This window comes from Hylobates moloch, unplaced genomic scaffold (genome assembly GCF_009828535.3).
Source record: "Hylobates moloch isolate HMO894 unplaced genomic scaffold, HMol_V3 SCAFFOLD_9, whole genome shotgun sequence".
Classification (NCBI taxonomy): Eukaryota; Metazoa; Chordata; class Mammalia; order Primates; family Hylobatidae; genus Hylobates; species Hylobates moloch.
Window position 1 is genome coordinate 101,843,159 of NW_026652284.1, and position 72,089 is coordinate 101,915,247.

Genomic DNA, 72,089 nt, shown 5'->3' on the forward strand with positions numbered 1-72,089 from the left:
GTAACCTTTGCCTCCTGAGCTCAAGTGATCTTCCCACCTCAGCCTCCTGAGTAGCTGGGACTACAGGTGCGTGTCACGACACCTGGCTAATTTTTGTATTTTTTGTAGAGATGAAGTTTCACCATGTTGCCCAGCTGGTTTCAAACTCCTAGGCTCAAGCAATTCACCCGCCTCAGCCTCCCAAAGTGCTGGGATTATAGGCATGGGCCATCATGCCTGGTCTAATTCATTTTTCTTCATCTACCTTCATTGCTTTGATAGTCTCAGATAATCCTGTAACTTTACACAGTCCCTATAGAAATAACCCCCAAATTTACGTCCCCAGCTTCAACCTATTTCCTAAACTCCAACTGCCTACTAATGTTGAAGTTAACATTTTTAAAGCTGAACTCTTCGTTTTAAAATTATTATATATTAACATGTCATTGGAGGACATAATACAAAGAGATCTTGTATCCCTTACCCAATTTTCCACATTCCTCCAATGGCAAAAACTAGCAAATCAGTAGTACAGTATCACAAACAGAAAATTGGCATTGATACAATCTACCAACCTTATTTAGATCTCCCCAGTTTTCATGTTAGATGTTTCTCTACCTGGATGTCAAATGGAAATCTCAAAATCAACATGTCTGTTCATCTCTCCAAAATAGAATCCCCACCATCTGCCCTGTCTCCACTAATAGCAACTCCATCCTTCCAGTTGCGCATAACAAAATCTTAGCATCGTCTTCTTTTTTTTTTTTTTTTTTTTTGTGGTGGAGTCTTGCTCTGTCACCCAGGCTGGAGTGCAGTGGTGCGATCTCGGCTCACTGCAAGCTCCACCTCCCGGGTTCACGCCATTCTCCTGCCTCAGCTTCCGGAGTAGCTGGGACTACAGGCGCCCACCACCACGCCCGGCTAATTTTTGTTAGCCAGGATGGTCTCGATCTCCTGACCTTGTGATCCGCCCGCCTCAGCCTCCCAAAGTGCTGGGATTACAGGCGTGAGCCACTGCACTGGGCCTAGGATCATCTTTGACTCCCTTCTTTCTCTCGCAATCCTCACTCAATAAGTCAGGAAATACTGTTGATTCTACCTTCAAAGTTTATTCAAAATCTAGCTTCCCCCACTTTGATACAAACATCTTACTCTGACCATCATCATTTGTCAAGTAGATTGCAGCAACAGCCTCCTAAGTTGTCCCCCTGCTCCCATACTTGCCGTTGGGCAGTCTCTTGTCTGCACAGTAGCAAGCGTTATTGCCAAGGTTAGGGAGTCAGTGTATTAGGGAGGTGAATATGGTAATAAAGAGGCAACACAATGGATTCTCGAGCTGAGACTGTTCTGCACCTTGACTGGGATGGTAGACACACAAACTTATATGTGTGAGAAAATTTCATAGAACTAAATATACAGAGACATGAGACACACACACACACACACACACACACACACACACACACACACACGAAAAAGTAAAACTGGGGAGGTCTGAATAAGATTGGTAGATTACAGCTGGGCAGGGTGGCTCACGCCTGTAATCCCAGCACTTTGGAAAGCTGAGGCGGGTGGATTACCTGAGGTCAGGAGTTCAAGACCAGCCTGGCCAACATGGCGAAACCCAGTCTCTACTAAAAATACAAAAATTAACCAGGCACGGGGCATGCACCTGTAGTCCCAGCTACTCCGGAGGCTGAGGCAGGAGAATCGCTTGAACCCGGGAAGCAGAGGTTTCAGTGAGCCAAGATCGTGCCACTGCACTCCAGCCTGGGTGACAGAACGAGACTCTGTCTTAAAAAAAAAAAAAAAAATTGACAGATTAGATCACATCAATGTCCATTTCCTGTTATATGATAACTCCAATTTTGCAAGTTTTTACCATTGGGGGAAGGGCAAAAACTAAGTAAAGGGAATGGGATTTCTCTGTATTATTTCTTCCAGCAGCATGTAAATCTACAATTATCTTAAAATTAAAAGTTCAATTTAAAAAATGTTGAGTCCCCCCAAAAATATTTTGTGGATGACAGGTGATAATCATTCCATTCATCCTGTTATTGACTCTCAAATTACCTTTTTTTTTTTTTTTTTTCTTGAGACTGAGTCTCGCTCTGTCGCCCAGGCTGGAGTGCAGTGGCGCAATCTCGGCTCACTGCAAGCTCCGCCTCCCGGGTTCACGCCATTCTCCTGCCTTAGCCTCTCTGAGTAGCTGGGACTACAGGCGCCCGCCACCACGCCCGGCTAATTTTTTTGTATTTTTTAGTAGAGACGAGATTTCACTGCGGTCTCGATCTCCTGACCTCGTGATCCGCCCGCCTCGGCCTCCCAAAGTGCTGGGATTACAAGCGTGAGCCACCGCGCCCGGCCTCAAATTACCTTTTTTTTAGAAAAAGTATTTGTCTTGTCTGAGGAAAGAAATCTCTTGACTTTTCTGAAGTAAGAGAGATGAGAATTGATGGATCTATCTTGTTCCACAAAGGATTTTTCTGCTTTGTGATAATGAGGGAACATGCCCATGTTTAGTTGGTTGTACTTCTGAGTTATCCTTGTTTAAGCTTGCCTAGTTTGATAGAAAGGATTCTTAGATTTGTATTCAGAAAGCCTGAATTCAAGTCTAGGCCATGGCACCAATTTGCTTTGCATCGTTGTTCAAGTCAAGGGTTCTCATGATCCTTAGTTTATTCCTCTGAAATTCAAGAGGATGTGGAGATAAAGAATGACAATGGCAGCCGAGTGCAGTGACTCAGCCTGTAATCCCAGCACTTTGGGAGGCCAAGGTGGGTGGATCACGAGGTCAGGAGATCGAGACGATCCTGGCTAACATGGTGAAACCCCGCCTCTGCTAAAAATACAAAAATTAGCTGGGCGTTGTGGCAGACACCTGTAATTCCAGCTACTCAGGAGGCTGAGGCAGGAGAATCGCTTGAACCTGGGAGGTGGAGGTTGCAGTGAGCTGAGATCGCACCACTGCACTCCAGCCTGGGTGACAGAGCGAGACACGAATCAAAAAAAGAAAAAATACAATGGCATCACAATCTCTCTGGTCCCTCCTACATCTGAAAGGTTATGACTCTGGACTTCTCAGCCTGGCACAAGCATTCTAGATGGACACAAATAACCCTCCACACCTTGGCTTTGAAGAAAACAGCAGGAGGTACCGTGCTTTACTTTTGAGATATAGCACAAATTTTTACAGAGCAGGGTTGAGAATATCACGTCACCGAAAATTTTTATGAAAGTGTACCTAAGAGTTTCAGCGAAGTAACTGCAGGAGACCCTGAGATTTATTTCCAAGGCTTGTCTACAAAATGTCATATTTTGTTGCAGGTTAAGGAGTTTTAGGTTTGTTGCTTTTTGGAGTAATTAAAAATTAGTATCATAATATAACTTCTTGAGAAAAGAAAAGTAGGAAAAATTATGGCTGAGAAACAATTTAAAAAAGAATGAAAAGGACCTTGTGTTTATAAACTTTTGAATGTTGGGTAAAGTCCTAAGTATACAGAGATAGCCTAGAAAATCTTTTTTTTTTTTTTTCCTTGAGACGGAGTCTCGCTCTGTCACCCAGGCTGGAGTGCAGTGGCGCAATCTCGGCTCACTGCAAGCTCCACCTCCCGGGTTCACGCCATTCTCCTGCCTCAGCCTCTCCGAGTAGCTGGGACTACAGGCGCCCACCACCACGCCCGGCTAATTTTTTGTATTTTTAGTAGAGACAGGGTTTCACCGTGGTCTCGATCCCCTGACCTCGTGATCCGCCCGCCTCGGCCTCCCAAAGTGCTGGGATTACAAGCGTGAGCCACCGCGCCCGGCCGAAAATCTTATAAGGAGAAGACCTGCTGATGAACAGAGGAAAATTCTGTCTGAGAATAGGAAGAGAGAAAAAATATTAAGAGAAGTTCTCTTTCAGGTGAGAGCAATTTTTACCAAAATATAGATATGATACAAACTATATATGAGAATATATGAGATGAAATATGTGAGAATCACGTGGGCCACCATTAAGATGCACAGATGCCTGAGGCCCATCTGGGATCTATTGACTAAAAAACTCTAAATACTGGAGAATTTGTACTTTATTTTTCTTTTGTTGAGACGAGTCTCGCAGCGTTGCCAGGGCTGGAGTGCAGTGGTGCAATCTCGGCTCACTGCAACCTCCACCTCTAGAGTTCAAGCGAATCTGCACTTTTGATGAGCACAGTATATTAGATGCAATGTCTATTACCCTGCTTTAGGACAGAGATACTCACTCCCCTAGCTGCTAAGAGTTTGAGTGTTTTTGAAAGACAGTTGAAAGACTCCCCAGGAATTCCCCTGGGCTGAAGAGAACCATGTTGTTCAAGGCTGAGTTTTTTCCCCTGCTCTCCACCCCAGAATAAATAGCCTTTGTCTAATTACTAGCTGTTACAACAGGTGGGGTACAAAGACATAGCACCCTTGTCTGAATTTAAGACAACTCTAGAGGGCCATTTCATCTCTAGGACCCCCGAGGGATAGGCTGAGGCCTCAGTTGCAACTGTATCATATGTCAACTTTTTCCTCTGCCTGTTACTGCTTCCCTCACTATCTTAAAGGTGTTTTTCCTAAAAGCAATTCACAGTAAACCATCTGCAAAGGAGTGTCCATCTCAAGGTCTTTCCTGGGATACTGAATGCAAGGTACACTGTAAATATTTAGTACTATTGCAGGTGCTCATGTCTAGACTTCAGGAAAAAAAAAAAAAAGCAATGACAACAAAAGGCCTTAGTCCTGGACTGTGTTATAAAAGGCATTTTTAATCCAATGGGCTGCCACCTACACTCTTGGGTTATAAAAAGGGAGCAGCAGCAGAGCGAGTAGAAAAGACCACAAAGAGCATGGTGACTGCGCCTGTGACAGCAGAATAATTGGCTACAGGAAGCATCAGCAAGAGCAAAGCGACTGAGAAGGATGCTGAGATGGCAGCATTAATTGAGCAAGAGCACAGCATCAGAGGTAGTCCAAGGGGCTGCCCCGCATAGCATCCACCTGACATAGGAGGAAGGGATTTGGGCAAAACCTGCAGGGCTAGAGTGCTTTAAGGAGTAGAGTTAGTGGAAGACAGAGGGAATTGCCTTTCTAGATGTCACACTCACTGCTTTACCAAGAGACTATTGTTCTTTTTTTTACTGACTGTGGGTTTACCCATAGAGTCTGTGATAATATGTGAAATTGACATATATGCAATTGTCTGCTCATCCTACCTCATCTTCTGTAATAGATTCTGCTCCCCCCTGGGGAAGAGGGTAAGAAATCCTACATCATAGGCTACATCTACTCAGATGGGGAGGGTTATTGAGCTGAGGTGGGCCAATCACACTTTCTTCTTCAATGTCTTTAAATTTCTCTCTGTTGTGCTGAAATCCTATTAACCTCAATAGGAAAGGCATCAGGTTGAACAGGCCAAAGAAGAGGTGCACAGCCAGCAAACAAGATGTAGGGTTTAATTAGGGGCTTACATACAGAAAAGAGAGTCCAGTGGCAGCAGCTGCACATAAGGAGAACAAACTTATGCACAGAAATTGTCTACTGGCCACAGGCTGGACCATATATCTGCCTCCCTACAGTTCAGTGGTGACAGGCTGGATGATATGATCGCATGGCCCAGTGGTGGCAGGCTGGGCAGGGAAACTGCAATCACTTGCAAACAGCATGCAGTTTATATAGTATTTTCACTTGACACCCTCCCTTTAACATCCTCCACCTGGCAACCTTCACTCATCCCAAAACTCAGGGCCCCAATCCACTGTATGGCCCATGTTCCACAAGAAGAAACACGAGCTCAGATGTTCCTCATGGACAAGGAATGAATCGAATCTTCAGGTTGGCCACGCCTGGATTCCCTAGCTCGGAACACACATTCAAATGCCTCTGCCATACAGGGTCATTTTCAGGGTATGCTCAAGCTACTGCTGTCAGGTGCATTTGCCCAACACTCTCTTTATATAAATTATTTGTGCTTTGTTTCCTCTAACTTGAAACCAAAGGAATTCTGATAATATGTTGGGGTCGAGATACAGAAGGAACATAATATTCATGGAGCACTACTGTGTGCCAGACATTCAAAAGGGATTAAATTTGTTAGCTAATTATAGTCTAAAGTAATACTAAGACATCTGACACTGAAAATAATCATATTTGGAAAACACGGCGAATGAGCAATACTAAATAATCCCAGCTCAGATCAACTCAACAGGGGAGTAGGTTTCCGGATTTGTCATTCTCACTCACTAGGATGCATTTCAAAGCTTCAGCAAAGCTCCTCACTGGGGTTCTTTCATGATCCAAATGAATGATTGTAAACACCTGCTCTTAAGATTATTCAGACCCCAAACATCCTTTTAGTTCTTTGTAAAGTGAAACTTCGAATCTCAGTCTAATTGTCATTCACATCTTTGAACAGATCCACAGCACACTAAATGAGAAATCTTTTGGCCCTACAGTGTGGCTCCTGCAGCTTGTTTTCTTATGGAAATGAAATTGTTGAAGTAACAAGTCTTATAAAATGTTAGCCTTGCCATTTAAATGTCTGCTGTCTACAATGCACGGATCCCTTAACCAACAAGGCAGAATATTGTGAATTTGGGCACTCAATAGAAAAACACAGCCGAGAGGCTGGGCGCGGTGGCTCACGCCTGTAATCCCAACACTTTGGGAGGCCAAGGCGGGTGGATCACGAGGTCAGGAGTTCAAAATCAGCCTGGCCAAGATGGTGAAACCCCATCTCTACTAAAAATACAAAAAATTAGCCAGGCGTGGTGGTGGGCACCTGTAATCCCAGCTACTCAGGAGTCTGAGGCAGAGAATTGCTTGAACCCAGGAGGCAGAGGTTGCAGTGAGCCGAGATGGCATCACTGCACTCCAGCCTAGGTTACGGAGCAAAACTCCGTCTCAAAAAAAAAAGAAAAGAAAAAGAAAAACACAGCCGAGAAATCCCTATGATCAAGACTTGACTAAATTTTATTTAAAATGTTTAACAACAGTAACAAATCTTTATTTTTTGCTCTTTTGTAAAATAAAGGGTTCGGGCCACTAGCTAACATTTACTGAGCACTGTTTACAAATCTCATGTAATTATTGTGGTAGACTGTTGAACATGTCAATGAACTATTGTACCCTAAACTATGCATATCCTGTGTGTAGTCCTTGTGCATCAATTCTGAACTTGGTCATATTAATTTATTTGGTTAGCTGTACATGAACAAGCCTGAGACACGCGGAGGCTCGATAATTGCTTGTGCACTAGGTCCTTTTCTCTTAAAATTTTCTGTCCCCCTCTGAGAGTCCCTCAAAGCTACCCTGTAAAGAAGTTTGGCTACTGTGGTGTTATTATATATTTGTAGGTTTTTGTCCACAGTTCCTGGCTCATAATTCCCGTAGCCCTTGTTACATTCTTTTGTTATAATGTTGGGTGTCTTAGGCCTCAAAAAACAGGATTACTCTGACCTTCCTCTATTTTCCTTTTACCTGCACCAAGACAGGACTCTAATCTTCTCCCACTTTTCTGAGTATGGATCTTAGGACCCTCTCTAGAGAGAGTCCCGCCCTATACACTGGAGGAAGGAACGCTGACATCATGAAATTTCCTTAAAAATCCAAGAAGACGGCTGGGCGTGGTGGCTCATGCCTGTAATCCCAGCACTTTGGGAGGCCAAGGCGGGTGGATCACGAGGTCAGGAGTTCAAGACCAGCCTGGCCAAGATGGTGAAACCCCGTCTCTACTAAAACTACAAAAATTAGCCAGGTGCGGTGGCAGGCACCTATAATCCCAGCTACTCGGGAGGCTGAGCCAGGAGAATTGCTTGAACCCTGGAGGCAGAGGTTGCAGTGAGCAGAGATTGCGCCACTGCACTCCAGCCAGGGCGACAGAGTGAGACTCCATCTCAAAAAACAAAACAAAACAAAAAAATCCAAAAAGCCTGGATTCAGATAGCATCTGGATAGCTGAGCACATGGAGGTTTCTGGAGGCTGGTATCCAGGGAGGGAGTGGCAGCTCTGTGCTCCTTCCCTCATACCTCATCCTACATATCTCTTTATCTGTAGCCTTTACAATATCCTTTGTAATACACCGATCAACGTAATTGTTTCCCTGAGTTATGTGGGCTGCTCCAGCAAATTAATAGAACCCAAAGAGGGGAGGGGGGCATGAGAACCCCAACTCAAAGCTGGTAGGTCAGAAGTTCTGGAGGCCTGGATTTTGACAGGTGTCTGGGGGAGGGGGGGCAGTCTTGGGTACTGAGTCTTCCACCTGTTGGATCTGACACTATCTCCAGGTAGGTAAGTGTTGGAATGAATTAGAGAACACCCAGCTGGTGTCCACTGTTTGGTGTGTGTGGGAAAACCTCCACACATTTGGTCACAGAAGTCTACTGTGTTGATTGTCATGGTGTGAGAGCAGAGGAAAATCACAGTTTGGATAGTTTTTTTCCAACCCAGCTACTCTGCTGGAAAGAGCACACAGAAGGGAGAGAGAGAGAAATGATGTTGATGACGCCTGGCTAAGAAATCACTGTGATCAAGACTTGGCTTGATTTGTTGTGAGAAATAATATATTGTTTTTGTTTTAAGCCTCTACGTTTTGGCACAATTTAGTCTACACAATAGACACTTAAAATAACCTTCATCATCCTTGAAACTAATACTTTTATGGTACTTTTGACAAATGCAGAAAGTGCAGCAGAGAGCTTACTTAGCTTGCCAGTGATAACACAGGCCATAGGTGAAACAACCCAATTTCACACATAGGCATTCTGCTCCAATCAGTGTGCTATATATTATTTATCTAAAATAAAGATATTTCTATTCATAATATTTAAAAAATGAGACATTTGTGAATACTTACTATTAGCCAACACTGTCATACATTTTCTAAAACACACTTAATCTTCACGCTAATCCTGTGAGGGAGTTTTTTATAGATGTTCGTTGTTTTGAGACTCCCATTTTTTGAAAGCTCTTCTTTTCTGTTTTTGGTAAGAGGACTCCTATTATCTTTTGGAGAATTGCCTCCTTTTTACTGTATACAGAATTGACAGCAATGGCTATTAGAGTCCTGCCCTCCCTTAGTCAAAGGTTGGGCACATGACCTAAGCTGAACCAATCAGAATCTCCCTTGTGAGAATTTGAATCATGAGTGCAGAACAGCACAAAGACAGAAGCATAGCTGAAGCTCATTCACTGTAGGAGGCAGACATGGGAAAGCCCCCAAATCAGAACACGAATCCTCTTTTAATTACCCAGAGCTACAATGTTTCCAACCCTCTTACATTTCTGCCTGGTTCTCTGATCTTTGCTCTTCAATACAACCCTTCTCTGCCTTAGATGGTCAGTTTTGCTCTGTTGCATTCGAGAAATAAATTACTTAAAGATGAGGAAAATTAGTCTCATTGAGCCTACATAACTTGCTCAGGGTCACATGTCTTACAAATGGCAGAGTTGGGATCATAATTCATCTCTTAGCTCAAAGCCAATGTGTTTAACCACGCTAATCTTAGATGCATCATCAGTCTTTTAGATTTTCCAAGCCACGTATTCTTAGATATATAGATCTGTATGTTGTTTGATAATTGAAAAGTAACATAAATGAATTTCATTATTTTAATACCCTGTAAAAATATGTTTTTTGAGATATGATTTAATTTAACGCTAGTAGCATTGATTGAAGAAAGCGTTTGTTTTTTGGTGTGTGTGTGTGGGTTTTTTGTTTGTTTATTTGTTTGTTTGAGACGGAGTCTCGCTCTGTTGCCCAGGCTGTGCAGTGGTGCATCTCAGCTCACTGCAACCTCCGCCTCCCGGGTTCAAGAGAGTCTGCTGCGTCAGCCTCCTAAGTAGCTGGGATAATAGGCACCCACCACAGCACCCAGCTAATATTTGTATTTTTAGTAGAGACAGGGTTTCTCCATGTTGGCCAGGCTGGTTTCAAACTCCTGACCTCAGGTGATCCGCCTGCCTTGGCCTCCCAAAGTGCTGGGATTACAGGTGTGAGCCACCGCTCCTGGCCTGAAGAAAGCATTTGTAAAGATGGTTATGGGAGATTGGAAAAAGCGTCAGTATGAAAGAATAAATCTTTTTTGAATTCTGCCTTTATGTGTTAATGGACTTTGGGAAAATCTAATACTTCCAAATGTCAATTCCTTCATCTTAAAATGAGGTTATTCATACTTATAAGCTTGATGGGATTAAATGAAATCATATATTTAAAATTGCTTGTCATTTGGCAGTCACCCAATCTACCTGATATTTACTTGTTATTGACTTAGCATTTGTCTATTTTTTTGCTAATCATCATAAATGATAAGATCACTTATTCATTCACTTGATCAATAAATATAGCCTTCACTCCATGAAAAAGCATTTCATGTTGATAAAATATGTTTACAAAGATGAATAAGACATAGACTTCCACGTTGAGCACATCACAGTCTATCAGAGAGGGAACATGAGAAAGTTTTGAATAATTAAATATAATGTATTAAATGCATTACTGGAAAATACAAGTGATGTTTGGAAATAAAAAATGGAGTTACTTACTCTTAGTGACCACCAGAAAAGCTTCTCAGGAGAGGCTGATGTTTCACCTGGGCTTTGTAGGATAATGAGCTAAGGTGAGTGAAGCTTAAATAAATGAATTAACCAAAATCACATGAGTAGGAAGTGCTTGGATTAGAGTGATCAGCTGCTAGCTAATGTTTACTCCAAATCTAAGCCTCCCTTCACTCTACCATTCACATCTGTTGACTTAGTTTAAACTGAAAAAAAAAAAACAAAAAAAAACCTGATTTTTTTTTATCAGTGGGTTTAGAGTGAAAAAAAATAAAAAGTTATGTTCTTATTCACAATGGTAGAAGGGAAGAGGGAATAAAGCTATAGTTGTGAGGACCCGTATTTATCTGACTTCAGAAGCTCAGCTGGGTTAGATCAATTCTGGAGAAATACTTTAACCTTTACACATAGATTCTCACCCAGTCACAGTCTGTAGACTATCCATTATCTGCTCTAGAAAGGAAATGACTCAAGCATGAGAAGGAAAGATGGAAAATACCTATGGCATCATTGGATTTGTCCTTTGCCAGATACTATAATTTCTGTGGAGCCACTTTCTTAATAAGACCTTGTTTAGGCTGGGCTTCTATCCATATAGTGAGATATGAGCTCTATATGCCCAGAAGTCATGTTCTGAACAGTTTGGAAGTTGGCCATCTAATGGGGTCATAGCAACATAAGCAACCTCCGTCATGGTCCTGGAAGGTCAATGGAAGTTCTCAGCTCTCTTTGTACTTGCTAATCTCTATGTTCCTTCTGCCAAAATTCTGCTTAGAAAAGGTTATTGCTGGCTACAAATCACCATCCGGTGCCTAGATTACTGACAAAGTGATGTGGGACTTCTCCCGGGTAGTGCTTAAAAATGAGCAAGCAGTAACTGTGGCCATCAGTACACAGAGAATTAGTGTATTTCTTTTTTTCTTTTCTTTTTTTTTTTTGAGACAGAGTTTCTCTCTTGTTGCCCAGGCTGGAGTGCAATGGCATGATCTTGGCTCATGGCAACCTCCGCCTCCCAGGTTCAAGCGATTCTCCTGCCTCAGCCTCCTGAGTAGCCAGGACTACAAGCATGTGCCACCACGCCTGGCTAATTTTTTTGTATTTTCAGTAGAGACGGAGTTTCTCCATGTTGGTCAGGCTGGTCTCGAACTCCCGACCTCAGGCGTTCCTCCCGCTTCGGCTTCCCAAAGTGCTGGGATTACAAGCATAAGCCACCACACCTGGCTCGAAATTAGTGTATTTCTTTTCCGTACAGTATCTTCTCCCCACCGGATACTCAAACTTGAAAAATATTATCAGATATCAAAGAGAGTAACAACATTTAAAACCCTGGGTGTGAGCTTAAATAAACGTTCATGCAGTATTGATTAAAACATTTTTTAAAAAGAACAGGTAAAGCTCCAGTTCCACAGTCTGTACATAACTAAGCCATACATTTTTAAGTATTTATTATACTTGGGTCTAACTTGTAGGGTAAATTGTTAATTTGTGGAAATGAATATCGGGGAAAGGGAAAAAAAGGCTTCCTTTTTCCACTTTAAAATAACAAGCCATTCTTTAAACCCTTGATATCCTCTGTGGCCTGTCTTATGCTTCAATTTGGGGTAAGCAGAAATAAGGCTTATCAAAGTGAGGTATTTGGCACCAATATTTTATACCTGCATATATTCAGCCATATTCATTTAGTATTTTCTTTATGTCAAACAATGTTCTGGAGATCTGAGATGTCCCTGTTCTCTGAATTTTGTACTCTGGGTGCTCAAAGAGACAATAATCAAGTAAACAAATAAATCAATATGCTAATTTCCAACAGCAATGCTTTGAGAAAAATAATATGATGATATGGTAGAAAGTGAGTGGAGGACAGGATGTCACTTTAGACGGCATGGCCAGGAAATAACTCTCTGAAGAGGTGAGCTCAATAACAAGAAGAAATCAACCATGCTATGTTCTTGGAGAAGAGCACTTTAGGCAAATACATAGCAATGATTAATGGCCCCTGAAGCGGGAACAAGCTTGTCTTGGCTGAGGAACAGAAAGGATGCCAGTGTGTAATGTAATAAGGAAGAAGGAGAGAGGTGCAACAGGAAGTCACGGAAACATACAGAAGGCAGATCATGTTGGACCTTGTGGAATACGATATTCTAAGATGTTTGAGGGCTTCTAAGCAGGTGAGTCAGATGCTCTCACCCTGGCTGTTAGAAAGGTGCAAGAGTGGGAGAAAGGATAGATGTCTGACAATACAAACAAGATGCTGGTGGCTTGGCTGAGCGTGGTGAAAGTGATGAAGAGAAGAGTCCACCAGGACTCAGGTCCTTATCTGACCTTTGTAAGGTAAAAATCTTGATGTGTCCTAATGCTCAGAACAAATCATCATAACTCAAATGTGCAGTTTTTCTGAATTCCCAATGGCCTTTTCCAATAGACTCCCTATGAGGTTTGTAGCAGGGGACCTCTTATACTTTTCAAATTGAGAAATTGAGATATTCACCAAGAGTCAACCAGAACCCAGTGAAGCCAGGACTGAAATTCAACTAATTCCAAAATCATGCTTTTCCTACTGACTCACCTACCATGTTTTAGACATTCCAAAGCGCTTATTTTATCAGATGTAAAATTTTCTGTATTAAGTGTTATTCTGGATGTCAGAGGATACTAGACAATTACATGAGTTTACCAGTTCTGTGTCTGAAGAGGGTGGCCACCTATTCTGAGAAAAAAAAAATAGTAAGTCTGTATAGAAGCCTAGAAATGGGTGACTTAACATGCAGTTTTGAGGCATGGGTGCGGTGGCTCATGCCTGTAATCCCAGCACTTTGGGAGGCCGAGGTGGGCAAATCACGAGGTCAGGAGTTCGAGACCAGCCTGGCCAACATGGTGAAACCGCCGTCTCTACTAAAAATACAAAAAATTGGCCAGGCGCGGTGGCTCACGCTTGTAATCCCAGCACTTTGGAAGGCTAAGGCGGGCGGATCACGAGGTCGGGAGATCGAGACCACGGTGAAACCCCGTCTCTACTAAAAATACAAAAAATTAGCCGGGCGTGGTGGCGGGCGCCTGTAGTCCCAGCTACTCGGAGAGGCTGAGGCAGGAGAATGGCGTGAACCCGGGAGGCGGAGCTTGCAGTGAGCCGAGATTGCGCCACTGCACTCCAGCCTGGGCGATAGAGCGAGACTCCGTCTCAAAAAAAAAAAAAACAAACAAAAAATTGGCTGGGCATAGTGGCAGGCACCTGTAATCTCAGCTCCTCGGGAGGCTGAGGCAGGAGAATCTCTTGAACCTGGGAGGCAGAGGTTGCGGTAAGCCGAGATCACACCACTGCACTCCAGCCCTGGCGACAGAGTAAGACTCCGTCTCAAAAAAAAAAAAGCAGTTTTGAGAGGTAAAATTCCTTAGTATTTGAGTTCTATATCCAAGTCCTCAGTGTAGTGTTTTGATGAGTAAAGAAAGCATAGGAAGAAAGGAATATTAATGAAGTTAGTTGTTTATGAGAGAAGGAAAAAGTTAAAATTTTATTAAACTCCTATGATATGGTAAGTATTTTTCCTATGCATTTTTCATAGGATATTTTGATTACACAATAATTCTGAAAGGTGAGTGTCATTTCCTTTATTATTCAGATAAAGAAACTAAGGCTCAAAGTGGTGGTGTAGTCTTCTCAAGTTTATACAGCTGAAAAACAGCAGAGTAGCAGTTTGAATACAAGTCAATCTGCAACCAAAGCCCAAGTATACAGTGAGTCAGAGCTCCAAACTTGTCTGGCCTTATACACTTCCAAAATAGGTAATATGGCAGCAATTTGTTTTGGAGCAAGAACTTTAGAATCTCCACTTTTTTTATATGTTATGATATTTCCTAATGGAGCTGAATATTTCAGGTACTGGGCTGTACTACTCAGAGTGGCCTTATATTTACAATCTAAATATCAAAGACTTGTAATCCTGAAAGCTTATAATTTACAACTCCTTTTGAAGGGAATGGACTTAAGCATAGCCTCTATATGTCAGGTTTAAGATTAGAGAAGCTGCCCAGAAACTGCAAATTAGAGGTTTTCTGCGTTATAAAGCAGGCCTCAAACACTTATCTGGATGAAAGAGAGCCAGATGCTGGCTCCAGGGTATGTAACCCGTGGTGAAGTTAGAACCCAGGAGCTAAAAATCAAATGGATTGCAGTGTACTTACCTGAGATACTTGCAGTGTACTTACTTTTTCCACTCTCTCTTTATACCTTCCTTCATTCCTGAAACATTTGAAGCAGCTGAATTGGACCAAATGACTTTTAAGGTATCTATCTACGGTGATTCCACTAATAGCTTCATAAAACATCCATTCATTTTTGATTCCCAAAGATCCTTCTTTCAGGATTTTTATTTTTGTAATACTTGCATCTATTTTTTTTAAATTAGAGACACATTACATGTTGTCTGGAGAGACTAATTGTTTACTTATATGACATACCAGTGCCTCTCTTCATTCTGAGAGTAAGGCATATATACTGTGATTCTATCCTCATCTGGTTAAAAAAAAAAATTGTATTTGATTTTGTTACTCAACAATCAACACAATCTAAGAGAATAAAAAGCAAAATTTCCCTTGGTTTATAAAGCAATAGTGCTTCTTTTCCATCAGTGCTCTCCCTGCCAGAGTTGTTTCAAAGACTAGCTAACCCACTAATTGTACATTTTCCCAACATATAAGGATGAAACTCCTTGTTGCCCTGAAAAGCAGAATTGAAACAAATCACTTAGGTTTGCCTAAGCTATAGTGTGGAGAGCTTTCTGACAACAGGTGGGTACGCTGAATTCTTTTTTTTTTTTTTTTCCGCCCAGGCTGGAGTGCAGTGGCGCAATCTCGGCTCACTGCAAGCTCCGCCTCCCGGGTTCACGCCATTCTCCTGCCTCAGCCTCTCGGAGTAGCTGGGACTACAGGCGCCCGCCATGACGCCCGGCTAATTTTTTGTATTTTTAGTAGAGACGGGGTTTCACCGTGGTCTGCGATCTCCTGCCCTCGTGATCCACCCGCCTCGGCCTCCCAAAGTGCTGGGATTACAAGCGTGAGCCACCGCGCCCGGCCCGTTGAATTCTTTAGAGAAGAGCCTGTTTCTGTAGCTGGTAGGCTAAGCCGAATGAACCTGAAGGTTTCTGTCTCTTAACCCTGTGGTCCCCACACCTGGAACTGATTACCCAAATAAGAAGGCGGTTAAGCTCTGAGTGATGTTTCTAAAGGGTGAGTGAAAACAAATTAAACTTTTCTTAATCCAGTCTATCATGAGAACACTTGGACACAGGAAGGGGAACATCACATACCGGGGCCTGTCGTGGGGTGGGGGGAGGGGGGAGGGATAGCATTAGGAGATATACCTAATGTAAATGACGAGTTAATGTGTGCAGCACACCAACATGGCACATGTATACATATGTAACAAACCTGCACGTTGTGCACATGTACCCTAGAACTTAAAGTATAAGAAAGAAAGAAAGAAAGGAAGAAAGAAAGAAAGAAAGAAAGAAAGAAAAAAAAAAAAACAAATTCAACTTGTGATGTCAGAAACTATATGCCAGTGTCACCTGAACTATATTCTGCAGAATAATAATGTTAGTCCAGATGTCAACCGACATCCCGGTGGAAAGAGTATCATAGTCATGTAAGTGTGGGGATTTCTGTATGTGATGGGCCTTTCTTGTAGATTCATAAAGCTCATCAGCACATTAAAAGTTTCTGAGAATGTATACAGCAAAGAAATATGGTGTTTCTTGGGAGGGATAGCATTAGGAGATATACCTAATGTAAATGACGAGTTAATGGGTGTAGCACACCAATATGGCACATGTATACATAAGTAACAAACCTGCACCTTGTGCACATGTACCCTAGAACTTAAAGTATAATAATAAAGTTTAAAAAAATGGTGTTTCTTAAACATGCCTGAGATTAGAACTCTTTTAACTAATGAATGATCTTTCAATACCTTGGAGCACTGATGTTGCAGGCACTCACTGAAGCAACAGTTTTTCCTTTTCCAAGGAAAAGTATTTCCTTTTCCAAGGAAAAAGTATACAGTAGACACCTAACAAATATTTGTTGAAGATCAAATAAGTACATGAATGAATGAAATCATATAAAGTAAGGATATATATTTATATGGATACACTTGTAGTGTAAATAATTTTTTTTCCTATAGGAACAAATTTAACATGATCCAACCCATGATTACTGAACTCCTGCTTTTGGGGAGATCCTATGCTAGGTGTTGGGGAGCCCAGGATCTAGGACAAGATGATGATCACACCATGTCACATGTGGAAGAAAGATCACCAGGGGTAAAGAAAACCTGCTATGCAATACAGGTGGGACAGGGTGAAAGGGGCCAGGTGGAGACCAACTATACCGGTCACGGTCAAGAGATCTTTATTGGAGGTATCGAGCGGAGAAGGAAGAGAAGAGAGAGAGGGCTGCTGGTGTGTTGGGTTTTATATCCCTTGGCCTACGTGGATTGGGCTGGGGCGGGCCCAAGGGAAGGCGGGAGATGCTTCTTTCTGATTGGCCCTCCTTTGGCGGGTTCAGACAGTGCCCGGTCAAGGAGGGGAGAAGAACCCGGAACCGGCCCCATCTTAAGGTACGGCGCCATTTTAAGGTACCCCATGTTACCTAACATTCCTCCCTTTTTGTTTTCTTAAATGGGGGAAAATGGGCATCGTAGTTCATCTGGCTGCTTCCTGCTGAGTGGGGGCGCTGTGGGGAGGGGGCACAGGGAGAACTGTCAGGGTTGTGCATAGGGTACAGTATAAGGCCAAGCAATAGGGCGCTATACATGAAGACTTCATTAGACATGAAGTCCATGAATGTTCCTTGTCCTCCAGTGCCGTGAGCCAGTTGAGGGGCAGGGATGGGTTGGCGATGAGCCAGCTGTCTGAGCGAAGGGTGTTTAAGAATCGGTAGAATCGGCTTGCTGTAGCCATCTGGGGTACTAGGGGTAGAGTTTGGTCTGCCCGAAGAGAAAAGAAGATGGTAGTTAATTTAGGGTGCGAGGGCAGGCCTACCCCCTCCCCCCCAGTCCTGGGTATCTGTTGCCAGTCGTTGGCCGTTTAAGAGGTCAGCAGGGTGTGAGACTGTCTCTGGAGTCTGCCGTGTCTTCACAAGTTGCTAAGAGCTGGTACTTTCTGAGGAGAAGCTGGTTAAAGGTTTGGTTAGAGATGGATTCTTTGAGGGAACGGGAAATAGTTATGGTTTGAGTTGGATATGCCCAGGCATTGCTGGGTTATATGCCTCCTGTAACTGACTGGCCCCAGACCGGGTCGGCGGGGTTGTCGATATGTATGACTCGGGAGGAGGCGTTGTTTTTAGTGGTATAATATAGGAAGGGGGTGTGTTTGTTGATGTGGGAGCCAGACGGCGAAGTGGAACATGTGGAAGAGAGGGTCCCAGCCGTTTTCTATCATAGTGAGAATAGGGCTGGGAAGAGGGCCGGCCGGCGGAGGAAAGTGTAAAGATGTGAGAGGCGGAAAGCCAGAGAAGAGGACTTAGGAGATGCATGAGAGCCGGGCGTAAGCAGTTTGGTTCTTCGTGTGGTCCGGGTTGGTAGCCGGTTTCAACCGGTTGAGCGGTGACCGGAAGATGAGGAGGAGGGTAGTGGTATGTGGGGGGTTCGTCGGCCAGATCAAAGTCAGGAGCGGAAGGAGAGGTTGGTAGCTTGAGAGCAGCGATAAGGTGTTGCAGCTTGCAAGGGAGGCAGAAGTTGGGTTTGTCCCATAGAAGAAAGAAGCCATGAACGTAGGGGATCTCTGCCCATTTTCCTGTTCGCTCACAATAGTTGTAGAGATCCCGGAGAAGGTTGGGATCAAAGGACCCATAAGTAGGCCATCTGTTTTGGTTGTCTAGGGGGTAGGTGGGCCAGTTTTGAGTGCACAATTTAATGAGGCGTGTAGGTTTGAGATCAGCAGCCAAACCAAGGGCTGATAAGTTATTTAAAAGGCATTGTAAGGGAGAGTCGGCCGGCAGGGATGCAGAGGCTCCCATTATGAGAAGAGGGGGTTTACGGAAATATATGGCAAAGGGCTGGGCAGGGCGTCCCCTACCAGCCGATGACCATGCTGTGAGTCAGACCCTTCGAGTTGATCGTCACCGAAACGAAAGGACTGAGGGCCTCTAGGAGGCCGAGGGCCGTGAGCCACCTGGTATCAGGATTTTCGGAGAGAGAAAGGGGAAGGGGCCCAGGCCTGGCGAGTGAGGAGGAGAAGGAGGGAACCCTGCTCCCTGGAGGCCGAGTCTAAAATAGGATTTACGGCAGCCGTGTGGGCGGCCGAGGCGGGAGCCGGTCGACTGGTGTCGGACACCAGGAGGGGAGACTTACCGAGATGAGGCCGGTGTTGGGCGTAGAGGTCGGCGAACAGGAAAATGAGCGAAGACCGGCCGGGGTCTGGACTGAGCCCAAAAGGGATCAGGGTCCCAGCAAGAGGGGTGGGGAGTCCCGATCCCAGTCACGGCACCAATGAAAGGGGCCGGGCAGAGACCACACTACACCGGTCATGGTCAAGAGATCTTTATTGGAGGTATCGAGCGGAGAAGGAAGAGAAGAGAGAGAGGGCTGCTGGTGTGCTGGGTTTTATATCCCTTGGGCCTACGTGGATTGGGCTAGGGGCAGGCTCAAGGGAAGGCGGGAGATGCTTCTTTCTGATTGGCCCTCCTTTGGCGGGTTCAGACAGTGCCCGGTCAAGGAGGGGAGAAGAACCCGGAACCGGCCCCATCTTAAGGTACAGCACTATTTTAAGGTACCCCATGTTACCTAACACAGGGGGGTCAGGGAAGATTTCTGGTGAAAATGATATTGAATTGAGTCATAAATGACAAGGTAGAGTTAGCTATGTAAAGAGGTGATTTCATGAATGTATATGATATGCATATATAAGAAAAGCTTCAGATGTACTGCATTGTAATACAGCTTAATAGCATATAAAACACACATTAGTACTTTATGATTTGAAGGTAAAACATTATATCAGAAATGCCTTTGTTCAATGAGAAGGCTAGGTATTCCAGGAAACCAGATAATATGAGAACATGTGTCAACAATACTTGTCCAAATTACGTCAAAGAAAAACATGAACCATTAAACAATATAGGAAAGATAGCACTTAGCATTTAAATTAGTAAGTTAAAAAAACAATTTTGGGGGGGGGAATCTGTGCATCCTCATTATAGAAATTCTAGTGAACTCTACTACTTCACCTTTCTCACAACTGAAGAACAGCCTCCTGCCCATACTTTTTTTCTTTCCCAACACTGATGTATTTCTGTCTCTAGCTTCTCTTCATATCGTCAGTTATAAGTCGACCCAGGGATGAAGGAGTTCCTTATAGCTAAAAAGCTAAGATTTTGACTTAAAAGAAAAAATAACTCTGACTCTGTGGGTGTTTGCCAACCTATATTGGGAGCTTTATTCCCTCATGCTTTTATTCTGTTCACAAATTTATATTGAGTTCCTAACCTGTGACACACTATGTGCTCAGATCAGAGCATGCAATGCGGATATGATTTTACACAGTTCTTTTCTTTCTTTTTTTTTTTTTTTGGAGATGGAGTCTCGCTCTGTTGCCCAGACTGGAGTGCCATAGCGTGATCTCAGCTCACTGCAAGCTCCACCTCCCAGGTTCATGCCATTCTCCTGCCTCAGCCTATCAAATAGTTGGGACTACAGGCACCTGCCACCATGCCCGGCTAATTTTTTTGTATTTTTAGTAGAGATGGGGTTTCACCGTGTTAGCCAGGATGGTCTCGATCTCCTGAGCTCGTGATCCACCCACCTCGGCCTCCCAGAGTGCTGGGATTACAGGCGTGAGCCACTGTGCCCGGCCTCACACAGTTCCTTTCATCATCCATCTTATCCTTTACCTTAAGAGACAGATGTTGAACAAGGAATCAGTCATAGAAACAAAACTAAAAAAATAAGCACTAAGAAATTTCATAAGAGAATATAATAGAGAAACAAACCTGGCAATGGTAGTCATGGACGACTTCCCCGAGGAAGTGAGGATTGAGCTGAGGCTGAAGGGTAGATAGGAATTCACTACACAAAGGTGGCAGTGGGAGGAAGTGGGGTCAGGAAGAGCTTCTGGAAACGACCACAGTAAATTAAAAGCATGGCTTACTTTGAGTTCCTTTAACTAATTTATTGAAGGAAAGTGTAATTTCTTATTTCTGATAACTTTTAATGTGCTGATGAGCTTTATGAATCTACAAGAAAGGCCCATCACATACAGAAATCCCCACACTTACATGACTATATTTCTTATGCCAAGCTGGTCTCGAACTCCTGACCTCAGGTGATTCGCCTGCCTCGGCCTCCCAAAGTGCTAGGATTACAGGCATGAGCCACTATGACCAGCCTTCAAATTTACTGTCTATAGTCATGTCTCACTCTTGGTTAACTACAACCTCTACTTTAATTAAATTTGTTAGTTCTGATATCTGATATCTTATTTCTGATATCTTTTTTCTGATTTCTGCTTATCCTGCAGTCAAATGCCTGGAATACTACCAACTTTCCTGAAAAAAGATTTATTACTTGAGTCCATCCATCCTTCCTGGTTCCTTCACGTGTTCGTTTACTTATTCACCATTTTTTTTTTTTTTTTTTGAGACTGTCACCCAAGCTGGAGTACAGTGGCACGATCTTGGCTCACTGCAATCTCCGCCTCCTGGGTTCAAGCCATTTTCCTGCCTCAGCCTCTCAAGTAACTGGGATTTCAGGAGCCCGCCACCACACCCAGCTAATTTATTTTTTTGTATAGAGATGGGGTTTCACCAGATTGGCCAGGCTGGTCTTGAACTCCTGAGCTCAAGTGATCTGTTCACCTCGGCCTCCCAAAGTGCTGGGATTACAGGTGTGGACCACCGCCTGGCCTATTAACCAAATTTTATTGAACACCTGACTATGCTAGTTACCATGGAGGATTGAAAAATGATAAAGACATAGGCTTAGCCTCAAAAGCCTTTTCGTCCACCAGGTTGTTACCACATGCACTAATATTCATAAAACAAGACAGAAGAAAGTCTGGACCGCATGACAGAGATAAAAATAGAACACTAAGAGTGAAGGTAAATAAATCATTTTAAATTGAGGTATTGGGTAAAGGATATGCTAGTAAAATGAAGAATATGGAAGAATTTTGACAAGTAGATATGAGAATAAGGGGAAAGGTGAAAAGCCGTTTAAAATTGAGAGCAAATATCCTTTAACAAAGACAAAGGAGAAGGGCAAAGCTGAAAAGCCATTTAAAATTGAGAGCAAATACTAACAAAGGAGAAGGGCAAAGTGTGTTCAAGAGGGAGCAAAAAAATCTAGTTTAGTAGGACATGAAAAATAGTAGGAGTAAAGGACTTCAAGGGAGAAAATAATCATCAGTCTTGAATAATTTCTTATATATTTAATGCTTTTATCTTGTTGACAATGAGGTGAAGTTAAATATTTGTATTCAGAATTGGGCCTTAGAATGATAATTTTAACAGAAATGCAAAGAATTCATTGGATGAAACAGAAATGGAGAATAGAAAGGTAGGAGGTATTTTCTTTCTTTTTCTTTTTTTTTTTTTAGATGGAGTCTCACTCTGTGCCAGGCTGGAGTGCAGTGGTGTGATCTTGGCTCACTGCAACCTCTGCCTCCCTGGTTCAAGTGATTCTCCTGCCTCAGCCTCCCGAGTAGCTGGGAGTACAGGCATACGCCACCACGCCCAGCTAATTTTTGTATTTTTAGTAGAGACGGGTTTTTGCCATGTTGGCCAGGCTTGTCTCGAACTCCTGAGCTCAGGTGATCTGCTTGCCTTGGCCTCCCAAAGTCCGGGTATTACAGGCGAGAGCCACTGCGCCCAGCCATCAGGAGGTATTTTCAACAGTTCAGGTAAGGGATTTAAAAAGTCTTAACAAGGATGAGAGACGAATTTGAATGACATGGCAAAGGTGGGATCAAATGATTATAAAAACTAGCTGGTTACGGGCTTCTTATAACCAAACAAAAGCTGAAGAGAGTGCTTGGGTAATTGTCAAGAGGTGATGACCTGAGAATGTAAAGCAAGAGGCAGCCTTGGAAGAAATACAATGAATGTGGTCAGGTGCCTGGGAGAGCAATACCAGTTTATTACAAGCATGCTGCGGCCATATTGTAATTATAAACACAATTGTTTCTGTGAGATCTTTGAAACCAAACATCATAAAGTGCCTTATTTTATGACAATGTTAGAACCCTGTCCAAAAATTCCATGGGTGTGTCATCTATCAAAAGTAATGTAAATATCTCATTCTAGTATTTCTCCCAGTTGTGTTATGGTCTTCTATCATCCATCTTCAAATTTACTTGCTTTTTTTTTTTGAGACAGAGTCTTGCTCTGTCGCCCAGGCTGGAGTGCAATGGTGTGAACTCGTCTCACTGCAACCCTCCACCTCCTGGGTTCAAGCGATTCTCTGGCTTCAGCCTCCCGAGTAGCTGGGACTACAGGCACGTGCCACCATGCCCGGCTAATTTTTGCATTTTTAGTAGAGACGGGGTTTCACCATGTTGCCCAAGCTGGTCTCGAACTCCTGACCTCAGGTGATTCGCCTGCCTCGGCCTCCCAAAGTGCCGGGATTACAGGCGTGAGCCACCACGCCCAGCCTTCAAATTTACTGTCTATAGTCATGTCCCACTCTTGGTTAACTACAACCTCCACTTTAATTAAATTTGTTAATTCTGTTTAAAGGACCACATATTAAAAGCACACCACTATCGCTGTATTCATGTTCTTTTACCTGAAAAATCCTTAATTCCCATCCAAGTTTGCATGTCTTTAAAGAATCAACCTAAATACTAGGCTATCTTAAAACCTGCCATTATGAGGCTAATTGTACATGTTCACTTTTTTCTTTTTACGTCCCATGCCACTCTGTAAAGAGTATTATTCTATTTTGCATCAAATCCCATTGTAATTACCGTCTTACTTACAGTGTAAATATCCCTCTTACTCAGTTGTAAGTTCTTTGAGTATATACACAATGTACACCACTTCATTTCTTGCCCATGACAGGAATTTTTTTTTTTTTTTTTTGAGACAGAGTCTCACTCTGTTGCCTCTGGAGTGCAGTGGCATGATGTCCACTCATTGCAACCTCCACCTCCCAGGTTCAAGTGATTCTTGTGCCTTAGCCTCCAGAGTAGCTGGGATTACAGGCGTAAGTCCCCATGCCCGGCTAATTTTTGCATATTTAGTAGAGACGGGGTTTCACCATGTTGGCCAGGCTGATCTCGAACTCCTGACCTCAGGTGATCCACCCGTCTCGGCCTCCCAAAGTGCTGGGATTGCAGGCATGAGCCATAGTGCCCAGCCTATAACAGGTACTTCATAAACTTAGTTAAAACCAGATATCTGCCAACACCCATAAATTATATTAAAGTAGAAAAGTTCAATGAGAGAATACAATATTTGAATGAATATCTTAGAAATGATACGCAGTTTGAAGGGAACAATATAAGATACTACATTAGGGCAATGCTTCTCAAACTTTAATGTGTGTAAAAGTCACCTGGGTGGGAATCTTATTAAACAGATTATCCAGAGAATTTGATTCAGTAGGCCTGGGGTAAAGTCACGAACTTGCATTTCTAATAAATTCCCACATGCTGCTGATGCTGCTGGACAGTGAACAAAATACTGAGTAGCGTTAGTTGAAGGGGCAAGCTTGATGTCATAATGTCTGGACCTAAATTCCACCACTACAATGTACTGGCTTTATAATATTAAGCTACCAAATTTCTTTAAACTTCACTCAGCTTCCATGCTTAAAATGGTAATGATAATGGAACTTCTTGGGACTGACATAATAACTAATCTATAAAGCATGCTTCTGGTAGTGCCTAAAACATAGTATGTGCTCAAAAATTAGGTGTCAATGTGAGTACTTAATGGTACAAATTAAGTCAACAGATTTCTAAGGAGCGGGGGTCATTAACTATGGGCTGCAGGATATATCTGGCTTGTTGCCTGTTCTGGTAATGCTGGTAAATTAAGAATAGTTTTGTGGGGTTTTTTTTTTTTTTGAGATAGATTCTCATTCTTGTTGCCGACTGCAGTACAGTAGTGCAAACACAGCTCATTGTAGCCTCCTCGACCTCTGGGGCTAAAGCAATCCTCCCACTTCAGCCTTCTCACTAGCTGGGACCACAGGTGACACCACCACACCGGGCTAATTACAAAAAAAAAAAACTTGTTTGTAGGGAAGGGGTCCTGCCATGTTGCCCAGGCTAGTCTCAAAATCCTGGCCTCAAGCAATCCCTTGCACACTGCTGGAGTTACAGGCATGTGCCACCATGCCCAGTCCTAAAATGTATACTTTAAGTCTCTTTACATTAAAAGATTGTCACCAAGTGACTTTATCAGTGAATTATTAAGATTAGAACCATCAATATTTCTGGATTATCTGACAATAATGTTCAGTGGCTATAGTTTATAATGTAGCAGTACAAAAGTAATGAAGGATTCTTAGAAAACAGAGTAACACAATAGAACTGGGAAATAAGATGAATTTGAGGGATAAGAGGTAAAATGAGATAATTACTATCAAAGCTCCTCTAATCAGAAAATGCTGTTAGATGTCCCAACTCACTTTTTAAAAAGTCGGTATTTATTGTCTTTTTTTTCCTGATTATAAAAACATATTTATAGTATCTGGAAAATACAAAAACATATACACAATATAAATCAGTCATTCCCAGTATTAGAGATAATCACGTTTAAACATCTTCACTTTTATAAAATTGGGATGTTACTGTACAAAATGGTTATTTTTTTAATGTGACATTTCTCCAAAATCCACGTGTTCTCTGAAAACATTGTGTTCAATAGCTAATGACATCCTATTTTTTAGAAATGCCATGATTTATTTAATTATTGCCCTCATCATTTGATTTTAGGTTAAGGTTTTATTATTTCTGAATAATGCTGAAATAAACAAGCTTGCTTATATTTCTGCATATCTTTGATTTTTTTCCTGCTATAAGTTACTATAATTAAAAAAATTGTCTAAATTTGTGCTTTCAAGGGAAGCAGAAGAAAGAGAAGATTATAGACAACGGTAATGATAGTTAAGCAGTCTCTTTCCTCTCTCTCTGGTTTTCCAGATTTCCAAACCACACCAATTTTGGGGATTTATACCTAATAATAAGTAACATTAAATGACATATTCTTTTTTACCAACCATCATTTTTTTTAAAACCCCCCTTCCTAAATTCATACCATTATAATCAGGAAAACAAAGTTCCCCCTTCCCTTAGAAAAAAAGGCAATAATCTTATCAAAAATATTTTATTTACAAAAAATTAATTATACTATACATCCTATACTGGAAATACATTGAATAATTGCTAAAATAAATACAGGCAATTAATTCAACTTTTTATAAGAATGAGAGAATTTGACATTTGAATGTTATCAAAGCTTAACTTAGAACATAAATAGTTAAAAAGGCAAACTCAAGTTTTCGTCTCATTTATTGGCATGGTGTGTTTGTTTTCCACAAGCTCTCCAATCAGTGAGAGTCTTGAGTTTCAGGAGATGTACCTTTTGTACTCTGAAGGTAGGATGTGCAGCTTTTTCTTAAGCAGGATAGATGTAACATAGACGATTGCATAAAAAAGAGGCAGAAAGGCAGGAAGCCCATTTTTTTTTTAACACTTCTCCATGTGTCTCTGCCTCACCATAATGCTGTTTATTCCATTATTCATATATTCCGATTGTGTTTTCAACACAGGTCTACACAGCACCAGCTACAAGGCAAGGTCAATTGTGTAAAAAATAAAACTGGATAATGGAGGCCTTGTGGTAACTAAATTAGCCAAGTTCAGAGTATTTGGTTCAACAATTTTTATATGTGCCAATCATTGATATACTTATTAAACCTTGATGTCACTTCTACTGTGTAGACATTTTTATACAGGCCCAGAACAGGAAATAGGAAGTGATGATCTGTGTAATTCAGAAAAACAAAATTCCTCATTTGAAATTAAAAGAGGATAGATACTTGGTGATTCTATCTGCCAATTTTGAATTTATATGTTTTATAAATTATCCAACTCACCCGTGTAAACATTATACTAACATGTAAAGTGAACTGGCAAGTTGAAAAAAAAAAAAGACAGGCAAAACATGTTCAATGTATAGGTAGGACCCAGTAAATTCAGGCCACAGAACAAAACCTTTGATAAACTGCATTGTATGTGTCCAAAATTATACAGATAATTTCTCCACTTTCCATTTGACTTGGTCTGGGAAAACACTGCCAGAATCTCCAAAGATTATTCATCTTTGATACCCATGTTTTGTCCAGTGCTGGATGCCTACTGCTTTCTTTCAAAGACTATCATTCCCTTTTTTAAAAAATCTTATGAAAAAATTGCACTACCTTTGGCCTTGATTTTCAATGATTTTTTTTTTTAGGTACACACGAAAGTGTGTATTTTTACTTCCAAAGTGTGATAGGTATATTGGCCTTTTCTAAAAGAAATAAAAACAAAAAGTTAAAATATTGAAAGTTTAAATACTTCTTTCACAGAAATAAACTATTCAATTTTAAAAGGTAGAGAGAGAGAAACATTTTATTCTTTCTATCATGAACATCAGTCAACCAAGCTTCACATTTTGGGCAGGATTTTTTAACTATAAATTTTTTAAGAACTTATTTTATTTTAAAAAAAGGAAGAACAGGTTTATTTTGGCAGAGAAGTAAAATAGAGAATATGCAAAATTTGTCTTTAAGATTGGCATACAAAATTTAAAAACACAGTACAATTATATCAAAATACAGCACAGCCAACGGCCTTTAAAACTTCCTTTGGCATTACATTTGGTAAAGTTAAAATCCTTCCTAAAAAAAAAATTATCTATCAAAACAGTCCATAAGTTAGGTTGTATAGGTTGAAAGAACTTTTCCTTGAGTTTCCAAAATCCTTTTCTTCCATGATAACCCACATAAAGCATGGCTAGTGAGGTATATAGGGCAAAACACTTTCAGGCGGATGCACAGTAAGGAAAAAGTGCATAAACAAAGAATTCATCCCATTTTCATAGAAATAACAGGTTAAATCTGAGTTTCTTCTTGTTGGTGTATTGTTTTACTTTGGCAGAATGAAAATAAACCCATATAAATGTCTTTGTTCAAGTCCCAGCAGCAGTGATATGTCTCCTTTGGTGGCATTATCTGATGCCACAATACTGTACAGCCCCTAGAGGAACTAAGGTGTTGTGTGTGACTGCAAACGTCAAACCATGGAAGATCATACATCAAGCACCATGTCATATTGTTGTCCCTTCTTCCGCCTGCCACACTTATTGATGAGAACTACATACAGCGTCAAAAGCATGACCCAATAGCATGCATAGAGCAACGTTCCAACAATTAGAACTGTCTGTTTGGATTCTGAAAATGGCCTTTTAGATTCCTTATAAATGGTGAAAATCACACCACCCAGGAGAATTGTAAACCAAACTGATACTGGAATGAGTCCTATGAAATTAACAACAATGGTTTTCCTTCCTGATGTGCCCCACCCAGCTTTGTTTATTGTTGCAATTGCAAACATCTTGGCGGGAAGTAAACTTGACATGTATAACACTGAGTAGAGAGACATGAAGACCATGACGATATTTCCTCTAAGGCAGCTGGCAAAAGATGATTTTATGAGACCTACTAGCTGGACAGTTAACAAGAAGAGGAGAATGTTCCAAATTTTACCCCGGTAGAAGAGCTGGATTACTGTGGCAATGAGAAAGAAAGGAAAGAATCCAGTGATAATCGCTTCGTAGGTCATCCACAAGTGATGTTTGTGAAACCACATTGCATTGTACAGCCATTCTCGGAAGTAGGACTTGCTCCAACGGGTCTGCTGGTTTAGCCATCTGAGATATTCTATAGGTGTTTCAGTAAGGCACTTAGATCGAGCTGTGTATTTTGTTGCATAGCCCAGACTCAGCACCCGGTTCGTGAGATGCCTGTCATCACCAAAGCTACATTGGTTGCCCATAAATTCTTGATTGTACCAATCTTCCACAAACTCATGCAACAAGGAGTTTCTGTACATTCCCAGAGGTCCACTAATGCACTGGACACACCCAAAATAAGACTGACAGGCCCTTTCTATATTAAAAGCCATCCAGTATCTCACACTGCTGAGGAATGAGATCCAGGAATCGTACTTGTTTAAAATCTGCAAGAAGAAAAACATAAGTAATAGGTAAGCTTTAGCTAAAAATTCCAGCAAAACCTATTCCATCCTGAGGTTACTACCTGGAGTAAGATTTGTTATTTTATCCTCCTATTTTGGCTTCCTTCCTCTTTTTGGCGTGGTTATTTTATGTTTTCTCTGATTCTCTGATTCTGTTACTATTTGTTACGTTGTATGCATGCGTTGCGATTCTTTGGTGGTGAATATTTTTTTCTATTTCATTCTCTACCCTCTTTCTGCTAGTCTTATTCTGTTTGTTGTGTTATCATATTGACATATTTATTTATTTGTTTATTTAGAAATGAGTCTCGCTCTGTCACCCAGACTGGAGTGCAGTGGGGCGATCTCGGCTCACTGCCACCTCCACCTCCCTGGTTCAAGTGATTCTCCCGCCTCAGCCTCCCGAGTAGCTGGGACTACAGGTGTGCACCATCAGGCCTGGCTAATTTTTGTGTTTTTAGGAGAGACGGGGTTTCGCCATGTTGGCCAGGTTGGTCTTGCTCCTGACCTCAGGTGATCTGCTTGCCTCGGCCTCCCAAAGTGCTGGGATTACAGGCATGAGCCACCGCACCTGGCCAAATTGAGATTTTTTTTCAGGCTTTAGTTCTCAATCCGTAAACTCTTTTCCCAGGCACTCTTTCATAACATCTAAGATTTGAATGTTTTTAGGTCCCAGTTCCTCCTGTGCTGCTTAATTTCAAACTGATCCTATCCTTAGCTATTACTTTTCCTCTCCTTTATCCACACTTTTTTGCAATAGCAGCAATAGGAGAGTTTCCCATGGCCTTCCTGCAAAATTTGAATCGTGAAATAATGCTTTATATAAAGGCTATTGAAAGTTATCAGATTTTTTGGGGCAATATTTCTACATTCTCTCCTCTGTCTCAATTTTATGGATTTTGCAAGCTTCCTTTTTTTTAAATCACCAGGCTATTTCTTTGTCCCTTCTAATGTAATTTCTTTGCCTTTGCTATCAAACCATATATATAAAATGGGTTATACAGCATGATAATATCTAAATTTTAAAGTCTATTTTCCATGTGCTTTCTTACCTTTTGCTAAAATCTAACCTCATATTTGCAAGAGAATCTTATTTTAATCTTCACATATTTTCACATACTCATTTTTCCATCTCACAAATGTCAAATTACCTCCATTAATTTGTTTCATTAATTGTTTCTTCATCAATAACAAATGATGGACAATATTGGAAAACCGCTTTTCCATTCTTTGCCTTTCTCACTAGTATACATTTGAGTCTGTTTTTTTTTTTAATTATTCCTTTTTGACTCAGATTTTTTTTAATCAACCACATATTGATCATCCTTTAGGTATATAGGTATAAGATATATATCAATTTCTTACCATACTTCTATTTCTTTCTTTTTTTTTGAGACCGAGTCTGAAGTGCAGGGGCATGATCTCGGCTCATGACCTCCGCCTCCCAGGTCCAAGCAATTCTCTTGTGTCAGCCTCCCAAGTAGCTGGGACTACAGTCGCACACCACCACGCCCAGCTAATTTTTGTACTTTTAGTAGGGATGGGGTTTCACCATATTGGTCAGGCTGGTCTCGAACTCCTGACCTCAGGTGATCCACCCGCCTCGGCCTCCCAAAGTGCTGGGATTACAGGCATAAGCCACTGCGCTCGGCTCATACTTCTATTTCTTAATCCTTGTAATGAAATAATTTTTAGCAGAACATGAAATAATTAAGTTATGGCCCAAATGTATATGGTGGAAATCATTACACATTTATTTTAAGTTGCATATAACTTATCAGCTACTACAGAAATGGGTTATACCCCAGGACTAAGCAAGAAAGTTCTAAATTATATTTCAATTTACATAGGAAAAGAGGCAGTGAAGCAGATCCGAGGCACATTTTAATGTGTCTCAAGCACCAAGAACAACACCTGGCACAGAGTTAGTGTTTAATAAATGTATGTTCAATGAATCAATGAGTCAAAGTGCTCTTAAAAGTATTTCATGCAAAACAAAAAAAATGAAGCCATGTACCTGGACATCTCCCCCAACACCTCCAACCATGGGATCCTCTTCTAAAACTTTTACCATCTCCACAGATGAGGCTGGGTCAAGCATAGTATCTGAATCACAGACCTGCAAAGAAGAAAATGAAAAATGAGTTAAAGAAAAGGAAGAACTATAAATACATTCCCTGTAGTCAAAATTTCGCATACATAGTGTGTCCTCATCTTACTGTCACAAGGCCTCAGTAAGCAAGTATCATGGTGATAACAGAGGCCTTGTTATATCATGGCCAATACAAAGAGCCTATTTTTCGGCAAACTCAATATTTAAGTTAATGACATTGCTGGGTAGAACAGCTGAAGTGATGTGCTAAGTATGACTTGTAGCGTGATCAACTTGTCCCAGTTTGCCATAGATGCTCCCAATTTTGTCAATGAAAGTCTCACATCCCAGGTAACCCCCAGTCCTGGCAAACTATAATGATTGGTCCCCCTAGAGGTCTGTTTAAGAAAAAAAAAGAATGTTTTCTAGTTACCTTCAATAAAGCTTTTAGGCCTTTCTGTCTTTCAGGTCTGAATGATAAGAAAATTCTATGACATTATTGAAAGGGAGACATATTTAATAATGATTTTACCTTTCATTTAATACGGTAAATAAATGACAGGAGAGCCATTCTCCTACATAGGATTGTATAATTCTAAAGCAATAGTGTAGTTCTAAAGATTGTGTAGTTCTAAAGTCCATATGACCTGGGCTTAGCAAATGACATTGTATCAGGAAGGGGATTTGCAGGACTTTTTTATTCTAAAGTATTAAGTGTTCATCTAGCCCTCTGAATTTAAAAGTGGATATAAATCACTTTAAGCTATTCTAGAAATGCCCATTGTTGTTTTTAAACACAATCTTTCTATGAGCCAAAAAAAAGCAAGTCTGAAACCAGACCAACCACAACTTCAAGAAAATTGTTGGAATTAGTTTATAACTGTGTATATTTCTATTGGAGTCTCAAGGGCACAGGGCTATAAACTGTGCTTTTCTTTTCAGACTGATTTCCAAATCAATTGAAAAATTAAACAGAAGAATAATAAGGCAAATGGAAAACCAAACTATTACCTGTACGCTTACAAAGCTGATATGGAGAATAGGGCTTTATATGTGGAAAAGTGGGCTTCATAATTCTGAGTAACTCCCAGAATTACCCAGTCCCAGAGAGGCTCTCAGTGGGACTAGCCTCCTGCAGATACACTGTATGTCCCTTCAAAAGGTACAGCTGATACCTGTTCCTGGGGGAGTGCCCACTCCCAAAAGCCAGGGAGAAAGAGCTGGGCTTCCCTTTATTCCTTCCACACTCACTAATAAGATTAAGTCACTCCTTTTCTCTTAGGAAAGGAGTGAAACTGCTGGAAAAGGCTGATGGGTTATACCTGCCAATGGAGCTTACTCTGTATGATCAGAGAAAATCAGAAATAGAAAAAAAGTAGGAAAAAAAGTCCCCATCTCCCTATCCCTGCAACATTTACTAATTGGACATATTATTTTCTGCTGAATGCAGCAAAGTCCTAACAAATATAAATTGATCAGAATTGTCATGTGATTAATCAGCTTGATATCCCCATTCAGACAATGAATGGCATGATTGGCAGAGACTGAGTATTTATTATCTGCAATTCCCATTATTCTGCCATCAAGTCTGACTGTACTGGTCGGACTGAATCAAGATTTAGCCAATTTCTTTAATATCAAAATAAATTATTTAACAGTTCTGCAAACCACTCTATAAACATAGTATTTCAGCCTGAGCAACAAAGTGAGACCCTGTCTTACAGAAAATAGGGTTTGATATACCAGTTTTGAATTTAAAAAAAAAAAGGGAATTAATCAATTAGTAGAAGCATAAAGTCTCAGAATTAAAGGAGACGTTAGATACATGTAGCATGAGTCCTTCATATTAGTAACTAAGGGATCCCAACATTTTTAAAAGCATCTAGCCTGGGTGCAGTGGCTAACACCTGTGTTAGGAAAAGCAGTGGGAAGCTAAGGCGGGGGGATTGTTTGAGCCCAGGAGTTTGAGACCAGCCTGGGCAACACAGCAAGACCCCATCTCAAAAAAATAATAAAATAAAAAATAAAAGTATCTACCTCAATTTTACTACTAGCTTTTTTCTGAAAAGGTTTCATGTTAATGAAGAATGCTGGTGAAAACAGCAATTTAAATGCATAAAAATCATAATGTGTGGAGTATATGGGGCATCAGAAAGTGAACCTATCACCCTTCTAGGTTTAATTATAGCAATCTTGAGGTTAACTTCTGAATTTTTAAAACTTTATTCTCCTTATTTAGAAGAACTCATTTTCTAAATGAAACCCTATTGGTTGTCTTTTTGTCATTCCATTTAGGTTCAAAAAATTAGGCAGAAGCTAGGCATTCGCTTTTCATTGTAAAAAACAGGATTTTACTGACACTTGGGTCTGTAGCCAAGCATCTCAAGCCTCTGGAACCTAGAAGAATTCCCCCGAAAGTGATGTTTTGCCTCTCCCATGCCCGGTCTATCCCTGGGTTGTATGTGGCTATGAGCTGGGCAGGAGGTCTGTGATGAGGCTAGAAAAAGATGAAGGCAGAAAGTCTAACTCATCTTTAGCCTCCAGCATCCTGAATTTATGACCACACCCACCTCTGTTGACTCAAGCTGGAAAAGGTAAAACCAGGCTAAAATAAGACTAAAAACAACAGGAAGGGGGCAATCCAGAGTTAATGTTCAAATAACTCCGTCTGCTTGTGAGCACAAGCAAGCCAGGAGAACTGCCTCTTTGAAATGACTACATTGGAACCAAATTTATGAGGTTCTGCATATTTAAATTGGTCCCTGCCCCTCCCAATTTCCAATAGCAAAGTGCCAGAAGTTCTCTGAGAGAGATTGTTCACATGGTGAACTTAGCTATATCAGAAAGGAAAGCTCAGAAATCTCTTGGGAAAGGGTTTATTATCATGGGATTTAACAGCTTTAAAATTTTTCAACTACTGGATGCTGTTTGGTGATAGAATGCCAGCTAGAAAGCCATGGTCTTTGACAGTTTGTGAAAGCATGTGTATTCATGGACACAAAGGAATTTACTCAGTAGGGTGTAAAGACCATAATTTTAGCCCTTCTTAAAATCCATACAGCAAGAACAGGCTTTCTAGCCATCTCCTCACTCATCGATAGTAAGTATGCAATTTCATGAATGTCAGCTATTTAGCCCTGGATTACAATCTGTGGGAGACATGCACCAGTTCAAGGAGAACTGAACCTCACATAAGGAAAAACTACAGGACAGGATTTGCACACAAGAAAAAGAACAAACTGAAACATCTTTTTGGCCACACTAAGTGTATCCGTGTAATTTGTTGAAACCACATGATCACTAGTTATACGATTTCTCACTAGGAGATATGGAAATGAAGCAAGTCACCAACTTTTGAGTAAATGAAACATGTCAAGACAAGAGCACATTATTTAGAAGAACCAGCCACCTCAGTCTTAACCACAGAATCATTCACTAAATTGCATAAGACCATCACTCTTCCTGCCTCACTGCGCCAGCCAAGAGTTAATTCCCTCCATTTCCTCCCTATCTAAAACAGGGATTGGCAAACCAAGGCCTACTGGTCAAGTCTAGCCTGCCACCTGTCTTGATATGGGTCATGGGCCAAGAATGGTTTTACATTATTCAATAGTTGAAAAAAAAAATCAAAGAATATTTTGTGACACATGGGAATTATACAAAATTAAAATTTTAGTGTTCATAAATAAGGTTTTATTGGATGCATGCTGTATCAGAAAGGAAAGCTCAGAAAGGCATGCATCCACCCTTGCCTGCTCATTTACTTACTATTTATGGCTGCTTTTCACCCTGCAACAGCAAAATTGACTAGTTACAACAGAGACCGTATAGCCTGCAAAGCCTAATATTTACTATTTAGCCTTTTATAAGCAAAGTTTGCCAACCCTGGGTTAAAAATAACTGGTTACGGGGGGAAGGTTCTGCTTTCTTAAAAATAACAGTGAAGTTGAGATTAAATATGTTATTTTAATTTAGAAGATTTTGCAAAAGCTGTCTCCATCTCCCTGTGTTAGGAAAAGCCTAAAGTGCAGGATATTAATAAATTAGATTTTCTACAGCCAAGATTTTGCCTATTACAAGAGCAAGTACCTATGAAATCAAGAAGCCTTAATTAAAGTCTGAAGTCCTGTAACTTACTACTTCTATAACCTTGAATGAGCCATTTGCCATCATCATGGGACATTTGTGAGACACTGCAAATCAAAGTACCTTGTGAATTACAAAGGACTGTAGAGAAGTATTCCATTAGTGTAAGGTAATAGTCCTCAATGTTTCATACTTTCTAAGTAAACCCACACCTAAAGGATTATGTCAATTATCACAAATACATGGCTCAGTAGCAACAGTCACTAATAGGAACATAGGAATTGATTACATATACAGAATATCTTACCACATGAACGAACTCAAATTTATCTGGAAGCATCTATAGCATTCCTGTCTGTTCTAATTTATCTCACTAATCTTTTTTTTTTTTTTGAGACGGAGTCTTGCTCTGTCACCCAGGCTGGAGTGCAGTGGTGTGATCTGGGCTCACTGCAAGCTCCGCCTCCCGGGTTCACGCCATTCTCCTGCCTCAGCCTCTCCGAGTAGCTGGGACTACTGGCGCCCGCCACCACGCCCAGCTAATTTTTTGTATTTTTAGTAGAGACGGGGTTTCACCGTGGTCTCGATCTCCTGACCTCGTGATCCGCCCGCCTCGGCCTCCCAAAGTGCTGGGATTACAAGTGTGAGCCACCACGCCTGGCCTTATCTCACTAATCTTAAAGTTAATTTATCTCACAACAATCTAAATAAAAATCTCCTGTAGAAATACTGTTTTCTATTCTACCAGATGCCTTTCAAATTTTAAGATCCAAGTCTAAAATGCCAAATCTCCATGTTTTACTTTTAATGTCTTTTTTTTTCAGACTGATGGATCTCCTCACTTCCTCCCATACCACTTCAAAGGGCACTGACAGCTAACACAGCAAGAGAGAAATCTTAATTACTCTGGCTGCCTCCAATGAGGAAACAGGTTGGAAATAAATCAAAACTCTTTCTTTTGAAAAAGGCTTCACCTTTTTCCTGCTTGTAAGGCTTAACCCTTCATCTCAACCTTCACCCTTCATCTTAACCTTGACTCTTCATCTTAACCTTGACCCAATGAGACTATCTCTAGAATGTGTAGAATTTGTTCTTGGTTCCTCCCACAGCTTAACCCAAAAGTAAATAGAAATTCTGCATTCCCCCCAGCCCAGTTTCTCTAGTAAAAAGGGGTAATGGCAGGAACAAAAAATTCCACAAATACTTACTTAGTAAATACAAGATGCTACCATTCCCACTGAACTCCTACCAGTACAACCTCAGAGCAAACACACTACTGAAACAAACAAACAAAAAAAGTACTATATAAGGGCCTTGGAATCAAATTCATCTGGATCCCAATCCACCATTAACCAGTTATGTAAACTTGGACTCGTTTCTTCACTACAGACTCCTTACCTCCTAAGCTTCCATTCTGTAGGTGAAAAATATGGATAATCACATCTACCTCATAAGTTTGTTGTAATGGTTAGTTAATAAGATAATGTATGTAAAGCTGTTAATAATGGCTAGCTCACAGTAAATGCTCAATAAATAGAACTCATATATACTAAAAAGTGGGCCACAATACATGCAAGATTTGGGGGAAACAAAACAGGACAGAAGTTGACTTTATAAAGATGGAATATTACACACAATTTAAAATTTCTCATACAACCAAAAAAAAAAAAAAATCCAAAGCTCTAGTACATGTTCATTAATTATATTACAACAAACTTCTAAGACTTTGTCAAGATTGTATAACTTTATTTTTTAATCTTGATTTTCTATTTATATGAATTCTAGATGAATAGAATTTACATATAAACACATAGCTAAGTTAAGCAGCCTCCAATTAAGCAGCAAATACAAAATCATAAAATCTAAACATTTTAGAGCTACAAAAGCTTTTTGAAATTAATGAGTAAAACCATTCCAGAAAAAAAAGAAAAAAGTCCTCAATGAAAACATCATCTTTCTTTTGTGAAAGGAACGGGAGATGGGGAGGAGGTTCTTCTCTTGCAGTAATTTGGTTTATGGTACAGGATCTCAAATCTAGCCAACAGAAAGCCTTTACATTATAGACACCTATGCAGTTTGGTACTTCTTTGTAATTCTTCTTAAAAGGAATTAGGAATATACAAGCCTTCCTTAGTAGAATGAATTATCCAAATTATTATAAAATAATTCCTGCCTTCCGACAACCAATTTCTTCCAATTATTAAAGTGAAAAAAAGGAGTCATTTGGTTATTCTCTTTTCCTTTCTAGGAAAGTTGAAAATGAGTGAAAGTTATAAAAGGTGCAAAACAAAGGTGACGAGCCAGCTGGAAAAGTGAGAAACCAAATGCTGTCACCTCTAAGGCTTAAACCATGAAGGACCCTTATTCCAAATGTTTGGAATTCTCATTCTAAAGAAGGGAATCAGGAAAGCTCATAATGGTGCCCTTAAATCAAGATTTATATTCAAGAAGAAATCTGGGGGGAAAAGGCAGATTAAAAGTGAGAGTGAGACACATGATAGTAACCAACAAATGAAAATTCTGATATCCCTTTTTCTTTTGATCTTGCTCTAGCAGAGCTTCAGTATGTTGCTAGATATAATTAAGATGTCAGAAGAATTACACCAATACTAACTTAAGAATCTTGAGCTGAAAGAGATCTTAGAGATCATCTGGTCTACTACCTCAATTGATGATTCATTAAGGCCAGGACCATAGCAGGTAAACAACAAAGTTGGGTATAGAACTCAGATTTCCTCATTCTTATTTCAGTGAGCTCTTAGTCTTATCCTCCAAAATGAAAGATACAAATAAACTTACTTTTCTCAATACTGGCCCTCAGAATATTTCAAGTTGCTCAGGCTTTCTATACAGAACAGAACAGGAACCAGTCAAAGGTTATACACAGTTGATTATCATTATTTATGGTAGTTATATTACATGAAGTTGCCAGGAACACTGAACTGGAAAATACTGAAAATGTGCTTCTAGCAGAAACACAGGGCTAGGTTCCTCCGAACCTCTGGCCACAACATTTTGACAACATATAATCTTGTTTTATCTGTGCTTCTGTTTATATGTACCTTATTTAATATACATATAGTTGGTTCATTAATATTGAACTCATGTCCAACAGCACGATATCTCATGCCTAAAGGAAATTCATCTCCATGAGGTGTATCACAGTCTTCTTGTGCTTAGGAGCGCTAGATAGCATTTCAGCATTACAGTTCGAGGCCAGGTTAAACAGCTACATCACCAAGGAAAAGCACAAAAAAGGGAAAAATGTGGCACTAAAGAGACCATGAAGAGGATAATTGTTTACAGTATAAAAGCTGAAACAAGAAGCCAGAGCATCACCTTGTTTGACCTCAGCTGGAACATACACATTGGATGACTCAAATTTTTTACCACTGTGTGCTTGTTAGCAAATGACCACCTAATGACTGCAATTATTGATTTTAGGGTTACAAGTACATTTTACTGAGTAGACAAATTTACAGATACAGAATCCAGTAATAATCACAGTCAACTCTACTGTTATGAATAATAAAGCCTTACTTTTTTCCCCACTCAAAGAATTCTGGATATGTAGAATGCTGTGAGATTAAATCAATAATAACATTTCCTCCCATAATCTTCCAGCTTAGAAGATGTTCATATTTGTTATATATTTTCTACCTAGGAAGTCCCTAATGCAGACATAAGGGGATGCTGTTTTATGTTTTCCTTTGTCTCATAGACTGGTGGCCACTTGAGTGGTAATATGCATGTTCAGTAAGAGATAGGAATAAAGCAATTATATAATCAAGACATCAAAATATATTTTAAGTTTTCTGATAACATCACATAAAAAAAGATATAAATAACATAATCCCAAAGTGTTCTAAAAACAAGGGAAAAATAGAAAAATATACATCAGAAAAGTGTCAATCAGTTGGGTATTTGTTTAAGATAATTTTAACTTTGCTCATTGTACTTTTTAAATACTTTTAAAACAAGCTGCCATAAGCCTGTGTTACTTTTGTAAATAAAAAAGCCAATATAAACACTATTTCAAAGAGGTACAAACTTTTGTCCAACATTAAGCCATACTCAGAACAGATCAGAAATCTATCCATTTTTTAAAACAAAGTTTCTCTAGAAAACACATTGATTCTGAATTTTAAAAATCTTTGTCACTCTTAAAAAAAAAATTCATTCCCTTCAACTTTTTTTTTTTTTCCTTTTTTTGAGACAGGGTCTTGCTCTGTTACCCGGGCTGGCATGATAATGGCTTAGTACAGCCTGAACCTCCCGGGCTCTAGCAATCCTTCCACCTCAGCCTCCCGAGTAGCTGGGACCAGAGACGTGCACCACAAAGTCCAGTTATTTTTATTTTTATTTTTATTTTTTTTGTAGAGATGAGGTCTCCCTCAGTTGCCCAGGCTGGTCTCGAACTCCTGGGCTTAAGCAATCCTTCTGCCTTGGCCTCTTAAAGCACTGGACTTACAGGCGTCAGCCACCACACTGGCCCTCTTTAACTTCTTTTCTCAATTTATTTTTTCCCTTCCTCTGTTTTCTATCTTCTTTATCTCTGAAAGCATCCACCAGCATCATCAGATAAATTTGCTACCACACTGGGTTTCTCCTTGACTAGTGACTCCCTCACTGTTCTATGTCAGCATTAATTATTTGAACAGCTACAGGGCCGAGAGAGCAGTCAGTAGAGAAGACTAGAGATGAAAGCTGAGACAGAGTTAGAGCTGGTAACTGATAAAGCTTTATTCCCGAGGAAACAAGAGGAAGCAGACCCAGTGGTCTCAAGAGCATAGATCAAAAGAATAGCTTTGAGACAAGAAGTGAGGTTGGATACTCTTGAAACAGTTTAAGAAGAGAGTAAAGATGATCTTGACAACATTCAGAATTAGTACTTTTGATTTTCTCTGTAGTAGGAGGCAAGGTCATCTGTTAGTAGTTAAGCAGAGAGGAGTTTGGATAGGGTTTTGGGAAAGTGGTGAAGGTATGAAATAATAGGCTATGAGAGCAATAAGCAAGGCATCTATTCAAGACCAAGTGAAAAGAGTGCTGAAGAGTGCCAAGGATTCGGCTGCAACTGGAAACCAATCCTTTTGGCCATCTCTCTCCACAGTTAAGCAGAATTCTCCAGCAAGTTTGTAAGCATGGTCAATTTCTTTCCCAGCCCCCATTTTCTGTTGTGTATTACCACCTGAACTTTGCTTCCTTCTTTCCCTACCCAGCCTGCACTCCAAGTTCCATCACTTGTAATGCTTAGCAGCCAACATCCTCAAACCCTTTTTCCCTTATTTGTCTTTCTGTGGTTTCTGCTTTGCAATTCTCAAACCCTGGGACAGTTAAGATGGGAGTGGTTAGTACTGTGGATTGAACCTTAGGAAACTGCCATTTTTATAGGTCAAACATGGTTAAATATCAGGGGATTTACTGAGGGATGAAAAGATGGAATTACCAGTTTCAGATTGCTAAGAGATTTGTACTCCTGTGTGAGTGCTTGGAACCTGCTGAGAGTCCCAGGAGGCATCAGGGCCTAGTTAAAAGCTGCTGGTCATATCAGTATATCTGGAGACTTCCCCTATCTCAGCCTGGAGGAAGAAAAGTTCTCAAGCCTGATTAGGGCTCTAGCAGGAGACCTATTCTAATATTTCCTATTTTGTATTACTTTTTTCCTGGACAGGCACAGCATAAAGTTGTCAAGGATACAAACAAAATTCAAAACAAAAATGATGGGAGAAGAGGGTTTGGGAGCAGGTTTAAAGAAAAGGAAGAAAAAACCCATACAATGAGGCCTTGATTAGAAATGACAAACATAGCAATTGTTTTAACTAAAAGACAAAATATCAAAACAGATGTTTTCTCATTTAAAGCCCAGAACTTCATTTTTCATATCCTCTGTAAGTTCCCAGTCATCCTTTCCCTTTGAAAATAGCCTATTATCCTCTCATCTAAGCCCAAAGTTGTACTATGTAAATACCAAATGTCCAAAGATAACTGAAACTACCTTAACTTGGAAGTTTTACCTTTGAGAAATTAGGAGAAACGACAGAGAAATGCTCCCAACTGTCTAGAAGGGAGATTAACATAATGAAGAAATGTCTCTAAACTCTTCAGACATCAACTGAAATTAGTCATATGGTGGCAATTGACAGGTACTATAATTTGAGCAAGGACTAAATGATAATAACAATATTAATATAAAAAGCTTTAATTATATCAATGATAATATCACAAATACCTTTTGCTAAACACTTGGAATACATTAATTTATTCTATCCAGAAAACTGAGACTCAGAGAGGTGGTCTTGCCCCTGGTCAACCAGCTAGTAATCTCTATGATTAGAACTTTGGTCAACTGACTCTAAAGCCAATGTCCATTCCTGTCTCACTACCTGACAACCACTAGGCATGACTCTGTGGCAGTAAAGGACCCTAAAGAATAGGATGGGTCTTCTAAAAACTAGAATTTCATTAGAAATTCTAGAGGAGAGGAAGAACATCCCAGTGCCTTTCTTAAACCAGAGACATTTTTCCCCTCTCAATATCATCATGGCCAAAATCTAATTATAGAAAATTAAAACTAGAAACTCACAGGGACCCTACTAATGTTCTAAAGAAGGAAGCTTCAATGAGAACCAGGAGAGGAGAACCCCTAAGTGAGCTGTCAGGAAATTAATGGGAGACACAGCCTGTCTAATTTTCATGCAGGCAAACACCATCACAAATGCTTTCAAAGGTCAAGTTGCAGTGAGTGAGGTAATGCTGTTTGGAGAGTGAAATAAACATTACTTTGCTTTTGCTCTAAGATTTTTTTTTCTCATTTTTTGTTTTCCTTTTCCTTCTCTCAATTTTAATTTTTTTTTTTTTTTTTTTTTGCTTTTCTAAATTAAAATTGTTCTCACCACCCTCATTTTGCCCAGTCTCTGCGAAAAACATTTTATAGCCTCCCTTCAGCCTGCAGATTTCCTCAAGACCCTTCTGCTCAGGCAGACACTATTTTCTTACAAAGCTGGAGAGTTTTAGAGTGTGGAAAATGACGCTGGATTTGACTTGGCAGAACCAAGGGGGCAGAGAAGGTAAAAGAAGGGGAAAGAAGGAAAGGAAGGGTCTCCTGTCAAAATAATCCTGATTTTTAACCAATAACACAGCACAAATTAAGCATTTTCATAGATAGTCTCAACAGTTTTACAAGATTTTTTTTCTCTTTTTCAAAATGTGCTTTCAACAGTCATGCTGTTTTCAAATGAACTGAAAGAAGTACTGTGTTCAGAAGGGACAAGGATGGGCTATAGCATATGACTGGACAGATACAAAAGCTGCTTTATTTAAATGTATGTTTGCCCTGGCAGGAATGTGGAGACCTACCTGTACATAATCCACACTTCGTCCCAGTGCTCTGAAGGCTGTGTACATGACTTCTCTTTTTCCACCCCATTTTTGCATGATGCAGATACTTTTGTTGGACAAGACCAATTGCGTTACGTGTTGCGAGCTTTCTTTATGTGACTCATCCGTCTCACCGGGACCCTTTTCGTGGAAGTTGTTCTTCCAGATATAAGTGGCTGATTTGTCTCTGCCCATGACTTCACTGAAGATGTCCATCATGTAAAGGTCATCTTCTGAGTTCCCATCTATGACCATGACAACTTTAATCCCAGGGTAGGTTAGCCTTTTCACAGATTGCAAACATTTCCTTAAGTAGTCTGGATCTTCTTGATAGGCAGCGATGCAAAGGGCAACTGTTTTGTTCAACTTTATGGGGGTTTCTAGGGATTTTTTCATTTTTCGGTGCTCCAAAAAGGCAAACAGGCTTTGGATGATGAGGTGTGATGCCAAAAAGGCACCATACAGTCCAAAAGAGAAATAGTAATTATCCGTTTGGATAAACTGGTAGCCAACAATATAAGCAGCTGTGATTCCAAGGAGGAGAGAGACTCCAAAGAGTGTGGTTCCAATTATTCTCAGGATACATAGAAACCTCTCACAATGCATCTGTAATATAATCAAATGATACTCTTGGTTAACCATGATTGTCCCACACTTGTTATATACCTAGTATCATGGGGAGAGTTTAACACTCAGTTTCTCACCCAACTCATTGTGTGACTTTCTGCACTTCAGTTTGCTCATCTGCAAAATAGGGATAAGGATGCCCTTCTAGCATACCTCAGAGAGTTATTTCAAGAGTCAAATGAGATGATGGTACAGGATACTACTGAAAACCATAATGTATTAAACAAATACTGCATACATTGCTTTAATGTGTTACATCACTTGCCTAAGGCTGTACTCTACATATGTGGTCATAGCCAGGCATGGACCCTGAAGTTTCAAAGCAGTCATTCTTCCATATAGTCCCCTCACCCCTTGATACTGGCCAGTGAAAAAAATCCACTGGAGATCTTGCTAAATTTCTCATGTGTAATTTAATCTCACCTCCAATGCGTATTCCTCAACTTACATCCTTTCCATGCAGCCAGATGAAATTGGAGATCAGGATACTGGATTCTAGTACTAGCTCATTAACTAACTGTGTGACCTTGGGTGAGTCACCATACCTCTCTGGGTCTCAGTTGTTGTTTTGTAAAAATATCTGTTAAATGAGGGATTTTAGAATTGATTATTTCTGAAGTCCCCACTGACACTAAAAATCTTCCATCCCTAAATACCCTGCATAGATGTCTATCAAAGCCCCCATAATTCTGAATTATACTCCTTTGTTCCGACGTCTATCTCCTCCATCTGCCATCACCAATACTAGATGATTAGATCCTGAGCATCACGAACCTTACTGGAACACAGTAAACACAATAAATGTTTGTAGAAGTAGTGAATGAAGGACAAATAACATCATGATTTATTTCAGCAAGTGAGTTTCCATCCTGTTAAAATCAATAGCACATTAGACCTGAAACACATTTCCACTCAATAATAGTCAGTTTTGCAGTCGTCCCTAAATTTTGTCTATCTCCTGAAAAAAGTTTTAAACAACTCAAGGACAAAAGGGCCATTTTTCACAAAACATTTGTTATTTCCCAAAGGATTCATATTTCCCAAAGCATTTCCAGTGCTTAGCATTAAAGTGGTGGCTGGCAACCCTTTTTATTTTATTTTTTTCCTCCTGGAGTTTTATTTTCCTCCTCTTCCAAGGATGAACTATCAAAGAAGATATAATTGGTATAAATGCAATATCTTCATCTTTAGGCATTTGCGTTCATTTTTGGGCTTTTCTCATATTTACATATATTCAGTGCTTAATATTTTTAATTCAATTGATTTTTAAAAGCTAAATAAATTTATTTTAAATAGAAACTTAGACTAAGCAATTACCTTTGCAAAATCTTTTGCTTGATGTGCTTTTTATAATTTCCTAATCCACGCGTAAACTTAACACTGACTGTTTACACAGTGTCCTCTAGACCGTTAACAGCTGCATGGCCACCACGTTGCTCAGCTCCAAGAGGCACCATTCACACAGTCACCTGCTATTCCCTGCAATTGTACATTGAGAAGATCCTAAGGGGATCTGCACTGTACTTTTGGGAAACCTTAGTGTGGCTTCTTACCAACTGTGTTACCTTTCCTTCCTGAGCATAGACTTGGTGTGTCCATGTCATTCCAGGCTTTGGAAATCTGAAATGTGCCACTTCCGGTAAGATCTTTTAAGAAAGAGAATATACCTCCTCTCATCTCTCTGGCCCTTCCACAGGCTTGATACACATATCAACAATGTTTTAGGGAATTGGAAAGCCCCAGGATAGATGGAGCTTGGTCCTTGGATTGCCATATGAAAGGGAGCCACCCACCAAACAGGAATACCTGCCAAGGACTCTTATGTTAGCACAAAATAATTTCTGGATTTTTATTTGTCCATTATGCATTCGGGGCTTAGTGTACTCCACTAGTATAACTTAAATAATGCAAAGCGCCCTGGAGATCAGGATTCTAGCTTGCGGACGTCACTTTCTTATTGTTGTTAAATGGAAATAACAGAACTTGTCAAAGACCCCATACGGCTGTGGTGAGGAGCAAAATGGAACAGTGTTTATCAAGGTGTTTTTAAAAACCAGAAATGCATTGCAGCTTAAATGATCAGTTAACTAGGAAGCGAAAAAGCAAACATAACAAAAAGAAAATTGGTGTTCCACTTCTAGCAACTATATGGGACACCATAGAGTGTAATGTAGGAGTCTGATAAATGTAACCTTAACCCAAGTAGAAAGTTTAGACTGTTGGGGAATGGTGAAATGCTGAGTTTTCAGTGAAAGGCAGGCAAGTACAGCATCTCTTGTTAATTAACACAGCTGAGGGGATGCTGAAAACTCCCACATGGTACATTAACCAATGCCTGAAGGTGCTGGGAGCACCAGACTTGGAACTTGTCATTTCCAAGACGTGAGTCATTCTCACAAGAGTGAAAAATTTCAAGGGGACTAAATCACTTTGCCAGGGAGAAGCTTAAGTGTGTATTTAGCTTGTGTTTAAAATCACCATAGCCAGCAAAAGAACTGCCTGCCATTCTTTTCCATTATTCACATTTTCCTTGCTTTTATCAGCACACGTGGACATAGAGAGTGTTGACATAGCATCTGCTGGCCACAGCTGAAGTGGGAACACCCTCTTACATCATAAGACTCTACAGAATGTCCTTCTGAAGCTTAGGAAAAGTTACTAGCATACTACAGCAACGTGGCTAGAAGTGAACCTTTATACTTATGTGAGATATCTCAGTGCTGTCTAGTATGGCACACACAGCATCTTGGTACAGGCCAAAAGGCAAAAGGCACATGTTAGAGCCAGCTTTGCTGAGGGAATACATTGATCTCAGGGAATGACACATAGGACGTGTTTCTTTTTAATTTCCCCTGGGCAATTGCATTGATATGGGCACCATATGTTAGACTTTCTGAGACAATCCCCAATTCAAATACTCTGTTTCATAAGCATACTCTCCTTGTCAGACATAAGACTTTATAGTTAAATTGGAAAATAGAGTTAGTTCAATCCTAAATTATAACTACTTACTACTAGGTAGAAAGATGATTTTGAAATCTATATTCTCTAAATATTTAAAATTAAAAACTCAATTTTTTTCCCCCAGTATGAGACTTTGGCCTAATAATTGATACCAAATATTTACTAACTTGTGTCCTCCAGAGAATTAGGCCAAACCAAGTGTTAAAGAACAGCTTCCTATACTATAATGTATATCATTATATATATCTCCACAAAGTCAATGGAGATACATAATCTGTTTTCACTAATGTGTCACAAGGACATAAAACACTGCCTAGCTTGTAGCTGGTGTTCAGTAAATATCTGTTGAATGCATGAGTGCAAATTTCCTCCTCCTCCTCATCATCATTATTATAATGGCAGCTAACATTTATTCATCATTTATTAGGTTTCAGGCAGTGGGGCAAGTTTTTCTTTTAAGCATAATCTTATTTACTCTTAATGACTTTGGGTGGTAAGCACATTATTAATCTCATGTTACAAATAACTGCATCTAATAAAGAAACCAAGACTTTGGGTATTTAATTAACTTGTCATAGTCAAAAAACTAGGAGTTGGATCCACACAGTGGCATAATGCCAGATAATTATTCTCAATAAATTTGCTGAATATATTTGAATCCTCATGACAAAATAGGTGGCATTCTTTTGTTTCTGGCTAATAAAATGTCATCGTATAAAGAAAGATTAGAAACAAACTTTGAAAATTGTTTCCCTACCTTTTTTTTTTTTTTTTTTTTTTTGAGATGGAGTCTCGCTCTGTCACCCAGGTTCCCATGCTGGAGTGCAGTGGTGCAGTCTCGGCTCACTGCAACCTCCCCTTCCCGGGTTCAATCGATTCTCCTGCCTCAGCCTCCCGTGTAGTTGGGACTACAGGCATGCACCACCATGCCTGTGTAACTTTTGTATTTTAGTAGAGATGGGTTTCACCATGTTGGCCAGGTGGGTCTCAAACTCCTGACCTCAGGTGATCCACCTGCCTCGGCCTTCCAAAGTGCTGGGATTACAGGCGTGAGCCACCACACCCGGCCTGAAAATTGTTTCCCTACTGTTATAGAAAATGGGAAATTGGCACTCACTCAAGTACAAACACAAGGCTAGCCAATACTGAGATTCTGGGCTCATGGACATGAAAAGTGGTTGTTTCAAAGGAAGAGCCTGGTTCCATCTATGCAATAGCAATTCTGCTCCTAATGCCAACAGCCAAAATCCTGTATTACCATAAAAAAGGCACTAGTGTTCCCACTTCTTCCACCTATGGAGCAGATACATGGCCTTGCTGTTGGCTCATATACCCAGTGAGACTCTTCAGGTCACTAGACCTCGAAGCCATTTCCTCTCCCTTGACCTTTTTATATTAAGCAGAGAGCGAAATGTTGGATGAAAGGAGAATAACATCTACTCTCACTGCCCCAGTTCAACAGTGAGAATTGAGTTCAATGGAGTTACCCTAGTTTTTTTTTTTGTTTTGAGATGGAATTTCCCTCTTGTTGCCCAGGTTGGAGTGCGATGGCACGATCTCGGCTCACCACAACCTCCGCCTCCTGGGTTCAAGTGATTCTCCTGCCTCAGCCTCCCGAATAGCTGGGATTACAGGCATGCGCCACCACGCCCGAATAATTTTGTATTTTTATGAGAGACGGGGTTTCTCCATGTTGGTCAGGCTGGTCTCAAACTCCTGACCTCAGGTGATCCACCTGCCTTGGCCTCCCAAAGTGCTGGGATTACAGGTGTGAGCTACCGTGCCCGGCCGGAGTTACCCTAGTTTTCATAAGGTGGTCCTTCCATTTTGGATCTGGGAGAAGCTGAAATGAATTCAAATTTATTGAGTCAGCATCTGGGAAAGACTACAATTAGGTCTGATGGTACCTCTTCTGGGAGGCCTTAGCTTATCTGTCCTTCTAAAGCAACTCCTCCACCCTTGCCCTCTCTTCACCCCCTGCCATTCTCTCCCCTAAACCTGCTTGATTTTCTAAGTAGCATATATATATGGCCGTTGGCCGTAGAGTATACCTGTACATACTCTATGGCCAGGGGGGCTTGTGTAGTTCAATTATTTGGTTTGTCTTTGCATGAAAACCAGGACTTGGCACATAGCAGGGACTCAATAAATACATTTTTAATAAATAAATAAGCCCATTTGGACTCAGGCAGTCAATGTAGACTGACAGACACAGGTCCTACCCCAATCTTTACTGCAGAGGCAGTGAATATGTGCTAGAGAGAACCAAGTCCTTAAGGGTACCCCTCAAATAGTCTTTTTTTTTTTTAAGAAACCATCTCCATAATTTTTCACCCAGATGTCTAAAGGCAATGGTTATGGGGAGTCCCAGAACAGGTCTAGAAGGCCTTTGGAAAGCAAAGATAGAAAAGGCAGATTGTCTCCAAGAGCATTTACAGGGATTGTAAGTTGCAATCTGAGATATCTTATGAGCTCAGGGGTCAAGTCTGGGGCATCAAGTTTTATCATCTTGAATTCCAGTATCCTTACAGTGTTTATTGTCCATTAATCCATATGCTGCTTTATATTTTGGCTCTAATGACTTGTGAGCATGTGTGCATGTATGTCTTGTCTCTTCAACTAAATAAATTATCTAGTATTAACCAGATTAGCAAATATTTTGAAGTCAGTTATACTAGTGTTCAAATCCCAGCTCTGCCATCTACTATCAATTTCAGGGAATTTGACCTCTGGAACCAGACTGAGTTGGGATAGAATACTGGCTCTTCCTTTTAGTGGCTGGATGACCTCAAGCAGGTTATACAACACTTGTCATTCTCCATCTATAAAATGGAGCTAATCATATTGACTCATAAAACAGATTGTGAGATTTAAAAAAGGAATCTAAGTACATATTTTAAAAAGAAATTATCAACAATTAGATCTTAGTGATGTTAGCTCCCTGTCAGTAACTACCTAATAACCCTGACTCTCCTTCCATTTAACCCATTACTTATGGGTTAACAAGTAATAACTATGGCATGATGAAAAGAATAGGAGGACTGGGAATCAGAAGAAATGGATTCAAGTCTGCACTCTGTCTCATATTAGCAACCTGGCTCAGACAAACCACTTGAGGGTTCTATGAATAAGTCATGTGTCCTTGGACAATTCAATTAATATCTTTGAACTTAAGTTGTAAAGTACACTTGTGTCTCTTCACGTTATATTTGAAAATCCACTGAAGACTAAGTTCAGTGTCTTTTCAACTTTTGGCCAAGTATTTAAACACACAAAGGCACAAAAGATGATGAGACATTTAAAGAATGTTTCTCTAATGAAGGCGTGAACTGGTTCTAAAACATAGGCTGTCTTTATGCATAAACTCATGTTGTATGGGAGAAGGGGCCATAGGCCTTAAATCATATGCATGATAATTAGAATTGGGAATATTTATCTAGGCTGGTGACACTAGCAAGGATAATAGAAATCTGCTTCTAAGCAGACATACTCAGGTCAGGTGGTAGCTATCTGCTGGCTAAGAGTGGATTAGGAAGGTATGGTGAACAAAAGGTTAAGAAGTAGTGGTTCCCAAATTTTGCTGTATATGCAAATTACCCGCAAATCCATAAAATTTACTGATCTATGGATCCCACATTTTGAGTTCATTGATATGGGCTGTGCCCAGGTCTTCACAAGTTTTAAAATCTCCTCCAGCAATTCAGCTATATAACAAAGTTTGGCAACCACTAGGTTAAAGTAAAATAAGACTTTCATGACCTCATTCACATTGATACCCATCCTTGATGTGTATTCCCTCTGCTACTGTCTGTAAGTACAAATCTGAGATAGGAGGACCCAGATGAAGTCTCCCTGCAGCAGTCTTCACATTACAGCGCATTACCCTCTGGAACACAAATCATGAACCCTCCGAACTCCCCCTCCCAACCTCCCTTCTCCCCTTCTGACCTTCTTTTTCTCTCTGGCTTTTAAGTCTGCCTTTTTCTCTCCAGTCCCACTGCAGTCATCCTAGCAAAGACCCTTGAGCCAAGCTTCCAAGGTTAGTATACAAGCCTTTTTTACAGGACTTGTCATCCCAGCGGTGTCTGGGTTCGGAACTGTAGGTTTCAGATTTCTTTTCCTTTGCACCATCTATATTAACAAATTATTTCTAGGATGTGTGTTCTTCCAACTGCTCTACTGGTTCCTGAACTTCACCATCCTAAACTTAGTTCACAGTGTAGGGGAAAAAAATTACCAAATGAGTTGACATGGAATCTTAGCTTTATATGTACCTACATTGGCTCCTGGGAATTATATCTATAGGTCAAAACCCTACCTACAGAGCCAAATGTAGCACAAATGCCAAGTCTCTTTAGGAAATCTTTACTGATCTCTCTCAATCAGATGTGACTTCTCAATTTGAACTCCCATAAAACTTGACTAGTGCAGCTGCAGCATAAATTAGCATGAATTCAATTCAAGGGCATTATATTCCAAGAATTATTGAATTAAATTCCATCCACACCCCTTATTAATTCACTTTGAGTGAATTGCTTAACTTTCCTGAGGCAAAGTTCTTTTACTTATAAAACTTTCTTTGCAGATTAGGATTAGATATATGTATGTAAACCATCTAGTTGAGTGCCTGAAACATACTAGACATGTGATAAACAATAGCTGTTGTTTCTTATGGGCCAGATCATATTTTGTCTATTTTAAAATTTCATTAAATACACTTTTAACTCTTTTTTTAATTATCTGCAGTACAGATGTATTCAGTTAAGAGGCATTCATTAATAAATTTACTTAAATAAGAAAATATTTAACAGTGTGACCTTGCTATATTTAATTGACTCTCATCAGTAACATTCTCCTAGACTGTGGGAAAGGCAGTATATATATATGAACTCCACATGACCATTCAAAATAGACTTTTTTTTTTTTTTTTTTTTTTGAGATAGAGCCTCACTCTGTCACCCAGGCTGGAGTGGAGTGGTGAGATCTTGGCTCACTACAACCTCCACCTACCGAGTTCAAGAAATTCTCCTGGAGTTCAAGAAATTCTCCTGCCTCAGCCTCCCGAGTAGCTGGGATTACAGGTGGCCACCACTACAGCTGCCTAATTTTTGTATTTTTAGTAGAGATGGGGTTTCACCATGTTGGCGAGGCTGGTCTTGAACTCCTGACCTCAGGTGATCTGCCCTCAGCCTCCCAAAGTGCTGGAATTACAGGCGTGAGCAAAATATGCTTAAATAATTTAAAGCTGTATGCAGTAGGATAATACTTACTCTACACCGATTGCTGCTAGAGGGGGAAGGATAAAACACCAAGTTGGGGTGATGGAAATGAGTTTTCTCTACAGGTAACTGTCCCTCCACTCCGTTGGCATACCAGCTGCCACCAACTCTGTCATTGACAGGAACACGGCATGGGTTTGCATGGATAAAAAGGAGAACCCAGAAGGAGACATGGGGGTTATACTCTGTCCTCTCATTACTTTAACTCAGGGATCACACTTCATACAAGAGCCAGGAAGCTAATAATGTAACAAACTACTTGTTCTTAGATTTTGACAGTAACTGCGTAATATAACTTTGAAAAAGGGTATGTCTACCTTGATCCATAGACAAAGGACTTTCCCCAGAGTGCCAACAATAGGAAATAAATGAACCAGTGACAAGTGTTTAAAAATTCAAGAAAAAATTTTTTTAAAAAATCTTACCTAGTAAGGAAACCATGTATGGGAAAGTATTTATGAAATTCACTACTATGGGGCTGTATTCTACAGACCTAACAAAAATGAGTGGTTCCAACTAACTTACTTTCTAGTAACAGTTTCTTACTCACTTGTTGCACAATTCCCAATTTCCAGGAAGGTAGCTGACTAAATATCTTTGCTTTGTGGAAAGTGACATTAGAATTTAATGCTAGTCACTGATTTGTTAAGTCCTTGAATTTTTATAAACTACATAACTTTCTTTGATAAAGGGATTCGACTCCAGGTACACTACAAGCAACTCAGGTAATATGCATTTGTCAGCACGTCTACAATATATTTTTCTATTTACCTGACTCAGGTGATATCTAAGAAAAAAGAAATAGGGGAGATGATACTTTAGTTACAATATTTTGTTCTAGAAATGTCCACTTAAAAATCAGAATTATCTGTCCCAGAATTGGAAACACATACAAAACATAATATATAAATGCAACAGGTACCTTGAAGTGCTAAATTGTCATTGAAAATGTAAAAGAATCGCCAAACTATTGGGAAAACTTTTGGTGGAGTATGATGGGTACTCAAAATACAGTACCTCAGCTGTACTGTAATCTTATTAAGCTCTAGAAAAATGTGGTGAAAACTAATTTAATGAATGAGTCAACTTGCACACATTGGAAGGAAATAAAAATTCAGAATTTAAAAGTTCTTTTCAATTCAAGTCATAGAACTATAAAACTTAAAATTGTGTCTACAAAGAGGTTGACGGACTTGGATCTATAGAAATACATATTTTAATTTTAAACCTAGCATCGTGAATGTAAATATGTGTTGACTGTTAAAAGCTTTATTCTTAAAATAACCTTTTTAAAAAATAATAACCTGGTTTAATACCGCCAGAAGTACTTATCATATATGCCTTAACCGCAGTGAGAAATCTGAGCCAAAGCCTTGGAATGTACAATGAGCAGTGAAGTTGTCTCCCTCTTAACAGGCGGCCTCACCCCTTCAGCAAAGCCCATCTACTAACTTCCTTCTCTTTACTCTAACACTGAGCTGATGGTCTATATATACTCAGGCCTCCAGTTGGGGGAAGCCCTTGGTGGCCAATCGGGGCGTCCCTATCTATTGCGTCACACCTCCCCCCTGCGTGTGACGTCAAAGGCAATCCCAGCCCAGACACGTGGGTTGGAGCAGCGTCTCGTTTCTGGACAATTGCTCCTGAGACCCAACAGGCAGCAACGGTCCCAAGGGTGAGGAAGCGGGCAGGGAGGGGCTGATGGGGCTTCTACACGTTCCCTCCCGTAGCTGGGCTGCTGCAGTTCGTTCGCCCCAGAGGCGCGCGGTGTCCCTGAGTCCAAGTACTCAGCGCGGACGTTTGGGGGACGGAGGGAGAGGCGCTAGGGGAAACTGGCACCTAAGACTGTGTAATAGGACCCGGGTCGTGCAAGCCCTCCTCCCGAGGCACCGCCCCTGTGCTCCCAGCGCCTCTTTGCAGCCTTAATTATCCTTTCAGCGCCGTTCCCCCGCGGCTGCGTTTCCGTGGTCAGAGGAAAAAGGCTTTCTCGCCTCCCGGTTCTCACCCTCATACAGACCCTCCTTTCAGACCCGCCCTCCTGTTCACAGGGACCCATTTCGGAGCCCTGGCTCACACTGGGCGGGAACTGGCGTGACGAATTCCGCCCAAGGTGTTGATTATCCATCCCAACCCAGCCTCTGGCTTCCCTCCCACCTCCACCCCAGCTCCCGCAGGCCCCTCGCCCCCTTCATCGGCTGGGCGCTCGAGACGGCGCCCCCAGATCTCCCACCGGGCAGTGTCCCCAGCTGCAGCTGAGGAGAGAAGCGCCGGCGTGCGCGGTGCCACGTCGGAATTGGCTCTGGGGACGTTGCAGCTGCCGAAGCGCAGCGCGCGGTCCCCACGCACGCCCTGCCCCCGGGCGGCCGGCGGGCTGGCCCGGCGCGCAGAGGAGGGATGCGCGCCCTCCTCCCGCTCCCATCTGCGGGTGCCACCGCCTGCGTCAGGGACCCCTGGCCCGAGTAAGGCTTCCGGAGCTGAGCTGAGCCCAGACTGACGAGCCTGACACTTTAATGGGGTGCGGGAAGTGCAAAGGAGGGGAGGCCCGGGAAAGGGGGGAGTGGCCGAGAGGGGATGGTAGCTGCGAGGAGGTAGAGAAGGACCCTCCTTCTCCAGGGTCCCAGCTTGTCGGAGCTGGAAGCCCAGATTGCTTAACCCTTTGCATTCCCAGCAAGAAGCGACTTTCTCACTTAAAAGTAAAACGCGCTGGGCTATTCCAGTTTTTCTCCCCACAGTGTGTGTGTGTGGGAAAAAAAGAAGGGAAGGGGTGGGGGCGGCTGTGCAGAATGCATTTTCCTTACATTGGGAATTCTTGTTTCCTAACTCAGGAGCCCCTCTGCTGCTCCGGAAGATGCAAAATGGAAAAGTACATCTGGGGACGTGCAGCCTTCCCCAGGCAGAGAGGTTACCTGTGTTCCCAGAAAGGCAGCGGATTTCTGGCGACAGCCGCAGAGATGGGAAAAGAGGGCTATGTTGCTAAGCCTGACAGTGACCTGAAATATTCCCTGATCTTCAGTCTGTTGGAAATTTTTACACTTCCAACTTTTCTATCGAAACTGGCTTAAAATTTTTAAAACAATTATATGGATAATTTCTTCCTTCTCCCTGGCCTATTGGAGGACTTTCATCCTTCACCAAAACGCGCCAGTGTAACGTACCTTGTTCAGCTCTTGGTCATAAAGTCGTCCTCAGCCTGTCTGTGTGGTCCCGGAGGGTCGGTGGCGGGCAGTTTCCAAAATTGAGGTAATGAGAGATCAGATGAATTTGAGACGACCGGCCAAAAAAAATAAGAAATTTAAAAACAACATTTAAAAAGGCTAGGGGAGTCTTAAATGTTTGATTCTTCCCCACTTTAAAAAATAATTTCACTAATATTCTCTTTATGTTTCCTTTGCACTTCAGTCTAATTCTTAAAAAAATTATGCTTTAAAAATAAATTAACTTTTCTTTTTTTTTTCTTTTTGCTTCAGTCTTTCTGCCCCCGATAACAGAAAATCTCTTTCTCGTCTTAAAAAAAAAAAAAAAAAAAAAAGGCTGTGGAAGACTCAGCAGAACCCAGGAAGCGCAGAATCGGGAGAAAAGTCTTTGGCTGGGGCTGTTTCAAGTCTCTGGTTCAATGGGCTGCTCGGAGCCAGGACTGGGTAATTCTTTCCAGACGTCTTGACTTCTCCTTCCTCGCCGTTGTTGCCTTTCTGCCTCCTCCAACTTAAGGGGGTCTTAACAAGTGAGCTGGTGGGTGTTTTAATAGGGCGGCGGAGGGAGTGGGGGGGTGAGGGAAGTGGAGAGGGAGGTGTGGACTGGGGAACCCTGAGGGGAGGGAACTGGGAGCGCGGGCGGGCGGGAGGGCGGGAGGCGGGGAGGGGGAGAGGGAGAGAAAGAAATTGGCCATTCAAAGCCTTCTCTGAGCTAGAGGCCGGTTCTAAACTCCAATGAATTCAATTAACGATTGCTAACGTGTGCAGAGAAATGCAAGACACATAGGGGGCCACCACCTGATTCCCTACTCTCCTCTGGCGGCGGAGGTGGGAGCCCTCGCCTCTTGGATTTCCCTGAACTCCCGCGTTACAAGTTCCCTCCAAGCGATAAACTCCCTGTTGCGCTTAAGTAATTTGTTTTAAAGCCAAATGGTGCCCTTCAGCTAAGTAACCGACCCAAGGAGGAACAGTTGGGACGGGTGTGTGCACGTGTGTGTGTGTAAGTGTGCGCGTGTGTGTGTACCTGGAGCCTTCGACAGCCTGCTGGGACTCTAAAAAGACCGCGCTGGTTCACCACTTGTTAACCCTTTCTTCCCGCCAACTCAAAAGTTTCTGAGCTGACGTCAAGTGTCAAAGCCATTCTCATAAAGAGGTTTCTGCCGTGGGTGGGCGGAAAAAATAGAAAAGTAATTATATGTATATTTTTGCTCAACCTGGTCCCCTAACGTAAAAATACTCAAACAGCGCGCATTAAAAATAAAATAATAAAAATTGTTTTCTGGAGGACTTATATTTAGCCATCTTGAAGGAAATGGCTTAACTGGCTTTCGCTTCTTGCAAGCCTTCTGCAAAGTTAACAAGTAAAATACGTCTTGCTTGGAGATGGCCTTTCCTCGTCGTTTTCACAATGCCCCAAGGCTGGGTAGAGTGCGTTTTTTGGTTACTCCTCCCCCTACCACACCGCCTCCTTTCTTTCTTTTGGTCCTTGCCAACAAGCCTGCTGATGACTTACAATGCACAGTAGGTGGCACTGTTTAGGAAAAAATGAGAGTGACTTTACAAATTAACCAACTTGGTCTTGGGAGATTGCGCTGAAATTGTTATAGGGTAAAACAGGTTTTTCTTTCTCTTTTTTCTTTCTTCCCCTTCCAAGGATCTTCTGAGGGGTAGACTTCTTTGGAACTCGACAGGACCTTGAAGACTGGGTTCTTAGTCCTTATCACATATATGGGCTATAATGAATAAGTCTAAACGGAAAAATCGAATAAACTGGAAATGATGCTTTCACCACGTCGCACAAGGTGTAGTGTTGGGGGATGTGATTAGAGGTCAAGCGTTTTACTGCAATACCAGGTAGTCAGCCATCCCAGTCCCCAGGGGCCGACCTGCAAAGTACTGTGCGTTTCCGCCCCCCTTCCCACCCCCACACGCAGCGGTTACACCTCTGGGAAGCATTACCTTGGCCTGATGACTTCACGCTGCTGAGGGGAACCCACTGATTTCCCCCAGCAAACCTTCACGCTTCAGCCTTTGTTTGAACTCCGCCTTAGGTGGTTCAACTCTTCGAGAGACTGGCTTAAATTTCAGAGCACAATTTCATCCCGCTTCATCAGACTCGAGCTTCCTGATTCAGTTTTTTGGTAGTTTTCAAATGCTAAATTATAATTTTAAATATATAACCTAACTTCTGTACTCTGACATATAACGTGGATTAAACTGATTTAGAAGTAGAGTGGAAATTGTGGGGTGCCAAGTGTCTCGCTGTGAGGCCCCAGGGGGACACTTAACCTCCCAGCTCTAAACTTTCATGAATATGATACGTAATGCGGGAATACCTATTATTGCTTACTAGCATTTAACTGGCTGTGCTAATAGTTCAAGCAAGAAGCACATTTACTAAACTGGTTTTCTTTATTATAGAAAAACACATTTGTTGTTTCTCGCCTCTGACTTGTAATTCATGACCCATGAGACAGAAGTAAAATGTTCTCTGACTGCAAATGGATGTAAAAGCTGATTATACAGCTACACATTTCTGGCATCCTCCCATCTCCACCCCAAAGAAAGAGGTAAGAGACTCATACAATGTGAAGCCAGAGGTGAAAATTATTTGAAAGCAAACTTTCAAGTTTGAGAGAGACTTTACGTTCAAATCCTATCTTTGATGTTTGCTGTTTGTGAGATCCTAGAAGCATATTTCACCTCTCTGGATCTTCATTTCCTGGTTGATAAATGGAGAAAATAGCTACAAAGTGGTTTTGATTATATAATGTGTTAAATTATATTAAGAGCTTAGCTCAGTGCCTGCAACATTGTGGGTATTCAGAAAAACATTAGTACTGCGCTCTTTTCCTGGCCTTCTCTTCCTTAAATTATTCTTGGTGAGCATTAACCATGGTTTCATTCTAGGTTCTCTTGTTTGACCTACTTCAGCTTTCTACTGTCCCCTCACTCTTTTATTTTTATTTTTTATAGACATGGGGTCTCACTATGTTGCCCAGACTGATCTCAAACTCCTCCCGGGCTCAAGCAATTCTTCTTCTTCTACCTTCCAAAGTGCTGGGATTATAGGTGTGAGCCACTTTGCCTGGCCCCTTCACTCTTTTAGATTGACTTAGTCAGTGCCCATGAATATATCCCAGATATTCACATTTAATGCAACTTCTTTTCTGAGTCCCAGGCCAAAATTACAACTATCGGTCATGGAGTACTGACACACAAGCACCAAATTAAGAGACATTAAGATCCAGTTTCACAAATAAGCTATGGCACCAACCAACTGAATAACATTAGATAACTCACCCTTAGCTTTCTATCTTACAGGAGCTGTTTGGATCAGAAGATGACATCCTTTCACCCATCCCTTTCAGGTTTTGACATCCTAAAATGTACCTTATGGAACCCATACCTCTTAGGTTTTCACCTGTACAAGGCAACAGAGAAAACATGGTAGTTTTCACTTCAGTAGATGTGACTTAGCAATATGTTGTTGCTGACCTCCATCCCACAGCACAAAACATGTTTTTATGTCTGAGAGACAAAGTATCCAGAACAAGGATTTAGTACCTTCATAATCCTCTGTATATGTGGTTCCAGAACTTTTGGTAAATAAACTCTTTATACTCTTAATAATTATTGAGAACCTCAAAAAAAGTTTATATGTTGTATCTATCGATATTTACCACATTAGACATTAAAGCTGACTTAAAAAGTTTTAAAATACTTAAGTCATTTAAAGTAATAATAAATGCAGTTACATACCAACTTAATAACATTTTGTGAAAATAGCTATTTTTCAAAACCTAAAGTGAGAAAAGTGGCATTGTTTTCCCTTTTTGCAAATCTCTTTGCTGTCTATCTGATAGAAGACAGCTGGATTCTCCTATTTGCTTTTCCATTCAATTGTTGTTTTGATTGAAGTATATGAAAAAATCTGGTGTCATACACATATATAATTGGGAAATGGAAGAGTATTTACACAGGCTTTTTTAGATATTCCTCCTGTATACTACATCACAACTTGGTAAGCTGCAATGTTGTGAATTGGCCCAGGGCTTGGCCCTCTGAAAATTTGCTGAAAATCACTGACATGAAGTAGATTAATAGGATAAAAGGCATATATATTTATTTAATGTGTGTACACAGTGGCCTTTAGAATGAAGACCCAAAGATACAGAAGAAATTGTCTGTTTTTATGCTTGACAAAGAATGGACAGCCATGTAGAAATAGAATAGGACAAAAAGGGCATAATCTAATGCTAGCTGACTGAGTGAGGAAGCCTAGCAAGGCCTGTCAGTGTGTACTCAGTATGAATGAAGTTTGTGTACTCTGATAATACATTCAAATCTGTTTATGTACTCTGATGATACATTGAAATCTGTTGTTCTGTCTTACACTTTAAATGCATCTTTTATAACCATTTATGAATTTGTAATATTGTGTATTGATTATCTAAAAAATACAGGTCCAATGAGTTATTTTTACTTTATTTTATTTATTTTTTATTTTTTATCTTTTTTTTTGAGACGGAGTCTCACTCTATCGCCCAGAGCTGGAGTGTAGTGGTATGATCTTGGCTCACTGCAAGCTCCGCCTCCCGGGATCACGCCATTCTCCTGCCTCAGCCTCCCGAGTAGCTGGGACTACAGGCACCCGCCACCACGCCCTGCTATTTTTTTTGTATTTTTAGTAGAGACGGGGTTTCACCGTGTTAGCCAAGATGGTCTCGATCTCCTGACCTTGTGATCTGCCCACCTCGGCCTCCCAAAGTGCTGGAATTACAGGCGTGAGCCACTGAGCCCGGCCAGGTCCAATGAGTTATGCAGATTTTCTAAGTGTTGACACATTTCATTTTTGATAACACAAAAGCTCACAATCATTAATATTACCACCAATCCTATCCAGTGTTTTCAAATATAAAGAATCTGTCATGCCCATGGTGGCAAATACAAGTTCCCCAAAATTCTCATTTTCTCTTGAAAGCTCACATATTATCGTTGGCAACAAATACTGTCAGTTGCTTGCATTGTGGTGACAGGTTCACTTCATTCAATTAAAAAAAATGGCTTCCAAATGCCCACATTTGAATAATAGTAATTTGTCTGTTAATTATTCTTTCAAGTAAAAATTATGTTCCATGATAAAAGTGGCCAGCTAGGCTTGCAACTCAATCACACGAGAAAGCTTTTCCTCTAGATAACCAGGGTAGCTTGGTGTGCAGCAGACGTCTTTACTGTGTCCTATTTCTTCACACAGAATGTTAAAAAGCCAAATACTCAAGGATTAAAATTTAATAAAATTAAAACTATTGGCTGGGCGTGGTGGCTCACACCTGTAATCCCAGCATTTTGGGAGGCTGAGGTCGGGAGTTCGAGACCAGCCTGACCAACATGGAGAAACCCCATCTCTACTAAAAATACAAAATTAGCTGGGCATGGTGGCGCATGCCTGTAATCCCAGCTATTTGAGAAGCTGAGGCAGGAGAATCGCTTGAACCTGGGAGGCGGAGGTTGTGATGAGCCAAGATCATACTCCAGCCTGGGCAACAAGAACGGAAATCCATCTCAAAAAAAACAAAAACAAAAACACAACAATTTACTGCTTTATCAAGGATCTTCTTAAATGAAACTTGCCATTTATTTCCTAGTGAGGGCTTGAGGGTAAAGCATGTGAGAATGACTGTTAGTACAGTTTGCTACCACTATTTTCCAGTTAAGGCACTATCAGTTTTGCCCATCATTGTCTCTGCATCATCAATATAAATGTCAACAAAGTGAAAGATTAAAATGCCTTAGAATTAATATTAAAATCATTTTGATGCCCTGAAAGGGCTTCAGGGTCCCCCAAATATCTACAAACCACATTAGAAAATACTGGTTTGTATTAAGCATACCAAATGCAGTAGTGTACAAATCTGATTGTTTTACTTTTAGAATATAGACAAACTTTTGCACATTGAGAAGATAACTAGCAATAAGAACAGGAATATTGATAGCAACTCTGTTTCACGATGCATGGCTGTAGGAATTAGTAATGCTTAGTATGACACAAAAGATTCAGAGGACGCAAGAGACACTAGGAAACTTATATGCCTTGGATACATATGTGAGATTTAGCATATGCCCTATGATCCCAAGACTGTCTGTATGCAACTGGGGATTAAAACACATCATATTTCAGCTCCGCAAATGATGGAATTTCTTAAGAGTCTGACTGTGTAAAGATGGGAAAGAATTAACCTGAAATTTAGTTTTCTATTTCCAGTTTGTGTGAGGCAAAGGGATTTCCAGCATCTCATAGAAATTGGACTATTTGCCTTTTAGTGTTAATTCCAAGGCTGAGCTCCCATGGCTCTAGAATTAATGCAGAGAAAATTTTGAAGATGGAATGGCTGCATTAATGATGGTCATTAGATTTTAAAATGTGAAGAGACAGAGACCTAAGCATTTATCAAACACTCAAGAAATTGGAATGAACAGATTGGAAGAGATTAAAATACTCATTGATTCATTGATATAGGTAGAGGAAGATCATTTTATTTATATTGTAGTTTTTGAAGATTTCACTATATCAAGAGTAGTAATTTGTCAATCTTTGGTCCTTTCAAATTAGACTCTGAATATTATTTGAGTTTTTTGTTTGTTTTTTGAGATGGAGTTTCACTCTTTTTGCCCAGGCTGGAGTGCAATGGCTCCATTTCGGCTCACCGCAACCTGTGCCTCCTGGGTGCAAGCAATTCTCCTGCCTCAGCCTCCTGAGTAGCTGGGATTACAGGCATGTGCCACTATACCTGGCTAATTTTGTATTTTTTAGTAGAGACAGGGTTTCTCCATGTTGGTCAGGCTGGTCTTGAACTCCCGACCTCAGGTGATCTGTCCACCTTGGCCTCCCAAAGTGCTGGGATTACAGGCGTGAGCCACCGCGCCTGACTTGAGTTATTTTTTAAGGATTATCAAAGTGAAAATGAAAGGAACAAAAATCCAAAAGTCATGGAAAACTCTTGATAATCATCTCTCAATAGTCCTTTCCACAGATGAGGAAATTAGCTTTAAAATATTATATGACTAAAGCTGTACCCTAAATGGTAGGTAGGTATTCAAAAGTATTTAAGGTCAATAATTGTGATCTGATTGACAACAAAATCATCAAATATAGCCATCTGGATCACTTATTGAAAAAGAAAGTCCTGTATTTTTGAACTTTACATTAGATCACTGAATAATTATGTAGGAGCAAAGTTTCATATTACTGAACAATTTAAATCTTAAGAATTATCTCCAGATTCATGTGTGTTTCAGATCTAAGGGCAGAAAGTTATCTTACATAGCCTAAATAACATGTTTATCAATTGCATTTTTCTGGACCCAGATTGTAGAAAAGGACAAAACTATCCTTAATTTAAATGTTAGCAACTTCTGTCAAGAAAAGTTTGTGCTTTACAGGACAAATCAACAATAGCAGAAAGTGCTTCTCAAGGGGAAGATTTGTAATCTAATCGTCCTTTGATATTTTAGTGGCCTTAATTGTAATCTCTAAAGATACGATTTTAAAATGTGTGTGTGTGTCCATAGCAATTGCTAATAATCTCAATTGGGGAAACAGATTAAGTATCTACATTATAGAAATAATCTTCCTTGGAAATCGTATGGCATTTTATCTTATTCCTGAAAAGCTTAACAAGCTTTCCAGCTTTTTATTTATTTATTTATTTATTTTTTGAGATGGAGTTTTGCTCTTGTTGCCCAGGCTGGAGTGCAATGGCGCGATCTCGGCTCACCACAACCTCTGCCTCCTAGGTTCAAGCGATTCTCCTGCCTTAGCCTCTTGATTAGCTGGGATTACAGGCACCCACCATCATGCCCAGCTAATTTTTTTTTTTTTTTGTACTTTTGTAAAGATGATGGTTCACCATTTTGGCCAGGCTGGTCTAGAACTCTTGACCCCAGGTGATCCGCCTGCCTCGGCCTCCCAAAGTGCTGGGATTACAGGCGTGAGCCACCGTGCCTGGCCTCCAGCTTTTTTAAACCCCAAAAAGGTGTGCTTAATTTCTGGAAACTGACTTGTTTCTTATTAGAGCGTGTAGTTGTTAAGCTTTTCTAGGTAAAAGAATCTTCTTTGATAATTTGGGATAAAAAGTGACCCTGTTCCCAAATTAATAAATATGCATTTGAAAATTTTCTCACAATTCTGGGGACATTACAAACTGCCATCCCTCAGGCATGTTCATGGACAGATTAAAAAGCCTCTTGTCCGATAGAAATATTGTGCGTTCTTTGGAAAGACTAAGAAATCCAAAATCTTCCTAGTTAATTAGAAAGTAAAAAGCTTAGGAAACTTGTATTTTCATCCACAACATCCCTAAAGGAGAAGTTCCCAAGCTTCAGAGTACTTAACAAGTTTAAAAAGAAGACAAAGGGAGAAAAAAGTTAAGCCAACTTTAATTTTTTTCTAATGATTTACACTAATTTTCTTTTGATGCATCAATTTGAGAGAGAGAATATCAAACTAAAGAAGTCTTAGTCATTTGGGAGAAAGCTAAGAAACTGGGAATATAAGATATTTCAAGAATCCATCACATTTCCCTTTTCCCATGTATTGACACCTGATTTTATATTTTTAGGAGAATAAGAAAATCCAAACTCTATTCCAAGTTTTCAAATTAAGAAGCCTGTTGTTCACACACACAGGTGGCTGAAATCCTTGTCGGGGTGGAGGGGACCTAAATCAATTCAGTAAAGTGAGACTTCCTACCTTTATCCAAGAGAAGTGTTAGCTCCAAGACCCAGTTAGTAGAATTATCATTCCAATTGCAAATCCAGGGCTGGTACTGTCGCTATCAGTCCTAATAATGCAATTATTCCAATTCCAGGGCTGGTACTGTCGCCAGCAGTCCTAATAATGCAATTATTCCAATTCCAGGGCTGGTACTGTCACTAGCAGTCCTAATAATGCCATTAAGAAGTGCAACTCCAGGTATTAGTCACATCCTGCCTACCATGGAAGCCATAGCAGGGTAACTTGAGGATGAAAGCAAGCAATTGAGAAGCTTACCAAATACATTATATTTTTGTGAATTATAGTTGTGTTCTCTCTCATAGCATTTTCTTTCTAGTATTTTAAGGTTTCCAAGTTCAATCCAGATCAGTGTGGGATTGAGAACTTAGTGTTCAATGGTTCCAACTACATATTATGTGTAGGCAGAGAACCAGGACCTAATTTGATTTTGTTCCTTACTCATCTCTTGCAAACAGCACCTGTTGTTTGTTCACACCAAATTGATCAGGCTTCTAATTAAGCAATTGTTTGTTTTGAAAAGCCAGGTGGCTTCAAGAATCAGAGGTGAAAAGGAATGTAAAGCTGTACTTCTCAAGGTGGTCTGAGAGTGGCCTCCATTGCAATGAGTTGGCTGCTGTTAAAAATATAAATTTTGGGGCCGGGCGCCGTGGCTCACGCCTGTAATCCCAGCACTTTGGGAGGCTGAGGCAGGCGGATCACAAGGTCAGGAGATCAAGACCATCCTGGCTAACACGGTGAAACCCTGTCTCTACTAAAAATACAAAAAATTAGTTGGGCGTGGTGGCGGGCGCCTGTAGTCCCAGCTACTGGGGAGGCTGAGACAGGAGAATGGCGTGAACCTGGGAGGCGGAGCTTGCAGTGAGCCGGGATCGCGCCACGGCACTCCAGCTTGGGTGACAGAGCGAGACTCTGTCTCAAAAAATACATATATATATAAATTTTGTGTCCAAACCCCAGACCCAGTTCATCAGAATTTATGGTAGTGGGTTCTGGGAATATGTCTACTTTGAAAAAACTTCCCCAGGTCATTCTTATATAAACTCTGAAGCGTGGGAACTTGTACTTTGGGGAGTGTTGTAGATGGAAACACAAGGTTCCTAAGCTTTTTACACATACCTCTTTAAAGGTATGTTTGTGTCCTTAACGCTAATTGGATAACAAAAAAGTAACAATGCCTATTTTTGCAGAATAGGATTGTAAATTCCAAATTTTTTTCTCTTTAGTGACAGTATGTTTGTCTTGAACACCCTGAGGCTTATGTAATCCACAGGTTATCTGCTGGCACATGAATCCAGTGATTTCTGTCGCAGGTGAGACAATATCAAGTATAAAATTGAGGGTTTTAGACTTGAACTACCGATTTGGGGCACCCTCACACTTCTATCTGCATGGTCTTGGGAAAATTGCTCAATCTCTCTAAGCCTCAGTTTCTCTGTATTTATATTCTCTCTATATAAAATAGACACGGTAGTAAGATCTTAGAAGTTCATTGTTGGGAGTAAATAAAATTATCCTTTGAAAGCTCTGATAAGCAAGATATAAATGTTTGCATAATTATGGGTGTTGTTGAAAACACTGTTGGGTTGAAAGGTGACACATGTACTCATCCCTAAGAACTTGCTCCTTGGTTACAACGAAGATTTTCAATTTCTCCTATTCTGGTAGGCTTCCTGCTATTGTATACTTCTAGATTATGCTCAGAATTCAAAAACGTAAAAAGCTGGTCAAGACTTCTTGAAGGCTTAAAAGCTACAAATGTGATTTTTTTTTTTTTTTTTTTTTTTGAGACAGAGTCTCGCTCTGTCGCCCAGGCTGGAGTGCAGTGGCGCAATCTCGGCTCACTGCAAGCTCCACCTCCCGGGTTCACGCCATTCTCCTGCCTCAGCCGCCCGAGTAGCTGGGACTACAGGCGACCGCCACCATGCCCGGCTAATTTTTGTGTATTTTTTAGTAGAGACGGGGTTTCACCATGTTAGCCAGGATGGCCTCAATCTCTTGACCTCGTGATCCTCCCGCCTCGGCCTCCCAAAGTGCTGGGATTACAAGCGTGAGCCACCGCGCCCGGCCGTGATTTTTAATTCCTAAAGAAAATCCCTTTAAAGTACTAATTATCAGCTCTAAGTATGTAGTTTAGAAGGAATTTACTATACGCGTTATTCACCATGTCTACTTAAATAATAGGAAACTCCACGTTCAAAAGGCTTAAAAGACAAGTTTAAAATATTTCTTTGAAATAGTTGTTTTTGGCCAGGCGCGGTGGCTCAGGCCTGTAATCCCAGCACTTTGGGAGGCCAAGGCGGGTGGACCACAAGGTCAGGAGATCGAGACCATCCTGGCTAACACGGTGAAACTCCATCTCTACTAAAAATACCAAAAAAAAAAAAATTAGCCTGGCGTGGTGGGGACCGAGATCGCGTCACTGCACTCCAGCCTGGGTGACAGAGCGACTCCATCTCACACAAAAAAAAAAAAAGAAAGAAAAAAAAAGTAATAGTTGTTTTCTTTCTTCCCTATCGTAATTTACCCAGGGAAATTAACAGAGTTCTCATCTGGTTTTCAGCACACCCTTGCTTCATCGCATGCCTCCAACTAAATTATCTGAGGTGCGAGGAGGTCAAGCGACCTATCCAGGTCACACACAGTAGTAAGTCAGAGATTCAGGCCAAACTGAATTTTTGTGCCAGGGCTTTTGACAAGTTTCTAGGAGTGTCTGAGAATAAATAGTTAGCTAAAACTGAGTCTTTACACCTTTGTTTTAGAGCAAAGAGAAAGGATACCTTTGTTTTTATTGATGTTTTCATTCAATTCAAATTTCTAAATAAAATAAAAAATATTTCTAAATATAATAACTCAGACATGACTTATTAACTCTCCTCCAAATAACTGAATTTATACTGCTATCACATTAGAACCCTAGCAGAAGACTTCACCTCTGGCCAATTTGATCTACTTTCGGCCGTCTCTCCTTATTTTGAGCCATCATGTTCACTGTTGCTGCATATTCATTCACCAAAAGTTTATTAAGCATTTACTATAGTCCAGTCACAAGTCTTGTCATTAGCATTTGCAGGGCTCCGCACAAGACTACTAACAGTGGCTCATATGCCATATGTCTAAATGCCTAATAGTTAGAAAACAAGTTGGCAAAATATTTGCCAAAATTAGTTCTTCCTACCTTGACAAAAAACTTTGCAAGGCCTATTTGAAATTTAGAATTCTCAAATGCTTCAGCATACTATGCCAGAACCACAGTGCAAGGAGAACATACTAGCAGCCATCAGCACCCAGGTACCAGTCTCCTGCCTCTGGCCCTCAGCCCATGCCTCTTTTTTCTCCACTTATGGCCACATCCCATAACATGATGGACTTTGCACACATGCCTTGAATATCCTAGCTTGCACATTCAAGCTCATCCACAACTCCAGCAATCAGTCCCCCTTGCACCATTCTTTGTGGACCCCTGTCCTCCAAACTCTTTAGTCTGATCTGACCTTAAACTTTCCAACCTAATTGCAAACTTTTTTTGTTTACAGTACATGATATTAAACAAGTTAGTGCACATTTTCATTACAATACCTCTCAGTCCCAAACTACTCTTTCTGCCTAAACTACACTTTTTCCATCTCTGTCCACTTCAGTATTCTAACTCATCTCTCCGTCTCTTAGCTCTGACAGTACTGCATGACTAACTTTCACATCATAGTCATCATCTTTTATAGTTATGTGTATGTACATATATATATATCATTTTGCAATTGTGTGTGTATATAATATATATGTCATATATACATATATACAATCATATATATGTCAAGTTTGCAATTGGGTTGATGTGTATATATATATAGATGTCAAGTTTGCAACATATGTGCATGTGTGCTTGTACATGTATATATATACATATATGTACACGTACACACATATATATGTACACATGCACATATATTAAAACGTATATATACATGCCACGTGTGGTGGCTCACGCCTGTAATCCCAGCACTTTGGTAGGCTGAGGTGGATGGATCACCTGAGGTCAGGAGTTCGAGACCAGACTGGCCAACATGGCGATAGCCTGTCTCTACTAAAAATACAAAAATTAGCAGGGCACACACTTGTAGTCCCAGCTACTCAGGAGGCTGAGCCAGAAGAACTGCTTGAACCCGGGAGGTGGAGGTTGCAGTGAGCCGAGATCACACCACTGCACTCCAGCCTGGGCGACAGACTGAGACTCTGTCTCAAAAAATAAAAAATAAAACAAAACATACACACACACACACACACACACACACACACACACACACACACATACATATATATATTTTTAGAGACAGGGTCTCTCTCTGTTGCCCAGGTTGGAGTGCAGTGGTGTGATCATAGCTCATTGTAATTCCAAGTTCCCACAGAAAGGGCCCTGAAGGGACAGTAGTTGTAGAGAGAGGAATGGGATATTTGGTGTAACTTTACTTCATTTGTTGTATGGTGCCAACCTTTACTAAGTTTTCTCAGCTGGAGATTAGCTTCTCGTCTGCTACTTCCCTCATTCGATTAACAATCAAATCATTTTAATCTCACCTTTAAATATTTTCAAATCCAATCTCCCCTCTCTAGCTCATGTATCATTCTTTTGTTTAGGTCCTCAGTATTTATAAACAGGTCTTCTGGTCATAAATTAATATCATATGAGCCATCAGTATGAGGTATGTGAAGTGCACAAATCTAAAATGTCATTTTTGTTTCCACAAATATAATTGTATGATAAACAGAATATATGAAACTAGAAGGTAAAAGTAAATCAAATTATAATGGCAGTTACAATGAATATAAATGTGTCAAGCTTACTTGGAAACAAGAGACAGAATTTCAGTCTGGCTAACACAAATACAACACACTCATGAGTCTATTTTTTTTTTTTCCCTAAACAGATTTTTTTTTTAAGCAAACAAAATATAATGAATTAAGAAAAAACTAGTAGAAATTTGGAAATGATAGGTAATATACACGAAACGAAATCCAGGATAGTAATTTTAGTGTTACCTTATTCTACCACTGCTACTACATAGCAGAGGCTTATATGTTTTTTATATTTATTGATTTGTTATTCACTTTGCCAATTAGCAATATCTTTTTTTTGGCTCATAGTCAAATACAGTTGCAAACTAGTAGTAGTAGTAGAATGAAATAGCAACTAGGATTATAAGACTATATAAGAAAACAAATTAATAGCTAGGTATTTTTTAAAATTCTCATAGCTTTTTAGACATTTCTCCTTTTCTGATGTAAGTATGTAGCCCAAAAATTTCCCTCTCAGCACTGTTTTAGCTATATCCCACATATCTTGATATGCTGGGATTTTTTTTTGTTTGTTTTCATTCAGTTCAGCGTGTTTTTAAGTGTACTTTAATACTTCCTCTTTGACCCATGGATTATTTTAAAATGTAATTGTTTAGTTTCCATATGTTTGGTGACTTTCTGCCCTTTCTGTTATCAATTTCTAGTTTGATTTCATTGTGGTCAGAAAACACATTTTTTATAATTTCAATTCCTTTAAATTTTTTGAGGTTTGTTTTAGGAACCACGATATGTCTTTCTAGGTGTATGGTTTTTTTGTTTGTTTGTGTTTTGTTTTGTTTTGTTTTGTTTTTTGAGAGTCTCACTGTGTTGCCCAGGCTGGAGTGTAGTGACCCAACCTTGGCTCACTACAATCTCCGCCTCCCAGGTTCAAGTGATTCTCCTGCCTCAGCCTCCCGAGTAGCTGGGATTACAGGCACGCACCACCATGGCCAACTAATTTTTGTATTTTTAGTAGAGACAGGGTATTGCCATGTTGTCCAGGCTGGTCTTGAACTCCTGACCCCAGGTGATCCACCTGCCTCAGCCTCCCAAAGTGCTGGAATTACAGGTGTGAGCCACCACCCCCGGCTCTAGGTGTATGTTCTATGGGTACTTGAATATATTCTGCTCCTGCTGGATGGAGTGTTCTGTAAATGTTGATTAGAGCCTGTTGGCTAATGATGTTTTTGAGTTCTATTATTTTGATGTTTTTGAGTTCTATTATTTTGCTGATGTTTTGTCTAGTTGTTTTCTCAATTGTGGAGAGAGATATGTTGAGGTTCTAATTATAATTGTGAATTTGTCTATTTCTCCTCTCAATTCTGCCAGTTTTGCCTTCACAGATTTTACATTCCTGTCGTTTGATGCATACACATTTAGAATTATTGTTTTCTTGGTACATTGACCTTTTTACTATTATGTAATGTACTTCTTGGTGTATGGTAATTTTCATTGCTCTGAAATCTATTTTAGGTAATATTAATACAGTCACTCCTGTTTTCTTTCAATGTTTGCATGGTATATCTTTTTCCGTCTTTTTATTTTCAACATGCCTGTATCATTATATTTGAAATGAGTTTCTTATAGACTACCTATACTTGTGTCATGTTTTTTATTCCAATGTGCTTATCTGTGTCTTTTAATCTATGTATTTAGACCATTTACATTTAATGTTATTATTATATTAGGGCTTTCCTGCCATTTAAATTTTTATTTTCTGCTTGTTCTCTCTGATTTCCATTTCTGTATTTTATTTTCCTTCCTTCTGATGGGGTGCTTAAACGTTTTTAAAAATTTCATCTATAATTTTTTTAGTCTATCTCTTGTATATACATATACTCTTAATTAATGTATATAGTTCATTATATATACCTAACTTATCACAAAGACTACTAGTATTGAGAGTCAATCAACTTGAGTAAAATGTAAAAACCTTACCTCCCTTTAACTCCCTTTAGCCTCCACCTTTTATAATTGTCGTAAAAATTTCTTCTCCATATATTTAGAATCATATCATTTAAGTTGTACCTTTTATTTTCACTATCAAACATAATTTAGAAAACCCAAGCAGAAAAAGAAAATGCATTGCACTTGCTCATGTCTTTACTCTTTCTCTTGTTCTTTCTTCCTTCCAGATTTTCTAAGATTCCTTCTTTTATTATTTTCTATTTAGAGAACATCTTTTGCCCATTCTTTTCGGATAGGTCTGCTTGGTGACAAATTCTCTAAAATATTTTGTTCTGAATGGACTAAGAGTGCTAATATCTTGTCTAACTTACTTTTTTTTTTTTTTTTTTGTCTGTTGAGACAGAGTTTTACTCTGTTGCACAGGCTGTTGCCCAGGCTGGAGCAGTGGCACAATCATAGTTCAGTGCAGCTTCAAACTCCTGGGCTCAAAGGATCCTCCCACCTTGGCTCCCTGAGTACTTGAGACTACAGACATGCATCACCACACCCGTCTAATAAACAACAACAGCAACAACAAAAAACAATTTATAGAGATGGGGTCTCACTGCATTGCCTAGGCTGGTTTCAAACTCCTGGGCTCAAGTGATCCTCCCACCTTGGGTTCCCAAAGTGCTGGGATTATGGGCATGAGCCACTATGCCTGGCCAAAATTCTGATTTTAATTCTTTTGGATAAATACCCAATCGTAAGATTGCTGAAATACATTATAGTTTTAGTTTTTCGGCTAAATCTCCATATTACTTTCATAGTGGCTGCAACATTTTTCATTCCCAAAAACAGCGTGCAAGGATTCCAATTTCTCCACATCTTTGCAATACTTGTTTTTTGTTTTTTTGATAATAGCCATCCTGACAGGTATGAGATGCTATTGTATAGTTTTGATTTGTATTTCCCTGGAGAATGGTGATGTTGAACATTTTTTTCATATCGTTGTTAGCCTGTATGTCTTTGGAAAAATGTCTGTTCAAGTCCTCAGCTAATATTTTAATTGACATTTTAGTTTTTTAACTAATGAGTTGTAGAAGTTCTCTGTATATTTTGGAGATTAACCAGTTATCAGATATATGGTTGGAAATATTTTTTCCTGTTCCACAAGTTGCCTTTTTACTGTGTTAGTTTCCTTTGCTATGAAGAAACTTTTTAGTTTGATGTAATTCTATATGTTTATTTTTATTTATTTATTTATTTTTAACCTGTGCTTTCGGTGCTGTATCCATGACATCATCCTCAAAACTAAGCTTTTTCTCTTAATTTCCTTCCAGTTTTATAGTTTTGGGTCTTACATTTAAATTTTTAACCCATTTTGAGTATAGTTTTGTGTATGGTATAAGAGTCCAATTTCATTCTTTTATATGTGGATATCCAGTTTTCCCAGTACCATTTGTTGAAGAAACTATCTTTTCCCCATTGTGTATGTTTGACCCCCTTGTTGAAAGTCAATTGACCGTATTTGTGTGAATTTGTTTCTGAGCTCTCTATTCTGTTCCATTGGTCTATATGTCTGTCTTTATGTCAGTTATGTTATGTAACTTGGTAATATATTTTGAAATCAGGAAGTGTGATGCCTCCAGCTCTGTCCTTCTCTCTCAAGATTGATTTGGCTATTTGTGGTCTTTCATGGTTCCATATGAATTTTAGGATCCTTTTTTTTTCTCTTTCTGTAACTATGCCATTGGGATTTTGATTGGATTGCACTAAATCTGTAGAACATTTTGGGTAGTATGGGCATTTTAATTATAGTAAGTCTTCCAGTCCAAGAATACAAGATGCCTTCTCATTTATTTGTATCTTTTAAATTCATTTCATCAATGTTTTATACTTTTCAGTATACAGATTTTTCACCTCTTTAGTTTATTCCTAGATATTTTATTCTTTTTTTTTTTTGAGATAGCATCTCGCTCTGTTGCCCAGGCTGGAATGCAGTGTGGCATGAACACCGTAGCCTTGACCTCCTGGGCTCAAGCAACCCTCCTGCCTCAGCCTCCCGAAAAGCTGGAACCACAGGGGCACACCATGATTCCCAGCTAATTTAAAAAAATTTTTTTAAAGTAGAGATGAGATCTTGCTATGTTGCCCAGACTGGTCTCAAACCCCTGGGTTCAAGT

General features: G+C 40.3%; 1 protein-coding gene and 2 long non-coding RNA genes across 4 annotated transcripts; 2 read left to right on the forward strand and 1 right to left on the reverse strand.

Annotated features, from left to right (window-relative positions):
• Window positions 1-21,564: 21,564 nt before the first annotated feature.
• LOC131384227 (uncharacterized) lies at window positions 21,565-35,820 on the forward strand. Its single transcript, XR_009214878.1, has 3 exons — window positions 21,565-21,625; window positions 33,161-33,459; window positions 35,776-35,820. It is a non-coding gene; the product is annotated as an uncharacterized LOC131384227 (long non-coding RNA).
• Window positions 25,843-54,913, reverse strand: HAS2 (hyaluronan synthase 2). The gene is made up of 4 exons (XM_032758490.1): window positions 54,354-54,913; window positions 42,308-42,934; window positions 30,791-30,892; window positions 25,843-28,755 (listed from the first exon to the last, which is right to left on the reverse strand). The coding sequence occupies exons 2-4, from the start codon at window positions 42,932-42,934 to the stop codon at window positions 27,826-27,828; spliced, it is 1,659 nt and encodes a 552-aa protein (XP_032614381.1). The 5' UTR covers window positions 54,354-54,913; the 3' UTR covers window positions 25,843-27,825.
• On the forward strand, window positions 54,786-57,962 carry LOC116812699 (uncharacterized). Of its 2 annotated transcripts, none has more exons than XR_009214877.1 (4): window positions 54,786-54,927; window positions 56,044-56,191; window positions 56,811-56,959; window positions 57,714-57,962. It is a non-coding gene; the product is annotated as an uncharacterized LOC116812699 (long non-coding RNA). The 2 variants fall into 2 exon arrangements; XR_004370754.2 differs by having other exon boundaries at window positions 54,798-54,919.
• The last annotated feature ends 14,127 nt before the right edge of the window (window positions 57,963-72,089 follow it).

Excerpts from the sequence above, each read along its gene's own strand:
- HAS2 (XM_032758490.1), bottom strand. The coding sequence starts at position 42,934 with ATGCATTGTGAGAGGTTTCTATGTATCCTGAGAATAATTGGAACCACA. Across the intron at positions 30,893-42,307 it reads GAAGTGTGGATTATGTACAG|GTCTGTGATTCAGATACTAT; the intron begins GTAGGTCTCCAC and ends TCTTCTTTGCAG. Across the intron at positions 28,756-30,790 it reads GTGTTGGGGGAGATGTCCAG|ATTTTAAACAAGTACGATTC; the intron begins GTACATGGCTTC and ends TTCTTCTTGCAG.